Source organism: Oncorhynchus tshawytscha, unplaced genomic scaffold (assembly GCF_018296145.1).
Source record: "Oncorhynchus tshawytscha isolate Ot180627B unplaced genomic scaffold, Otsh_v2.0 Un_contig_12287_pilon_pilon, whole genome shotgun sequence".
In the NCBI taxonomy this organism is placed as follows: domain Eukaryota; kingdom Metazoa; phylum Chordata; class Actinopteri; order Salmoniformes; family Salmonidae; genus Oncorhynchus; species Oncorhynchus tshawytscha.
Window position 1 is genome coordinate 26,107 of NW_024609651.1, and position 60,948 is coordinate 87,054.

The following is a 60,948-nucleotide window of genomic DNA, read 5'->3' on the forward strand; positions in this document are numbered from 1 at the left end:
TATAGAGGTACTGACGCAGTCGTCAGTGATAACGAACAGCTCTGTGATTTAACCCCAGTGTAGAATGTGATGCAGTATAGTTGTCTACAGTACAGCACACACACACACACACACACTGAACACAAGGTGGTGATATAGAGGTACTGACGCAGTCGTCAGTGATAACGAACAGCTCTGTGATTTAACCCCAGTGTAGAATGTGATGCAGTATAGTTGTCTACAGTACAGCACACACACACACACACACACACACAGAACACAAGGTGGTGATATAGAGGTACTGACGCAGTCGTCAGTGATAACGAACAGCTCTGTGATTTAACCCCAGTGTAGAATGTGATGCAGTATAGTTGTCTACAGTACAGCACACACACACACACACACACACACACACACACACACACACTGAACACTGAACACAAGGTGGTGATATAGAGGTACTGACGCAGTCGTCAGTGATAACGAACAGCTCTGTGATTTAACCCCAGTGTAGAATGTGATGCAGTATAGTTGTCTACAGTACAGCACACACACACACACACACTGAACACAAGGTGGTGATATGAGGTACTGACGCAGTCGTCAGTGATAACGAACAGCTCTGTGATTTAACCCCAGTGTAGAATGTGAACAGTATAGTTGTCTACAGTACAGCACACACACACACACACACACTGAACACAAGGTGGTGATATAGAGGTACTGACACAGTCGTCAGTGATAACGAACAGCTCTGTGATTTAACCCCAGTGTAGAATGTGATGCAGTATAGTTGCTCAGTACAGCACACACACACACACACACACACACACACACACACACACACACACTGAACACAAGGTGGTGATTAACCGCAGTGTCAGTGATAACGAACAGCTCTGTGATTTAACCCCAGTGTAGAATGTGATGCAGTATAGTTGTCTACAGTACAGCACACACACACACACACACACTGAACACAAGGTGGTGATATAGAGGTACTGACGCAGTCGTCAGTGATAACGAACAGCTCTGTGATTTAACCCCAGTGTAGAATGTGATGCAGTATAGTTGTCTACAGTACAGCACACACACACACACACACTGAACACAAGGTGGTGATTAACCCCAGTGTCAGTGATAATGAACAGCTCTGTGATTTAACCCCAGTGTAGAATGTGATGAACAGTTGTCTAACAGTACAGCTCATTTACACACACACACACACTGAACACACACACACACACTGAACACACTGAACAAGGTGGTGATATAGAGGTACTGACACAGTCGTCAGTGATAATGAACAGCTCTGTGATTTAACCCCAGTGTAGAATGAACAGCTCTGTGATTTAACCCCAGTGTAGAATGTGAACAGCTCTAGTTGTTTAACAGTACAGCACACACACACACACACACACTGAACACAGGTGGTGATTTAGAGGTACCGCAGTGTCAGTGATAATGAACAGCTCTGTGATTTAACCCCAGTGTAGAATGAACAGCTCTGTGATTTAACCCCAGTGTAGAATGTGATGCAGCTCTGTGATTTAACAGTGAACAGCTGAACACTGGTGATTTAAGTGTAGAATGAACAGCAGTAACCCCAGTGTAGAATGAACAGCTCTGTGATTTAACCCCAGTGTAGAATGAACAGCTCTGTGATTTAACCCCAGTGTAGAAATGTGATTTAGTTGTCTACAGTACAGCACACACACCAGACACTGAACACAAGCTGGTGATTTAACAGTTAACCCCAGTGAGAATGAACAGCTCTGTGATTTAACCCCAGTGTAGAATGAACAGCTCTGTGATTTAACCCCAGTGTAGAATGAACAGCTCTGTGATTTAACCCCAGTGTAGAATGAACAGCTCTGTGATTTAACCCCAGTGTAGAATGAACAGCTCTGTGATTTAACCCCAGTGTAGAATGAACAGCTCTGTGATTTAACCCCAGTGTAGAATGAACAGCTCTGTGATTTAACCCCAGTGTAGAATGAACAGCTCTGTGATTTAACCCCAGTGTAGAATGAACAGCTCTGTGATTTAACCCCAGTGTAGAATGAACAGCTCTGTGATTTAACCCCAGTGTAGAATGAACAGCTCTGTGATTTAACCCCAGTGTAGAATGAACAGCTCTGTGATTTAACCCAGTGTAGAATGAACAGCTCTGTGATTTAACCCCAGTGTAGAATGAACAGCTCTGTGATTTAACCCCAGTGTAGAATGAACAGCTCTGTGATTTAACCCCAGTGTAGAATGAACAGCTCTGTGATTTAACCCCAGTGTAGAATGAACAGCTCTGTGATTTAACCCCAGTGTAGAATGAACAGCTCTGTGATTTAACCCCAGTGTAGAATGAACAGCTCTGTGATTTAACCCCAGTGTAGAATGAACAGCTCTGTGATTTAACCCCAGTGTAGAATGAACAGCTCTGTGATTTAACCCCAGTGTAGAATGAACAGCTCTGTGATTTAACCCCAGTGTAGAATGAACAGCTCTGTGATTTAACCCCAGTGTAGAATGAACAGCTCTGTGATTTAACCCCAGTGTAGAATGAACAGCTCTGTGATTTAACCCCAGTGTAGAATGAACAGCTCTGTGATTTAACCCCAGTGTAGAATGAACAGCTCTGTGATTTAACCCCAGTGTAGAATGAACAGCTCTGTGATTTAACCCCAGTGTAGAATGAACAGCTCTGTGATTTAACCCCAGTGTAGAATGAACAGCTCTGTGATTTAACCCCAGTGTAGAATGAACAGCTCTGTGATTTAACCCCAGTGTAGAATGAACAGCTCTGTGATTTAACCCCAGTGTAGAATGAACAGCTCTGTGATTTAACCCCAGTGTAGAATGAACAGCTCTGTGATTTAACCCCAGTGTAGAATGAACAGCTCTGTGATTTAACCCCAGTGTAGAATGAACAGCTCTGTGATTTAACCCCAGTGTAGAATGAACAGCTCTGTGATTTAACCCCAGTGTAGAATGAACAGCTCTGTGATTTAACCCCAGTGTAGAATGAACAGCTCTGTGATTTAACCCCAGTGTAGAATGAACAGCTCTGTGATTTAACCCCAGTGTAGAATGAACAGCTCTGTGATTTAACCCCAGTGTAGAATGAACAGCTCTGTGATTTAACCCCAGTGTAGAATGAACAGCTCTGTGATTTAACCCCAGTGTAGAATGAACAGCTCTGTGATTTAACCCCAGTGTAGAATGAACAGCTCTGTGATTTAACCCCAGTGTAGAATGAACAGCTCTGTGATTTAACCCCAGTGTAGAATGAACAGCTCTGTGATTTAACCCCAGTGTAGAATGAACAGCTCTGTGATTTAACCCCAGTGTAGAATGAACAGCTCTGTGATTTAACCCCAGTGTAGAATGAACAGCTCTGTGATTTAACCCCAGTGTAGAATGAACAGCTCTGTGATTTAACCCCAGTGTAGAATGAACAGCTCTGTGATTTAACCCCAGTGTAGAATGAACAGCTCTGTGATTTAACCCCAGTGTAGAATGAACAGCTCTGTGATTTAACCCCAGTGTAGAATGAACAGCTCTGTGATTTAACCCCAGTGTAGAATGAACAGCTCTGTGATTTAACCCCAGTGTAGAATGAACAGCTCTGTGATTTAACCCCAGTGTAGAATGTGATGCAGATTGAATTAAAACATGGTTTAGAATAATGGAACTGTAAATATATTGCATATGACTTCACTACAATGCACAATAATCAATCATCTTTTGGACTTTTCACTAAAGAAACATGGGAGGTATTTTTGTATTTGAATAAAACTTTACGACCATCACATCAGAAAAAAAGTATATTTATTTTAAATGTGGTGCAGTCTGTCCATCACAACAAAGACGTTCAAATGAGGACGACCTTGGACGTCAGATGTGACTTCAACAACGTACTCTTTGTTTATTTATTTAATAACATTTAGTTCAATTATTACATTCATAAAGGATATAACAAAGGAGTATAAAATATGATATAAAATAGTTATTTACAATGAAACTACCCTATTACACTTACTCAAGTCCTTTCCTGAAGTCCTGTGTGATAATGTACTGTATAACGATAATGTAACAATGTTTTTATCTGTCTCTGCTGTTTTGGGATTATCACAGCGTCATCAGAGCCACGCCTCCTGAACCACCTCCTCACTGACATCAGCCAAGGACCTCCGGAATTTCCTGCTCGATCTCACAAACGGCTGCTGCGATTGGACGATAGACTCCGTGGGCGGCGGTCTCCCCCTGTCACCCTCCTGGGCGCTGACCATGGGTGTCTGCACCCAGGTGGTCTGATGAAACAGGGCATAGTCTACCTTGTACTGCCTCCTCCCCACCTGCACCATGTCCTGGAAGCGCTGGCCCCAGCGGATGTCTGCTGGGGTGTAAGACGTGCGTGTCTGGTGCAGGATGCCTGTGGAGTCACCGGTGTAGGTGAAGGACACTACCAGGTCAAAGTCCTCCTCCGCCAGGCTGTCCGGTCCCAGGCTGTAGAGGGGGCTCCCAGGCTCCAGCTTGTGAACGATGCTGGCCGGGGTGGCCAGGATGAGGTGTCTACTCTGGATGTCTAGGTCCTGGTAGGTCACGGAGATCATCCCAGAGGGGTGCTTCGTGGGGCGGACCAGCTGCGCCCGGGCGGTGCCTTCCAGGATGTGGTTCCTGCGGAAGTCGGCGATACGCCACACAAGGCACAGGGCGCCGTTGCGCGCGTTGACCACGGCAGAGCTGCTGAAGCCCACTGTCTGCGCCCTCTTGCTCGCGCACGCCATTTTGGCCACGGTGATGCCGATGACGATTGTGTCGATGAAGCAACTCATCAGGGCCTGGATAGTCACCACCACGATGGCCACCATGCAGTTCTCCGTCATCACCCGGAAGCCATAGCCGATAGTCGCCTGGGTCGACATGGAGTACAGGAAGGCGGAAGTGAAACTGCGGACGTTCGCCACACACGGAGCCGTGTCATGGTCCTCCAGGTCTTTGTGGACGTAGGCGATCAGGAAGTAGAGGATGCTGAAGAAGAGCCAGGAGAGGATGTAGGAGAGGCAGAAGATGAGGAGCATGACCCTCCAGCGGAGCTCCACCAGCGTGGTGAAGATGTCGGCCAGGAAGAAGCTCCACTGGCCCGGGGACTGGTGGAACACCACGGGGCAGCTACCGTCCTTCAGCATGTAGCGCAGCTTCTTCTCCCCCTCCCCCCGGCCAAGATCTCCTCTGCCCATGGTGTGTGTCGTGATGTGTTGGGTATCAATGATACACTGCTGCTGGTCCATGCCTGGACTCATTTTAACAAGGGCTCTTGTGCCGTGCCTCCCCCTGAAAAATATATATATATTTGTGAGGTTAGTGTGATTAGTAAAACCTAAAATAATATATAGTGTACACAGTCCTATAGGTAGAAGTACACGTAAAGCGTTTTTATTAGGTCAAGTTTAGTCTCTTTTTACAAGGGTTTAGGTTAGGAAAGGATGTTATTGGTGAGAGACCATCTCCATTACAAGCCAGCTTAATGTCATCAGGTTCCTCTGTGTTTGATGAAGAGAAGCCTCCATGTTTGAGGAAACAGGCTAGGTCACACCTTGCCTGAGGCTATCAGCACCTGAATGACCGTGACAATGTCATGCCCATGCTGTGAAAACACATTATCTTGTTGGCTGATTATTTACGAGAACTGTGATTTGCTAGGGGGAACACAGTAAAAAGCTGTGCGATTACATTTAATGATAGTCCAAATTATATCCACATTCATTCATTTCAATAAATATTTTCCATAATTTTACAGAAATGAAGACAGGATGAGTCAAAATGAAAGGCAAAATCAGATGTCAAATTAACATGCCTTTGTGAAACTTCATGTGCAATATGATTGCTGTAACCAAGACAGCCAAAAGGAGAGAGACTTCTGGGTTCTCCCTTCCTTTGTGTTCGCTTCACTAGTCGTCCAGAACGTTCCATTCATTTGTCCTAACATGCTATACAACCATAACACATACATTGCCGATTCCCATTGGCAACAAAAGTTTAACGTCATGTTTAACATCAAAGTTGTACTTTCCTTCATTGCAGGTTTCTCTAGACGGCCTACTTTGAAAAACTGGAGCCTTCTTCATTGTGCCCTCAAACTTGATCTAGTGACTCTCAATGTAAACATTGAAGAGTTTTCTGGTAAAAAAAAAAAAAAACAAGCCTTATACAACCTTTCCTTGTTTAGTTTCACCATGTCATCTTACTGACCTAGTACGGATTCTGTTATACCTCACAGATCAACAGTAACCAAGGAAATAGACCTTAAATCCCTCACCTAGTCCAAGTATTGATCCTTTCACCCTTTGATCTATATCTGGGCATTATCAGAACACATCTATAAAGATTCAACTAGGATTTAGGCTGGGTGGGGAAAGAGATCATAATTATTCTTACCAGGAAAGGACCTCATTTTAATCAGACAGACTTGGCCTGTCTGATTAAAATGTTTTACCCTGCTCTGCCCCAGAACAATGGAAAACAGAGGACAATGTGCATGTCCATTTAAAACACAGCTACAATTTAAGATTACTTGAGGTGGATGACACACTGAACTGAGAATTTCACTAAAACCTGTGTTTCTGTGTCAAGCAACATTATAATATTTACTTTGTAGATTTTGTTTTTACTTACTACATTTTTTTAACTTACAACTTACAACTTTTTTTACTTACAACTTCAAAACAGCTAACTACGCCTTTCGTTAATTACTCAGCACTTATTCCTTTCTTCACACCTAAAGTGTGTTCATCATACCTTAAATGATTGCGCTGACCTGGTGACTATATTAATGATTAGTCAGCTAACCGGTGCCATTATATCGCAATCAAGGTGCCAATTCATAAAGAAACGGAATATTTAAACACTGTCAGTCTAGAGTCCGTTCCAACTTCTCTTTCCCTGCATTGAGAATTGTATTGGGTCATTAACTGTAACCCCGAGCTCTGTGTAGTTGGTGAGCTCTTTTGACTTTGAGGATAAATTATTATCCTGCATTTACCACGAATAGCATTCTCCTCTAAATGTTTCCATAAAAGTCCATCTTTACAGGGATACAACTAGATTCTGGCAAGTAGGTTGTTTTTCTACGTACCCAGGGTCAGATGAACTCGTAGATACCGTATTAATGTCTCTGCGTGCACTATGACGTCTCTAGCGTACGCTACCATCGCTGCAGACTTCTGGTCATTGCGCTAACACTAGCTAGCATTGGCTCGCCAAACTACCTCTAACTTTCTTAATGCTGCACGCACAGACATAAAAATGGTATCCACCAGTTCATCTGACACTGGACACGTAGAAATGCGGCTTACTCGAAGGCCTTACGTTCTCCAGTAACAGTATACCCGTTTATTGCAGCATTTTTGTTTTTCTTGACAGCAAAAACAATCTCACCAAACAAACTCCCACTAATGCATACAATGACATGTTAAAAGGGATATTTACCCAAATGACATACTGGTATCCTTACCCAGTAAAAAATGCTAATATCAAGACAATTGACTTGCATTGGATTTGTGTCACAAAAGCTAAGAAGTTAGCATTTGTAAATAGTGGTCAGGTGAACAAAAGCAACGGATTGATTGCTGTCATACCTTGTCCATAGACTGTTTACAGCAAGTGTCAAGCTCAATCCACGATTGTCTGTGGGTTTTCCCTTGTACTTGATTGATGAATTAAGGTCACTGATGAGTAAGGAACTCCCCTCACCTGGTTGTTTAGGTTTAAATTGAAAGGAAAAAACAAAAACTAGCACACTAGGCCTTCCATGGAATGAGTTTGACACCCCTGGTTTACAGGGTAAGGAAACCAATATGTATTTTTTTTTTTTAATTTGGCTGAACTATCTCTTTTTAATTGTTTAATTTTTTTATTTCACCTTTATTTAACCAGGTAGGCTAGTTGAGAACAAGTTCTCATTTACAACTGCGACCTGGCCAAGATAAAGCAAAGCAGTGCGACACAAACAACAACACAGAGTTACACATGCAATAAATAAACATACAGTCAATAACACAATAGAGAAAAAAAGTCTATATACAGTGTGTGCAAATGAGGTAAGATGAGGGAGGTAAGGCAATACATAGGCCATAGTGGTGAAATAATTACAATTTAGCAATTTAACACTGGAGTGATAGATGTGCAGAAAATGAATGTGCAAGTAGAGATACTGGGGTGCAAAGGAGCAAAATAAATAAATAACAGTATGGGGATGAGGTAGTTGGATGGGCTATTTACAGATGGGCTATGTACAGGTGCAGTGATCTGTGAGCTGCTCTGACAGCTTAAAGCTAGTGAGGGAGATATGGGTCTCCAGCTTCAGTGATTTTTGCAATTCGTTCCAGTAATTGGCAGCAGAGAAATGGAAGGAAAGGCAGCCAAAGGAGGAATTGGGTTTGGGGAAGACCAGTGAAATATACCTGCTGGAGAGCGTGCTACGGGTGGGTGCTGCTATGGTGACCAGTGAGCAGAGATAAGACATTTAGTTCTGATTATTGCACATGAACAGCACTCAAAAGTATGACTTCTAAATATTTAAGATAATTGTTGATATTCTAATTGTAGATGTATGACCATGCTTCCATGTCCTTTAATTGCATTATAGTTACAATGCTGTCCTTTATAGGTAGACTCATCGATATGATGGTGATGCAGAAAGTAAACAATTTATTGGGTACATTACCACAACAACTAACAGGGTGACGCGTGAGGCTCAACTTCTCTGCTGTTTTGGTCCCGTGGCTACCACCCAGTGAACAGCATGAAGAGAACCCCTGCACATTCTGCACATGCTGATACTGTGCTTGACTGTGTGAGAGCAAAGTCTACCTTTAAACATATGTAATAAAATATATTTTAAAAAGTGTTTCATCTAGTGGATTTATGACTTTATTGAGTCTGAACACTTATGCTTATCTCTGGTTTATAATCATTAATGGTAGTGATGTAAAGTACTTACAGTGCCTTTGGAAATTATTCAGACCTCTTGAATTTTTCCACATTTTGTCACTTTACATAAAATTGTTTCCCCCCCTCATCTACACACATAAACACCCCATAATAACAAAGCAAAAACAGGTTTTTAGATTTTTTTTGTGCACATTTTTTACAAATAAAAAACGAGAAATATCACATTTACATAAGTATTCAGAACCTTTACTCAGTACTTTCTGAAGCACCTTTGGCAGCAAATACAGCCTTGAGTCTTCTCAATTTGGGGAGTTTCTCCCATTCTTCTCTGCAGATTCTCTCAACCTCTCTCAGGTTGGATGGGAAGTGTCGCTGCACAGCTATTTTCAGGTCTCCACGGAGATGTTAGATCGGGTTCAAGTCAAGGCTCTGGCTGGGTCACTACAGGACATTCAGAGACTTGTCCCGACGCCACTCCTGCATTATCTTGGCTGTGTGCTTAGGGTCATTGTCCTGTTGGAAGGTGAACCTTCACCCCAGTCTGAGGTCCTGGGCGCTCTGGAGCAGGTTTTCATCAAGGAACTCTCTGTACTTTGCTCCGTTCATCTTTCCGTCGATCCTGAAAAACATCCCCACAGCATGATGCTGCCACCACCATGCTTCACTGTAGGGATGGTGCCAGGTTTCCTCCAGACGTGACGCTTGGCATTTAGGCCAAAGAGGTCAATCTTGGTTTCATCAGACCAGAGAATTTTGTTTCTCATGGTCTGAGAGTCCTTTAGGTTCCTTTTGGCAAACTCCAAGTGGCCTATCATGTGCCTTTTACTGAGTGCTTCTGTCTGGCCACTACCATAAAAGCCTGATTGGTGGAGTGCTGCAGAGATGGTTGTCATTCTGGAAGGTTCTCCCGTCTCCACAGAGGAACTCTGGAGCTCTGTCAGTGACCATCAGGATCTTGGTCACCTCCTGATCAAGGCCCTTCTCCCCTATTGTTCAGTTTGGCCAGGCGTCCAGCTCTAGGAAGAGTCTTGTTGGTTCCAAACTTCTTCCATTTAAGAATGATGGAGGCCACTGTGTTCTTGGGTACCCTTTCCCATATCTGTGCCTCGACACAATCCTGTTTCAGAGCTCTACGAACAATTCCTTCAACCTCATGTCTTGGTTTTTGCTATGACATGCACTGTCAACTGTGGGACCTTATATAGACAGGTGTGTGCCTTTCCAAATCATGTCCAGTCAGTTGAATTTACTACAGGTGGACTCCAATCAAGTTGTAGAAACATCTCAAGGATGATCAATGGAGACAGGATGCATCTGAGCTCAATATCGAGTCTCATAACAAAGGGTCTGAATACTTACTGTATGTAAATAAGGTATTTCAGTTTTTTATTTTTATTTCTAAAAACCTGTTTTTGCTTTGTTATTATGGGGTATTGTGTGTAGCTTGATGAGGAAAAAAACGATTTAATCTATGTTAGAATAAGGCTGTAACGTAACAAAATGTGGAAAAAGTCAAGGGGTCTGAATACTTTCCGAATGCACTGTAAGTAAAAATAGTTTAAGGTACTACTCTGTACTTTACTACTTATATTTTTGACAACTTTTAATTTGACGTCTTTACATTCCTAAAAATATAATGCATTTTTTACTCCATACATTTTCCCTGACACCCAAAAGTACTTGTTACATTTTAATGCTTCATGAAAATGGTCCATTTCACCCACTTATCAAAAGAACATCCCTGGTCATCCCTACTGCCTCTGATCTGGTGGACTCACTAAATACACATGCTTCATTTGTAAATTATGTCTGAGTGTTGGAGTGTGCCCCTGGCTCTCCATAAATACAAATAAATACAAACAGTGCCGTCTAGTTTGCTTAAAGGAAAACTCCACCCAAAAACAATGTTTTGGTATTTCGAAATGTTTTGCCTGTCAGCAGTAAAGTTTTCAAGATATGTATCTTTCAAAATACAGAAATCATCCCGTATGATGCATTTTGCATCAAATGATGCATTATACATTTACTTTTGATACTTAAATATATGTAAAACCAAATACTTTTACTCAAGTAATATTTTACTGGGTGACTATCACTTTTAAATGAGTTATTTTCTCTTAAGGTATCTTTCCTTTTACTCAAGTGTGTCAATGGGATACTTTTCCACCACTGATTAATGGCATCACAAAAAACTATTTTACAGCTCCTGTTTTGCAACTGTGTATTAATTTCCAAGAAATATCACCTTTGGAAAGATCTTCAGGTTCCAATAGCCTACAGTCGTTTCCAAAAGTTTTGAGAATGACACAAATATTAATTTTCACAAAGTCTGCTGCCTCAGTTTGTATGATAGCAATTTGCATATACTCCAGAATGTTATGAAGAGTAATCAGATGAATTGCAATTAATTGCAAAGTCACTCTATGCCATGCAAATATACTGAATCTCCAAAAACATTTCCACTGCATTTCAGCCCTGTCACAAAAGGACCAGCTGACATCATGTCAGTGATTCTCTCGTTAAATGAGTGTTGATGAGGACAAGGCTGGAGATCACTCAGTCATGCTGATTGAGTTCGAATAACAGACAAGAAGCTTCAAAAGGAGGGTGGTGCTTGGAATCATTGTTCTTCCCCTGTCAGCCGTGGTTACCTGCAAGGAAACACGTACCATCATCATTGCTTTGCACAAAAAGGGCTTCACAGGCAAGGATATTTCTGCCAGTAAGATTGCACCTAAATCAACCATTTATCGGATCATCAAGAACTTCAAGGAGAGCGGTTCAATTGTTGTGAAGAAGGCTTCAGGGGGCACAAGAAAGTCCAGCAAGTGCCAGGACCGTCTCCTAAAGTTGATTCAGCTGCAGGATCGGGGCACCACCAGTACAGAGCTCGCTCAGGAATGGCAGCGGGCAGGTGTGAGTGCATCTGCACGCACAGTGAGGCGAAGACTTTTGGAGGATGGCCTGGTGTCAAGAAGGGCAGCAAAGAAGCCACTTCTCCAGGAAAAACATCAGGGACAGACTGATATTCTGCAAAAGGTACAGGGATTGGACTGCTGAGGACTGGGGTAAAGTCATTATCTCTGATAAATCCCCTTTCCGATTGATTGGGGTATCCGGAAAAAAGCTTGTCAGTAGAAGACAAGGTGAGTGCTACCATCAGTCCTGTGTCATGCCAACATTAAAGCATCCTGAGACCATTCATGTGTGGGGTTGCTTCACAGCCAAGGGAGTGGACTCACTCACAATTTTGCCTAAGAACACAGCCATGAATAAAGAAAGGTACCAACACATCCTCCGAGAGCAACTTCTCCCAACCATCCAGGAACAGTTTGGTGACAAACAATGCCTTTTCCAGCATGATGGAGCACCTTGCCATAATGCAAAAGTGATAACTAAGTGGCTCGGGGAACAAAACATCGATGTTTTGGGTCCATGGCCAGGAAACTCCCCAGACCTTAATCCCATTGAGAACGTGTGGTCAATCCTCAAGAGGCGGGTGGACAAACAAAACCCCACAAATTCTGACAAACTCCAAGCATTGATTATGCAAGAATGGGCTGCCATCAGTCGGGATGTGGCCCAGAAGTTAATTGACAGCATGCCAGGGCAGATTGCAGAGGTCTTGAAAAAGAAAGGTCAACACTGCAAATATTGACTCTTTGCATCAACTTCATGTAATTGTCAATAAAAGCCTTTGACACTTATGAAATGCTTGTAATTATACTTCAGTATTCCACAGTACAAAAAGTACAAAAAATCTAAAGACACTGAAGCAGCAAACTTTGTGAAAATTAATAATTGTGTCATTCTCAAAACCTTTGGCCACGACTGAATTTCCTAACAAAACCTACTGTCCCACTTCATTTGGAAAGTCCAGATTTTCCATCTGTAGATGCTCGAAAGATGGTCATACTATCAACAAACTCTGTTGATTATCAATTGCTTGCTAAGGTTACGGTTAGAATAAGCGTTAGGGTAAGGGTTAAGTTTAGGGATAGGATAAGGGTTAAGTTTAGGGTTAGGATAAGGGTTAAGTTTAGGGTTAGGATAAGGGTTAAGTTTAGGGTTAGGATAAGGGTTAAGTTTAGGGTTAGGATAAGGGTTAAGTTTAGGATTAGGATAAGGGTTAGGGTAAGGGTTAAGTTTAGGGTTAGGGTAAGGGTTAAGTTTAGGGTTAGGATAAGGGTTCAGGTAAGGGTTAGAGCTAGGGTTATGGTTGTAGATAGATTAAATATTACTGATAGTCTACAGAGCATCTACAGATGGAGTATCCAACTAAAGTGGAACCACAATTATTTGCTCAGTTTGGTTCCCACTATCAAAAGTACTGATTCAGAAATGTTTACTTAAATTGAAACATTGGACTTTTGTTGTATAATAAGCGAGTATAAAGAAAATATGAATGTTTAATTGAACTAGTGTATGGATAATGTTTCTGAAATGTTTAGATTAACCTGTAAAAAACGCTCCACTGACACATTTTTACACACATTGGATGTGTGGGTGAAAGACAAGAAGATATCCTGTTTACACAAACACAGCTGTGCCTGTCACACACACAGCATTGCAAAATGTGTCCACATAAAAGCTCTCCACAATAAGCCCAGAAAGAAACCAAAAATCACTTGGATACAACACTGCCTATATAAAAAAGTCAAACCTTATCTAATTTCTGTTACTTAATGATAAGACACTTACTTCAGTTGTAGGTGTGTGTTTGAGACGTGAGGTTGTTGTCACTGAAACACAACACAGACAAACAGGTAAATCCGGGCTGCTAAGAGTTGTTACGGTCAGTCTCTCACTTATAACCTATTTACAGGTGAGTGTGACCCTCTGAGGGCAGGACTGGCCCAGAGGCAAAGTCCCATGTCATTGAGTCTGATGATATGGGACCAATCACACCACCCCTGAGAAAAACCCTATTGTGTCGATCCATAAGATTTTATGACCGGTATAATATATTTACAGACAAATTAAAGTTTCCTGGCTAGATGTCAATGCTATTTCGATTTTCAATATGGAAGAAGGCTTTGTTGAAACACGTTTTATTGCAGTTGGCATAGGGCCAGGAGGTTTTCCTCACCATAAGAGACCTGAGCAGGAAAAGGTCAATTTGGTGAATGAAAACTCCTGCGTGGGGACATCCCATGCTCCTGTTTTCACTTCTTGGGATGTTTTAGAGAATTTATCCTGTTATGATGTGGGGGTTAGTTTAGTGTTAGCACACCGTTAGGCAACACACTACCAGGATACACTTCTACACCCCATCCCCATGGCAGCACCAACCTGGTCAAAGGCTCTGCCAGGAAGCCTTGATAAGCACAACAGGTGGTAGTGATCAGGATTGCTTGGCAATATGTGAACAGATGTCTCTCGTGCAAAGATCCAGAACGGCAGGCAGTCTCAGGGTAGAGGCAAGCAGGGGTCACACAGAGGTCACACAGAGGTCACACAGAGGTCACACAGAGGTGTGGCAAGTTATAGAACGGCAGGCAGTCTCAGGGTAGAGGCAAGCAGGGGTCACACAGAGGTCACACAGAGGTCACACAGAGGTGTGGCAAGTTATAGAACGGCAGGCAGTCTCAGGGTCAGGCTCAGGGTCAGGGTCAGGGTCAGGGTCAGTGTCAGGGTCAGGGTCAGGGTCAGGGTCAGGGCAGAACGGTCAAAACCGGGAAGGACTAGAAAACAGGAGCAAGAATAGACAGAAGCGGGGGAACAAACGCTGGTAGGTTTCACGAAACAAAACGAACTGGCAACAAACAAACAGAGAACGCAGGTATAAATACACAGGGATAGGGAATAATGGGGAAGATGGGTGACACCTGGGGGGGTGGAGACAAGCACACAGACAGGTGAAACAACAGATCAGGGTGTGACACACATGTTTACTTCTCACATTTACGCAAACATCCAATCACGTTATAGACCATGTAGCTAGGCCTAAGACCCCTAGACATAATGAGTCAGGTTAAATCAAATCAAATCAAATCAAATTTTATTTGTCACATGCAGATGTTAATGCGAGTGTAGCGAAATGCTTGTGCTTCTAGTTCCGACAATGCAGTAATAACCAACAAGTAATCTAACTAACAATTCCAAAAAAACTACTGTCTTATACACAGTGTAAGGGGATAAAGAATATGTACATAAGGATATATGAATGAGTGATGCTACAGAGCAGCATAGGCAAGATACAGTAGATGGTATCGAGTACAGTATATACATATGAGATGAGTATGTAAACCAAGTGGCATAGTTAAAGTGGCTAGTGATACATGTATTACATAAGGATGCAGTCGATGATATAGAGTACAGTATCTACGTATGCATATGAGATGAATAATGTAGGGTAAGTAACATTATATAAGGTAGCATTGTTTAAAGTGGCTAGTGATATATTTACATCATTTCCCATCAATTCCCATTATTAAAGTGGCTGGAGTAGAGTCAGTGTCATTGACAGTGTGTTGGCAGTAGCCACTCAATGTTAGTGGTGGCTGTTTAACAGTCTGATGGCCTTGAGATAGAAGCTGTTTTTCAGTCTCTCGGTCCCAGCTTTGATGCACCTGTACTGACCTCGCCTTCTGGATGACAGCGGGGTGAACAGGCAGTGGCTCGGGTGGTTGATGTCCTTGATGATCTTTATGGCCTTCCTGTAGCATTACAGACCATGTAGCTGGGCCTAAGACCCCTAGACATAATGAGTCAGGTTACAGACCATGTAGCTGGGCCTAAGACCCCTAGACATAATGAGTTAGGTTACAGACCATGTAGCTAGGACCCCTAGACATAATGACTCAGGTTACAGACCATGTAGCTAGGACCCCTAGACATAATGAGTACAGCAAACCCAGTAGGCTAGTTATTGGTTTCGTAATACCTCCGCTTTATATTCTCATTATTCATTAGTCAGCTAGTTAACCTTTGCCCTATGCAACTGGGAGACTGTGCTCTTGGTCATTAGTTTAAAGTTTTATTAGTTTTATGTAGACATGGTATTCACCACCCCAAAAAATACTTACTTGCAGATTCCTTCTCAACAATGCAACAATAATAAAAAATAAAAGATAAGAATACGGACATAAAGTACATTTTTGCTTAAGTATAATACAGAAAGGCATAATTTATATTACAATATTTACAGATGTTTTGGGGAAGGGGGGATTGGGGGGCAAGTGTTTAAATGATTCAGTACTTAGTAATAATTATAAGAGTCTGATAGCAGCAGTTGTGATATGTGTGTGTGTAGTGTGTGTGTGAGTGAGTGCATATGTGCTAAGGTGCGGACAGTCAGTGCAGGTGCTCAGTGTTCAGCAGTCTGATGGCTTGTAGAAAGAAACTCGTGGCTGGGGTCCTTGATGGTGCTACGGGCCTTCCACAGACACCATGTGGAGTAGATGTCCTGGATGGTGCTACGGGCCTTCCACAGACACCGTGTGGAGTAGATGTCCTGGATGGTGCTGCGGGCCTTCTACAGACACCGTGTGGAGTAGATGTCCTGGATGCTGCTGCGGGCCTTCCACAGACACCGTGTGGAGTAGATGTCCTGGATGGTGCTGCGGGCCTTCTACAGACACCGTGTGGAGTAGATGTCCTGGATGGTGCTGCGGGCCTTCCACAGACACTGTGTGGAGTAGATGTCCTGGATGGTGCTGCCTTCCACAGACACCGTGTGGAGTAGATGTCCTGGATGGTGCTGCGGGCCTTCCACAGACACCCGTGTGGAGTAGATGTCCTGGATGGTGCTACGGGCCTTCCACAGACACCGTGTGGAGTAGATGTCCTGGATGGTGCTGGAGGCCTTCTACAGACACCGTGTGGAGTAGATGTCCTGGATGGTGCTACGGGCCTTCCACAGACACCGCGTGGAGTAGATGTCCTGGATGGTGCTGCAGGCCTTCCACAGACACCGTGTGGAGTAGATGTCCTGGATGGAGCTACGGGCCTTCCACAGACACCCGTGTGGAGTAGATGTCCTGAATGGTGCTACGGGCCTTCCACAGACACCATGTGGAGTAGATGTCCTGGATGGTGCTGAGGGCCTTCCACAGACACTGTGTGGAGTAGATGTCCTGGATGGTGCTGGAGGCCTTCTACAGACACTGTGTGGAGTAGATGTCCTGGATGGTGCTACGGGCCTTCCACAGACACCGCGTGGAGTAGATGTCCTGGGTGGTGCTGCAGGCCTTCCACAGACACCGTGTGGAGTAGATGTCCTGGATGGTGCTATGGGCCTTCCACAGACACCGCGTGGAGTAGATGTCCTGGATGGTGCTGCAGGCCTTCCACAGACACCGCGTGGAGTAGATGGCCTGGATGGTGCTGCGGCCCTTCCACAGACACCATGTGGAGTAGATGTCCTGGATGGGTGGGAGCACGGTTCCATTGATGGCACCATTAGCGCAACAATAAGGGATTCCTTTGTCTCCAGTGTCCCCAATTAGGGCCTAATAAATACTTGTTAAGATAAGGAAGAAAGAACACAACAGAGCCACAGAGCAGCAAAAACACTTCACCTGCTTTCAAAGGGTCCATAACAAAACACTAAGCAATTACTACAGAGACCATAATAACAGCAGCACTAATAGACCCTGGTCATCCAAAGAAGTGTTTCCTAAAATAGATAGCTAGCACCATTATTCTGCTTCCTTGTTAAGTCGACACCTTGCACAGCATATTGGTTTTCCTAGCTGAGTGAAGAAAGATAACAGTTATGGATATTCTTACTGATAGTTCTGCAGGTGAGTGAAGAAAGATAACAGTAATGGATATTCTTACTGATAGTTCTGCAGGTGAGTGAAGAAAGGTGTAATGGTGAAGTCTGTAGTAAAAAAAGATTGACAGTAAGGTCATTCTGACTGGTGTTAGTTAACAGGCCATCACTGACTGGTGTTAGTTAACAGGTCATCACTGACTGGTGTTAGTTAACAGGTCATCACTGACTGGTGCATTAACAGGTCATCACTGACTGGTGTTAGTTAACAGGTTATCACTGACTGGTGTTAGTTAACAGGTCATCACTGACTGGTGTTAGTTAACAGGCCATCACTGACTGGTGTTAGTTAACAGGCCATCACTGACTGGTCTTAACAGCAGGTCATCACTGACTGGTGTTAGTTAACAGGTCATCACTGACTGGTCTTAACAGCAGGTCATCACTGACTGGTGTTAGTTAACAGGCCATCACTGACTGGTCTTAACAGCAGGTCATCACTGACTGGTGTTAGTTAACAGGTCATCACTGACTGGTGTTAGTTAACAGGTTATCACTGACTGGTGTTAGTTAACAGGTCATCACTGACTGGTGTTAGTTAACAGGTCATCACTGACTGGTGTTAGTTAACAGGTCATCACTGACTGGTGTTAGTTAACAGGTCATCACTGACTGGTCTTAGTTAACAGGTCATCACTGACTGGTGTTAGTTAACAGGTCATCACTGACTGGTGTTAGTTAACAGGTCATCACTGACTGGTGTTAGTTAACAGGTCATCACTGACTGGTGTTAGTTAACAGGTCATCACTGACTGGTGTTAGTTAACAGGTCATCACTGACTGGTGTTAGTTAACAGGTCATCACTGACTGGTGTTAGTTAACAGGTCATCACTGACTGGTGTTAGTTAACAGGTCATCACTGACTGGTGTTAGTTAACAGGTCATCACTGACTGGTGTTAGTTAACAGGTCATCACTGACTGGTGTTAGTTAACAGGTCATCACTGACTGGTGTTAGTTAACAGGTCATCACTGACTGGTGTTAGTTAACAGGTCATCACTGACTGGTGTTAGTTAACAGGTCATCACTGACTGGTGTTAGTTAACAGGTCATCACTGACTGGTGTTAGTTAACAGGTCATCACTGACTGGTGTTAGTTAACAGGTCATCACTGACTGGTGTTAGTTAACAGGTCATCACTGACTGGTCTTAACAGCAGGTCATCACTGACTGGTGTTAGTTAACAGGTCATCACTGACTGGTGTTAGTTAACAGGTCATCACTGACTGGTGTTAGTTAACAGGTCATCACTGACTGGTCTTAGTTAACAGGTCATCACTGACTGGTGTTAGTTAACAGGTCATCACTGACTGGTGTTAGTTAACAGGTCATCACTGACTGGTGTTAGTTAACAGGCCATCACTGACTGGTGTTAGTTAACAGGTCATCACTGACTGGTGTTAGTTAACAGGTCATCACTGACTGGTGTTAGTTAACAGGTCATCACTGACTGGTGTTAGTTAACAGGCCATCACTGACTGGTGTTAGTTAACAGGTCATCACTGACTGGTGTTAGTTAACAGGTCATCACTGACTGGTGTTAGTTAACAGGTCATCACTGACTGGTGTTAGTTAACAGGTCATCACTGACTGGTGTTAGTTAACAGGTCATCACTGACTGGTGTTAGTTAACAGGTCATCACTGACTGGTGTTAGTTAACAGGTCATCACTGACTGGTGTTAGTTAACAGGTCATCACTGACTGGTGTTAGTTAACAGGTCATCACTGACTGGTGTTAGTTAACAGGTCATCACTGACTGGTGTTAGTTAACAGGTCATCACTGACTGGTGTTAGTTAACAGGTCATCACTGACTGGTGTTAGTTAACAGGTCATCACTGACTGGTGTTAGTTAACAGGTCATCACTGACTGGTGTTAGTTAACAGGTCATCACTGACTGGTGTTAGTTAACAGGTCATCACTGACTGGTGTTAGTTAACAGGTCATCACTGACTGGTGTTAGTTAACAGGTCATCACTGACTGGTGTTAGTTAACAGGTCATCACTGACTGGTCTTAACAGGTCATCACTGACTGCAGTTATGACAGAGCGAAAACTGAAGGTTGTATAAAGTAGGACAGACAGGAAATGTTTTATTACAGTACATACTGAACCTATAAACTGAACTCTCCTCTCAATAATGTTTTACAGGAAGTTCAAGAACAGCGGAAGCCATATGAAGGACAGTATGTCTTGTTCCATGAATATTTAACTGATGAGTTGACTGTAAGCGAGCCAAATAATTGCTTTAGGGTAAAGTTCTATCTAATCTATGTGTTATTAATAGATATAAGAGTCTGTTACCGGGACACAAAACGACTGGAGATGGCATCTATGTGTTCCTTTAGTGTTGTTATTAATGGATATTAGAGTCTTTTAACGGGACACAACATGACTGGAGATGGCATCTATGTGTTCCTTTAGTGTTGTTATTAGAGTCTGTTACCGGGACACAACATGACTGGAGATGGCATCTATGTGTTCCTTTAGTGTTGTTATTACTGGAGTCTGTTACCGGGACACAACATGACTGGAGATGGCATCTATGTGTTCCTTTAGTGTTGTTATTAGAGTCTGTTACCGGGACACAACATGACTGGAGATGGCATCTATGTGTTCCTTTAGTGTTGTTATTAATTATTAGAGTCTGTTACTGGGACACAACATGACTGGAGATGGCATCTATGTGTTCCTTTAGTGTTGTTATTAATGGATATTAGAGTCTGTTACTGGGACACAACATGACTGGAGATGGCATCTATGTGTTCCTTTAGTGTTGTTATTAGATAGTCTGTTACCGGGACACAACATGACTGGAGATGGCATCTATGTGTTCCTTTAGTGTTGTTAGTTAGAGTCTGTTACTGGGACACAACATGACTGGAGATGGCATCTATGTGTTCCTTTAGTGTTGTTATTAATGGATATTAGAGTCTGTTACCGGGACACAACATGACTGGAGATGGCATCTATGTGTTCCTTTAGTGTTGTTATTAATGGATATTAGAGTCTGTTACCGGGACACAACATGACTGGAGATGGCATCTATGTGTTCCTTTAGTGTTGTTATTAGAGTCTGTTACCGGGACACAACATGACTGGAGATATCTATGTGTTCCTTTTTAGTGTCATGTTATTAGAGTCTGTTACCGGGACACAACATGACTGGAGATGGCATCTATGTGTTCCTTTAGTGTTGTTATTAGAGTCTGTTACCGGGACACAACATGACTGGAGATGGCATCTATGTGTTCCTTTAGTGTTGTTATTAGAGTCTGTTACCGGGACACAACATGACTGGAGATGGCATCTATGTGTTCCTTTAGTGTTGTTATTAGAGTCTGTTACCGGGACACAACATGACTGGAGATGGCATCTATGTGTTCCTTTAGTGTTGTTATTAGAGTCTGTTACCGGGACACAACATGACTGGAGATGGCATCTATGTGTTCCTTTAGTGTTGTTATTAGAGTATTAGAGTTACCGGGACACAACATGACTGGAGATGGCATCTATGTGTTCCTTTAGTGTTGTTATTAGAGTCTGTTACGGGACACAACATGACTGGAGATGGCATCTATGTGTTCCTTTAGTGTTGTTATTAGAGTCTGTTACCGGGACACAACATGACTGGAGATGGCATCTATGTGTTCCTTTAGTGTTGTGGATATTAGAGTCTGTTACCGGGACACAACATGACTGGAGATGGCATCTATGTGTTCCTTTAGTGTTGTTATTAGAGTCTGTTACCGGGACACAACATGACTGGAGATGGCATCTATGTGTTCCTTTAGTGTTGTTATTAGAGTCTGTTACCGGGACACAACATGACTGGAGATGGCATCTATGTGTTCCTTTAGTGTTGTTATTAATGGATATTAGAGTCTGTTACCGGGACACAACATGACTGGAGATGGCATCTATGTGTTCCTTTAGTGTTGTTATTAGAGTCTGTTACCGGGACACAACATGACTGGAGATGGCATCTATGTGTTCCTTTAGTGTTGTTATTAATGGATATTAGAGTCTGTTACCGGGACACAACATGACTGGAGATGGCATCTATGTGTTCCTTTAGTGTTGTTATTAGAGTCTGTTACCGGGACACAACATGACTGGAGATGGCATCTATGTGTTCCTTTAGTGTTGTTAATGGATATTAGAGTCTGTTACCGGGACACAACATGACTGGAGATGGCCTCTATGTGTTCCTTTAGTGTTGTTATTAGAGTCTGTTACCGGGACACAACATGACTGGAGATGGCATCTATGTGTTCCTTTAGTGTTGTTATTAGAGTCTGTTACCGGGACACAACATGACTGGAGATGGCATCTATGTGTCTTTAGTGTTCCTTTAGTGTTGTTATTAATGGATATTAGAGTCTGTTACCGGGACACAACATGACTGGAGATGGCCTCTATGTGTTCCTTTAGTGTTGTTATTAATGGATATTAGAGTCTGTTACCGGGACACAACATGACTGGAGATGGCCTCTATGTGTTCCTTTAGTGTTGTTATTAGAGTCTGTTACCGGGACACAACATGACTGGAGATGGCATCTATGTGTTCCTTTAGTGTTGTTATTAGAGTCTGTTACCGGGACACAACATGACTGGAGATGGCATCTATGTGTTCCTTTAGTGTTGTTATTAATGGATATTAGAGTCTGTTACCGGGACACAACATGACTGGAGATGGCATCTAAAACTTATTAGAGGCACCATGACTGGAGATCATTTTGTTCTATTTGTGAACTTGAGATAATGGCATAATGTTAACAGTACAATAACTTGTGCTATTTAGAGTCTGTTACCGGGACACAACATGACTGGAGAACACTTAGTTTTCAAAAGTATTGTGTGTGCAACATCCACCTTGCAATATAACAATGGCATGACATTTCTATGTGTTCCTTTAGTCTTGACCATAGCTAGTTGCCTTGCCAGAAATGACTGGAGAATCTATGTGTTCCTTTAGAATTAATGGATATCATGTGGACGTCCTGACTGGAGAGAAATGCCTGTTGTATATATGAGTCCTGTTAATGGGAACAACATGACTGGAGATGGCATCTATGTGTTCCATCTGTTATTAATGGTAATGAATTAACACATCTGAGTGCTGAATTCATCATGTGTTCTTAGTGTTGAATTAATGGATATTAGAGTCTGTTAACGGGACACAACATGACTGGAGATGGCATCTATGTGTTCCTTTAGTGTTGTTATTAATGGATATTAGAGTCCTGACGGGACACAACATGACTGCATCTATGTGTTCCTGAATTAACACATCTGAGTCATCTTAACACATGTTCTTTAGTGTTGTTAAAGTCTCTTGAATTACTGAGATGGCATCTATGTGTTCTCTAGTTATTATGGATTTTGATTTACCGGGAAAATGATTTGATGGCATCTATCTTCCCATTTTAAATCAACTCATGACTGATGGACTTTTAATAATTAGTTTTACCATTATGGATGTTAACTGTACCGGGACACAACATGTGGAGATAGCACCAGGTCAGTGTTCTTCAGTGTTGTTTTAATGGAATTCATTTACCGGGACACAACATGACTGAATATTATGTGTTCCATTTAGTTTCGGCTGCATTAAATTGGACACAACATCACTGGAGATGCAATATTGTTCCCATGTTATTTCTTTAAATGGACACAACATCATGGAGATATCTATGTGTTCCATGTTATTTGGATATTAAATGGACACAACATAACTGGAGATTTCACCATGATTTATTAGGACTCATGTGGGACAACATGACTGGAGATTCTATGTGTTCCTGGATATTAGAGTCTGTTAAATGGACACAACATGACTGGAGATGGCATCTATGTGTTATTTAGTGTTGTTATTAGAATGTTACCGGGACACAACATGACTGAGATATTGCATCATGTGTTCCTTTGTGTTGTTATTATATTAGACCAACATCATGACTGGAGATGGCATCTAATTAAATGGACACATCTGTGATATTACATGACTGGAGATGCCTCTATGTGTTCCTTTAACACATCATGACTGAGTGTTCCTGTTATATTAATGGATATTAAAGTCTTACACACATCTGGAGAGTCCTGAATTAACACATCTGGATCCTGGAAAACATTGGGCACCTGTATCATTTTTCATTCTTTATGAGATAACATCTGTACAATAACTTGTCCTGACTTAGTTTTAACACATCTGCAATATAACAACAGTCTTGACCTGCTAATGCCAGAAAATAACATCTGTGACTCATGTGGACGTCCTCCTGAATTAACACATCTGAGTCCAAAATTAACACATCTCTAAAGGTGAAAGTTCTTGAATTATGGTGGCACTGAGTCATTTAACACATCTCAGTCCTGAATTAGATTATTTTTGTCCTGAATTAACACATCTGAGTTTAAAATGTATTTGGTAACATTAACACTTCCCATTTTAAATCAACATCTGTGTCCTGAATTAACACATCTGTGCTCTGAATTAACACATGATTTCCTTTAACACATCTGTGTCCTGAATTAACACATCTGAGTCCTGAATTTTACCTGAATTAACACATCTGTGTCCTTTTGAGTCCTGAATTAACACATCTGATGAATTAACACATCCTGAATTATCTGAGTCCTGAATTAAATGAGGAATTAAACATGTGCTGAATTAACAGTAAATGAAAGTTAGTACACCAGGTCATGGGTAGATCTTCCCAATTTTAAAATTCATTTACTAAGATTATGAATATTGCTCACCATGTTATTTCCTTTAAATGGACCTTTAAAACATCATGTGAATATTACTCACCATGTTATTTCCTTTAAATGGACCAACATCATGTGAATATTTCTCACCATGTTATTTCCTTTAAATGGACCAACATCATGTGAATATTGCTCACCATGTTATTTCCTTTAAATGGACCAACATCATGTGAAACTTAGTGTTAAGACCCACCACATTTATGACATACTAAAATGGTGAACTAATAATGATATGTAATATAGACCCCTCCCCTGATAACAGTCTGCCACTGGTGAGAATGAACAAGGTCCTTGTACACTGTATCTTTGGGAATCAGTGATTTTCAAGGCAGTAGCACCAATGACATAAAACTGAGGGATACACATTATACTAGTAAAAATAATGTTTTTTAATAGCCTTCTTTCATTTTTATTGATCTATACAATATATTAAATACTTTAGTTGACTGTCTAGCATAACAAATAAGAGATATCTCTAAATCCCCAGAACATCACTACAACTCTACACATCAATACTGGAACAAGGATATTTGCACACCCTGAGCTTCTAAAACAATGCACACACATACAGTTGTGATGTATAAAGGACTTGCATTAGGTACTTAATAAACAGTTCAATACAAACAAAACAGTTATGATATGTAACTATTTGTCATTTTAAAGTGTTTTTCATGGAAGGGACCCAAATGCCACTGTAATTCAAGAATGACCCAAGTGTAAATAAGACGCTGGGTTTGATCTTGAATAATCAAACCGATTAGGTTTCCTCACCATTTAGTGTACACATGGAAAGCTAATTGTCATTCCTGTAAAGCACTGCTCAGCACAAGGCCCTGATTAATCAATCCATTTACAATATTTGTTTTATATTTGTTTATAAAATTGGTCAGAGAGGATATACCAAGTGAGTTGAGTTTATCTCTGCCCAAACCCTGACACATCTACTACTGTAAGTGTAACAGTGGTATTTCAGTAGCAATAGCTTCAGAGGAACTGGGCTGGAGAGGGTATGGTTCAGGCCCAACCAATTTGTACAGTATTTGGCAGTGTGCTGGACACCTCTGACTGATTCAGGTCAGGTCAGGGTTACGACTCATTTGTGGCACAAAAATGAGAAGCTAGTTTTGAAGTGGGACCGGTTTGTCGGGTTGAAGCGAACATATTGGAGTAAGGGAACCGTGCTCACATCTACTGTATGCGTTGCTCATTTCACCCCGGAGGACTTCGATGGCTTAATATATCCAGTGGAATGCAGCACACAGAATGATACTGTCACATCTGCTCCTGCTACACCCCCTAGTGGACATTCTGTGTCTCCTTGACCTGCAGCCTTTCCCCCAGTTCTCTCCCTCTCCCTCTTCTTCTCTCTCTGTGTGTGATTGTGTGGTTGGAGACAGGTGTGCAGTTCCCCACCAGCTGCAACCTGTTCCATAATCAAGACCTCTACAAATACTCAGTCCTGCCATTTCCACTTTGCCAGATCTAGTCTCTGTTCAGTCGGACACGCATCTAGCTATTTGTTGTGATTTAAGATCCTGTATCCTGCTGTGCCTATTTCATTGCCTGACACTGTTTCTCTTCTCACTGCAGTTTTGCCGCTCTAACTCTGGTTCCTGTCTCCTGTTCCACATCTCGCTACCCTGTTCTGGATTCAACTTATCACTTCCTTGGATTCCCCTCCAGACCTGTTTACCCTGTCCCAACCCAGCTCACTCCAACCTCAGCCTCCATAACTGGTTTCCTACAACTCATCCAAGCTTCGCTGGATCTGCACTTCATCTCTAAGCATTAAGAAGGAAAGAAATTCAACAGATTAACCTTAAACAAGGCACACTTGTTAATTGAAATTCCAGGTGACTACCTCATGAAGCTGGTTGAGAGAATGCCAAGAGTGTGCAAAGCTGTCATCAATGCAAAGGGTGGCTACTTTGAAGAATTGCAAATATAAAATATATTTAGATTTATTTAAATAGTTTGTTTACTACATGATTCCATATGTTGTATTCCATAGTTTTGGTGTATTCAGTATTAGTCTACAAATCAAAGTTTATTTGTCACGTTTGCTGACTACAACAGGTGAAATGCTTACTTATGGGCTCTAACCAATAGTGTGAAAAAAGGTTGTGTGTGTGTGTGTGTGTGTAAGAAATAAAACAGTAAAAGACATTTGAAAATAACAGTAGCAAGGCAATATACAGGCACCGGTTGGTCAGGCTTATTGGGTAGTATGTACCTGTATGGTTGAAGTGACTATGCATATATGATGAGTAGCAGTAGTGTAAAAAGAGGGGTTGGTTGGTGGGTGGCTGGACACAATGCAGATAGCCCGGTTAGCCAATGTGTGGGAGCACTGGTTGGTCAGGCCAATTGAGGTAGTAGGTACATGAATGTATAGTTAAAGTGAATTGCATATATGATAAATAGAGAGTAGCAGCAGTGTAAAAGAGGGGTTGGGAGGGGGGGGGCACACAATGCAAATAGTCTGGGTAACCATTTGGTTACCTGTTCAGGAGTCTTATGGCTTGGGGGTAAAAACTGTTGAAGCCTTTTTGTCCTAGACTTGGCACTCCGGTACCACTTGCCATGCGGTAGTAGAGAGAACAGTCTATGACAATTTTTAGGGCCTTCCTCTGACAATGTAGACAATAGTAAAAATTAAGAAAAACCCTTGAATGAGTCCAAACGTTTAACTGGTATTGTACATCCACAAGTCCTAATTGTTTCAGACCACGGGGTCTTGGTCAAATATTTTGCGAAACACTCACCCTTAAGTCATTTGTTGATTCTGAATGGATCCTGCAGTAAATGTTCACACTAAACGGTTAAGTTACAGGTTACTAGTCCACAACCAGCTGTCAAAACAAGTTGCTTCATGAACCACTAGTGAGGAGATAGCCACCTTTCTCAATTACCCAGAGAGGAGACAGCACCACTGAAACCACAATGCTGTCTGGTGCCCATGCATGATGACATTTCAAATAAACCAACTCAATCCCTTTTGTATTATTGTCTGTATGAAGTCTGTATGCTCAACAATATGATAACAGCCTACGGTCCTATTGAGGTCCAGTGAAACATATAGCCAACTATAGGGTTTAGAGGCAGGTGGAGGTGCAGTATATCCACTTATGCCTAGTCACAGTAATTAGTAAATACCTGTCTGTTGTGGGTTGTTTACACAAGATGGTGAAATGAATCCTGGGAGGTTCATTTAAAAACTCATTATTTGGGGATTATGGTCAAGCACATCCTGTACAATATCGAGGATAATATTCTAATGTAGACAGTTTGTGGGGGTGTGTGTGGTTGTGGAAGACTGGGGCAACAACATGTTAAAGAACAGCCTTTATAAGGGTTATTCCTGGTGAGGCTTTGGCTAGAGAGGAAAGGAGAAGGCAAGTGGTGATCACTAAGCAGCCTTTATAAGGGTTATTCCTGGTGAGGCTTTGGCTTGAGAGGAAAGGAGAAGGCAAGTGGTGATCACTAAGCAGCCTTTATAAGGGTCATCCCTGGTGAGGATTTGGCTAGAGAGGAAAGGAGAAGGCAAGTGGTGATCACTAAGCAGCCTTTATAAGGGTTATTCCTGGTGAGGCTTTGGCTAGAGAGGAAAGGAGAAGGCAAGTGGTGATCACTAAGCATCTAAAGGTTGGTTTTCAGTCCTTCTAACAGTTTCATTAGAGGAAACTTGTCTTAATTTATACTAAGACTGTGTGTGCTGACTCTACAGTATGTACTTTGTGACAGGAGGACGTGCAGGGATGAGACCCATGGACCACAGTGTGCTGAAATGTATCTTCTCCCTATTCTTGCTAACAGGTAAGATATTGGGCTCCATTTGACTCTTCTTAAAACAGGTGTGAATTATGCTAGAACAATGTCATCTTTGTTCCTATTAGCAGATATGAAGTAAAGAGTGTAAAACATTTTTATTATATGCGATTGCAAACTGCATTTTTATTTCTTGTCACAAACAGATGATATTATTAAAGTCATGAAAAAGAAACATGTCCAATGAAAAATCAAATAAATATAACCCAGCTAGCACATTTGGTTCTTTGGAAGTTGCGGGAACGTATGTTTTTGGTTTTACATTGGTTGTGGGAACACAGCCATACGTTTCCTGACTGGTAAAACTGAACATTTTTTAAACATTCTGAGAGCAGAAGTGAAAATGTTATCTGTTCTGAGAACATTTATTTTTAGGTTGCAGGAAGGTTCTGATGACGTTTTACTCTGGTTCCTTGAACATTTTCCTGGGAGTTATTTTTTATTATAATATCGAATGTATTTGATTAAATATGCAGACAGACAGATTAAAAGTAAGTTTACATTTTAATGCCTCTGACAGCCAACTTTCTAGCTCCGTTCATAACTTTTGGACTTCATAGCATTCCCAGAAAGCATGGATTATTGAGTCATTATTAGTTTTACACTTAAGACATGACTGAATTTTTGTAATTTTTCTCTTGTATAATAAATTCTATACTTTAGTTTATACTGGATTAAGCATACATTTTCATTAACTGTAATTTCATTAATTAAGTTCCAACATTCCCTCTATCTTGTGCCAACATCAGTTATTTTAAAGCCTTGTTTCCAATAGTTTATATATATATTTTAAGAGATTGACAGTTGGATATGCTCTCTCCAAGGTTTTGTATATCTTATATCATACGAACATCATTTTTTGACTCATATAGATTTCCTCAGGGTTGCTCTGATGTCCAAAAGATTTCAAATCTAAATTTCGTGATATGTAACTTTTAAGTTGCAGGTATTTGAAAATATCTAAATTTTGTGATATGTAACTTTTAAGTTGCAGGTATTTGAAAATATCTACATTGGTCAGTCCAAAATTGCGTTTTAATTCTGTCATGGAAATAAATATGTTCCCTGTTACCAAGTCATTTTATCAAATCAAATCATTTTATGGTTTCCATTCTTTTAGATTTTCATATGGACCAATTTATCGGAGATTTCTGAAAAGCTATTCAATGATTGTTCCATAGGGTTGTATTTTTAGGGAGTAATATTGCTTCTTGTAAAATACCTTTAATTTGATTTTATATTGTTATATTGTTCTGAACTATGAAGTTGTTCATGTTCTTAGCTTTATCCATTGAAAATAGACTAAAACAAAAATAAATTATTCTTGGGATGAGGATGCACATCTTTTTTTTACTCATATAACAGACCCCATTTCAAAGGTAACAAGCACTCATTAATTAAGATCAGGTGTGGCCAATTAGTGGGCGCGACCAACCCACCTGAACACACTTTACAAGGTAGAGGATAGAGTTTTGTTGATGCTGAGAACAAAATCTATATGTTTTTACATAACAGTCTTCAAACATTCTCCATTACAACAATTTTCTTGTGTTTTTTTTTTATAGAAAGTTCTCTTGTATTTTTTAAAATTGTATTACTTTCTCAGAAATCCAAGCAACTATCCTGCACCATTCCCAGAAAAGTTGTGGGAAGGTTGTATGCAAAATAACCACAGGACAATCAAGCACTTGCCAAGCTCTAAAAACATATTGTTCTCAGAACGTAACTGATAATGGACTAGTGATAAGAGTATCAGGTTTAGATACAGTGCAATATACAGAGAGCATGATCACTTTTCACAGTGAGTCACTACTTTGAAGACATGCAACAACCTTATCCCATTTCATTTTGACTGTGTAAGTCATTTATTGTACTGTTGAACTATTGAAAAGCCTCGTTGGTTCCGAGAAAAGCGCTATATAAATCCAATATTATATTCTGAAATTAAATACCCATCTCTGGTTCCACAGTATCTGCATCAGGCACGCTATCCAACGCAGCAGTTACTACTATCCAACCACTATCAAATACAGCCAGTGCATCCCAACCAGCCAACACAGCCACTTCATCCAGTGCAACCACACCATCCTGTTTGACCCGTCGATGTCTGGCCAGCATGCTGATTGCGAAAGAAGCTCGGAGTCCGCCACAGTCTCCACGGTGCATCTCAATTATCCGTGTGCCGTCAATCGTGTACGAAACTCTGTCTGTCGTAAGTCCCTTTCCTTTTAATGGAGTTTTCTGCAATGTGATGAGTTTCAGAGATAACATATTGACATTTCTATCACTATGTGATGAATTATCCTCTTCCTAATAAGGATACAAAAACCTCCGCTTCGAGAGTCGTCTGGAAGTCCCGCTGGTAAGTACCCTCTTAGGAAAAAAAAAAAAAGGTGCTATAACCTAAAATGGTTCTCCGGCTGTCTTCATAGGAGAACCTTTTGAGGAACCCTATTTGATTCCAGGTACAAACCCTTTGGGTTCAATGTAGAATCCTTTCCACAGAGGGTTTGACCTGGAACCAAAAGAGTTTTCCTATGAGGACAGCTGAAGAACCCTTTTGGAACCCCTTATTCTAAGAGTGTAGGCACAAAACATCCAGAGACATTCAAGTAAATGGGACATTTTGAAATACCACTCATTATGATTATACACTACAGTCTTGGGAAGACCCTGATTTATCATGGGACACATCAGTCTATCATCATGATATGGTGGTCCTGCCTGTCAGCAAAATCTGGACTCCTGAACTCCATGTGACTAATGGGTGAGTCCACTAACAACAGAATACAATAACTTACGTTATGTTTAATTATAATTTTTCATTTAGATTTTATAACAGTCAATTTATGTGTAATCTTCTAAATAGCGAGTGAAACATGGACAGAATTAAAGACAGTACTAATATGTTTTAAGTGGCCAAATGTGTAGGTGTGACAGTTTTAGTAGATCAATCCTCAGTTGTCTGTCCTCAACCTCTCATGTCTAAAGAGTGCAAACAACGATGAAGCACAGCAACAAGGACTTGCTGGTGCACAGCAACGGGACTATAGAGCACATGGTCATCATGAACACTGTGGTGGGCTGTGAAGTCAATCTGTACAACTACCCCTTCGCTTCAGATTTCTGTGCCATCGCCCTGAATGTGTGGGCAATTAGTGGTAAGTGCATCATTTCAAACTTCATTTTGTCTGCTAAATGGCTCTTGCACACCATTATTTACCAAAGCTCTTACTAACCAAAAACAACAAACCAAAAAAATAGTTGTCTGTATAGCCTAATGCAATTTAGTATATAATGCATTTCAGTTTATTTGTCATCTTTGGAATTTCCTATGCATCCTGACTTTCTAGCATTTCTTTTGGTGCTTGTTAGTGGTCTGGACACAGTGTGGGGCCATACTTAAGAACGTTACGAACGTTAGAAAACGTTTTTTTAATGTTAAAGTTCAAGCATCAGACAATTAACATTGTTGATGTAGTTGCATGTGATCAAAGGCTGTATGTTAACTGTTCCCATGACATAACCTGGCAGATTTATCCATATGCTAACCTCATCAGATGGCAATGATTATTTCCTGTAACAAATTCCGCATCCGCCTATCAAAGACCTTAAACTTTTTTGTTGTCCCCTTCTAAAGATTCCATCTTTAACTAAAGTTATCTCCCAAATTAAATAATGTTAATTCATAAGTTAAGAACAAATCATAATTATATTAACAACATAACAAATGCAAGCTCTAATTCGTTGTATAGCCTAGTTCAAGGTGGTGGCGTGAAATAGACATGTGTGGGTAAATGGTAAGCTTTCGCCTAGCCTCAAAGCGGAAGTTCAGGATTTTACAACTTTATGTTCGATGGTTCCTCACCCTAAAAGTAGTATGGGCAAGGAGAAACTGTAATCCATGGTTCGGTTTTCTCTGAACAGCCACTACAAACTTCAGCTAACTTTAGCCACCGCTAACAAAAAATCTATGCGAGTGAAAAGGGAAATCATGCAATTGTCAATTTTACAAAATCATTTTTAAATTTGTGGTAGTTTTTCCATCCCCTCCTGAGAACCAAGCTAAAACTGAACAAAGAGCCTAAAATCCAGGAATGAACGAAAGCAAATATGTTGTGGACCGTTACACCCCTAATGGCTATTGATATAAAACATTGTTTTTGTTATAAACTATGGTATGATCTTTGAGTGAGAGAACTAGTATCAAATATCTGCTTTTCCAGGATGTGGCATGTTCCTGGACTTTGGGAATGTGAGCACAACTAGCGCAAACCGTGGGGACTGGCTAACCGAGGAGGTGGAACTCAATGCTAAAGGAGGCAGAGATGATCGCAACTATCTATGGGTTAGTGAGTGCTCCTGGTGATTTCAGTAGTTTGTGACATGTAGAGTAAAGTATCTCTATCTATGGGTTAGTGAGTGTTCCTGGTGATTTCAGTAGTTTATGTGGGATATGTAGAGTAAAGTATCTCTATCTATGGGTTAGTGAGTGCTCCTGGTGATTTCAGTAGTTTATGTGGGATATGTAGAGTAAAGTATCTTTATCTATGGGTTAGTGAGTGCTGCTGGTGATTTCAGTAGTTTATGTGGGATATGTAGAGTAAAGTATCTCTATCTATGGGTTAGTGAGTGCTGCTGGTGATTTCAGTAGTTTATGGGTTAGAGTGTATCTCTATCTAGTTGTGAGTGCTGCTGGTGATTTCAGTAGTTTATGTGGGATATTTTATCTCTATTATGGGTTGTGAGTGCTGCTGGTGATTTCAGTAGTTTATGTGGGATATGTAGAGTAAAGTATCTCTATCTTGGGTTTAGTGTTCCTGGTGATTTCAGTTGTATTTTATTTATGTGGGACATGTAAAAATTTTTATGGGCAAAGCATTTACACACTCAAAAGACACTTATTCAAAACAAATGATTTCTGCCTGGCTTTTATTTTATTTATTTAAACTTTATTTAACTAGGCAATTCAGTTTAGAACAAATTCTTATTTACAATGACGGCCTACCAAAAGGCAAAAGGCCTCCTGCGTGGACGGGGCTGGGATAAAATAAATAAAATATATATATATATATATATATATATTAGGTCAATAACACAACACTACATATTAGAGACCTAAGACAAAACATAGCAAGCCAGCAACACATGACAACACAGCATGTTAGCAACATAACATGACAAAAACAGTAGCAACACAGCATGGTAGCAACACAACATGGTAGCAACACATGACAACACAACATCATGACAACACACAACATCATGGTAGCAACACAACATGGTAGCAAACAGCATGGTAGCAACACAACATGACAACAACATGGTAGCAACACATGACAACACAGCATGGTAGCAACACAACATCATGGTAGCAACACAACATGGTAGCAACACAACATGACAACAACATGGTAGCAACGCATGACAACACAGCATGGTAGCAGCACAAAACATGGTACAAACATTATTGGGCACAGACAACAGCACAAAGGGCAAGAAGGTACAGACAACAATACATCATGCAAAGCAGCCACAACTGTCAGTAAGAGTGTCCATGATTGAGTCTTTGAATGAAGAGATTGAGATAAAACTGTCCAGTTTGAGTGATTGTTGCAGCTCGTTCGGTCACTACCTGCAGGGAACTGAAAAGACGAGCGACCCAGGGATGTGTGTGCTTTGGGGACCTTTAACAGAATGTGACTGGCAGAACAGGTGTTGTATGTGGAGGATGAGGGCTGCAGTAGATATCTCAGATAGGGGGGTGTGAGACCTAAGAGGGTTTTATAAATAAGCATCAACCAGTGGGTCTTGCGACGGGTATACAGAGACGCCCAGTTTACAGAGGAGTATAGAGTGCAGTGATGTGTCCTATAAGGAGCCGACTGATAAAGAACATCTAGCCACTCGAGAGAACCCTTACCTACCGATCTATAAATTATGTCTCCGTAATCTAGCATGGGTAGGATGGTCATCTGAATCAGGGTTAGTTTGGCAGCTGGGGTGAAAGAGGAGTGATTACGATAGAAGAAACCAAGTCTAGATTTAACTTTAGCCTGCAGCTTTGATATGTGCTGAGAGAAGGACAGTGTACCGTCTAGCCATACTCCCAAATGCTTGTATGAGGTGACTACTTCAAGCTCTAACCCCTCAGAGGTAGTAAACACACCTGTGGGGAGAGGGGCATTCTTCTTACAGAACAACATGACCTTTGTTTTGGAGGTGTTCAGAACAAGGTTAAGGGTAGAGAAAGCTTGCTGGACACTAAGAAAGCTTTGTTGTAGAGCATTTAACACAAACTCCTGGGAGGGGCCAGCTGACTATAAGACTATCATCTACATATAAATGGATGAGAGAGCTTCCTACTGCCTGAGCTATGTTGATGCAAATTGAGAAGAGTGTGGGGTCTAGGATTGAGACTTGGGGTACTCCCTTGGTGACAGGCAGTAGCTGAGACAGCAGATTTTCTGACTTTAAACACTGCACTCTGAGGTAGTTAGCAAACCAGGCCAAAGACCCCCCAGAGACACCAATACTCCTTAGCCGGCTTATCTGTCTGTCTTCACAGGTATTGCTGAAAATGCGGTCCGAAAACCCGTTTCTATCCCTGGTCCTGCCCAGTATACTAATCATCTTGGCTGATGTAGGCAGCTTCGCCCTGCCGCTGGGAGAGAGTAAGCGCATCCCCTTCAAGGTTAAACTGGTTCTCAGCTTCATCATGTTCCTCAACATCCTCAAGGACCTTCTGCCTGGAGGAGGCCAGTGCAGCCCCATCATCCGTGAGTATCCTGTGTGTAATGCACCAGAATGAAACAGCATTTTGTTATAAATGGTGTGTATGTATCGGAGTTAGAGCAACTGCGCCAAAAAAGCTAAACATTCCTTTTGTAAACGGCCAATCAGAAACATTTATTCTATTGTAAAAATTGACTACAAAGTGTAGAAAGGGACATTTTTTGTCATAAAATCAGCCTCTTCCAAAACTGAATTTGGTACCTAAGTGTGTCACAGCGTAAATTAAGGTTGGGTTTGGATTCCAATCATGTCATCAATTCATGTCCCCTTTTGCCCAGGTTGTTTGTGGAAGAGTGGGCAAGTTTGTTTTGCATGTTTTGCATGAAATCAGTCAATTGAAATAAATTCATTAGGCCCTAATCTATGGAATTTACATGACTGGCAATACAGATATGCATCTGTTGGTCACAGATACTTGGATCAGAAAACCAGTCAGTATCTGGTGTGACCACTATTTGCCTCATGCAGTGCGACACTCCTTCACATAGAGTTGACCAGGCTGTTGCTTGTGGCCTGTGGAATTTTGTCCCACTCCTCTTCAATGGTTGTGCAAAGTTGCTGGATATTGGCAGGAACTGGAACATGCTGTTGGAACACACGTTGATCCACAGCATCCCAAACATGCTCAATGGGTGCCATGTCTGGTGAGTTTGCAGGCCATGGAAGAACTGGGAAATGTTCAGCTTCCAGGAATTGTGTACAGATTCTTGCGACATGGGGCAGTACATTATCATTCTGAAGCATGGTGATGGCGGTGGATGAATGGCACGACAATGGGCCTCAGGATCTCGTCACGGTAACTCTGATTTCAAATTACCCTTGATAAAATGCAATTGTGTTTGTTGTCCGTAGCTTATGACTGCCCATACCATAACCCCACCTCCACCATGGGACACTCTGTTCACAACGTTGCAAACCGCTCACCCACACAACGCCACACACGCTGTCTGCCATCTGCCCGGTACAGCTGAAACCAGGATTAATCCATGAAGAGCACACTTCTCCAGTGTGCCAGTGGCCATCGAAGGTATAGGATTTTCCCTATGAAGTCTGTTACGACGCCCGTCAGGTTAAGACCCTGGTAAAGACAACGAGCAGGCAGATGCGCTTCCCTGAGACTGGTTCTGACAGCTTGTGCAGAAAGTCTTCGGTTGTGCAAACCCACAGGTTCATCAGCTGTCCGGGTGGCTCGTCTCAGACCATTATAGGATCAGCCGTCTTGCTTCAGGGGAGATGTGGCGATATGCTGATGTCTACAGTATCTGATGACGTTATGTCAAGTTCATAAACACACTGCCAGGCATGCACAGTACAACCTGTGATGTTCTATACTGAACCAAAATATAAAACACAACATGTAAAGTGTTGGTCCCATGTTTCATGAGCTGAAATAAAAGATCCCAGAAACATTCCATATGCACAAAAAGCTTTTTCTCTCAAATGTTATGCACACATTTGTTTACATCCCTGTTAGTGAGCATTTCTCCTTTGCCAAGATAATCCATCCACCTGACAGGTGTGGCATATAAAGAAGCTGATTAAACAACATAATTCCACAGGTGCACCTTGTGCTGGGGGACAATAAAAGGCCACTCTAAAATGTGCAGTTTTGTCACAAAACACAATGTGTTGTAGGACCGCTGAGCTGACTGAAGACCGCGGGCATTCAACTCGCAGTAGTTGATATCATTTCCACGGTAACATGTATTTACATCACATGATGAAACTTTGAAACTATGTTGCAAGGTACATTCGCAGCAAGGTTATGTAGAACGAGTATCGCATTAAACATTCCAGACACTGGTTCTTGCCATCTTGGCATACTTTTGATTTGACAGAGCACTATGTGCTAGCCTAAGGTTAGACAGGCTAGCCTAAGGTTAGACAGGCTAGCCTAAGGTTACAGGTTAGACAGGCTAGCCTAAGGTTAGACAGGCTAGCCTAAGGTTAGACAGGCTAGCCTAAGGTTAGAGGTTAGACAGGCTAGCCTAAGGTTAGACAGGCTAGCCTAAGGTTAGACAGGCTAGCCTAGACAGGCTAGCCTAAGGTTAGACAGGCTAGCCAGCTCCCCCCAGTTTGTCAAAACATATGGTCGATAAGAGTTTCTATTCGCCTCTTCTTTTCTACTTTAGCCTTCACACAGAACTGAATTAGATGATCATCTTGAGATGGCGAGTCACTCAGGTGGGGTGAAACCACAACCCAAAGACAACTTTTGTTTGGCTTCAATCACGACCGCTAGCATTTCATAATGAGACAAATCTAAAACAAGGCCAAATCAGGAAGTTCAGCCGCCCTTTAAGAATGTGCAGAAAGCTCACTCCACAGCTAGCTTGAAATGTTGCCAAGGGAGCTATCAAATTGGATATTTTTCTATAGCTCAATTGTTTGGTACGGTGTCAAGGTGGACGGCTGATGTGTGTTTGCGAGCAGAGTTTCACTATTTCCAGCCCGGTATGTTACAGGGACAGTAAAGAAAGATATACTGGTAGCAGCACACTGATGTCAGTTTCATGTATACAGGACCTCTCTGCCACCATATAACACTCACACATCTCTCTTGTTGTTCTCCATAGGAAAGCACTTCTGTTTCTGTTTGGTCATCCTGGTGTTGAGCACGTTGCAGTCTATGGTGCTCACACGCCTGGCTAAGTGTGGCACTCTCTGGCCCTGCAGCCTCTCCAAGTCCAAAGACTCACTGCTTAAAGACACAGACAATGAAGACGGTAAACTTTTTCATTATTCTGTCATCTCAGTTATCCACAGAGCAAGATATATTTTTATCTGGTTGCCAAAGAAGACGTTACCAAACCTCCTTATTAGGACTGCCAGAGTTAATCAGTTAACGTTATCATTTTTGTGCACAATATTTTATTTATTTACTATTAATCGCATTGTGTGAAAGTGTTGAATACACTGAAAACATCAAATACATCATCTATACCGCAAAAATGTACAATACCATGTAAAAATAAGTGGACATTGAGATGAAATACTGTCCTTTCTTTGACCTAATTTGACTGTTACATTAGACAGAATCAAGACGTCAATATTCTTAATGTATCTTTGTATTTATAAATCCTAAAACTACAGCTCACTTTGGAATGTATTTCCCCCAGTTAATTGTTGACATCCCTAGTCTTTATGCAACCATTTATAACCTGACCATGATGTCATAATGACTTTATTGCAACCAGTCTACATTAAGGGGTACCCCATTTAAATATATGCTTATAGGGGGACCATTTTTAAACCATTTACTGACAGTGTTACTGTTTGAGAGTTTTTTTTTTTGTTGCCATGATTTCCAATTTGTGGTCAAATTTGACACGTGTTGGCACTTTTAGGGGCAAAATAAATTGGCCACTTTTAGGGTTAAAAAATAAAATCAGCACCATAAACAAGTCGAGGTATTTTGTTAATGCACAACCATTCTTACTCTCTAGCTGCAGTTGACGTCTTACCCAGCATATTTCTCGCATGTCCATAAAAATAATAATGTTATGTTAATCATGTAACCCTTTTTTCTGTCCTTTACTTTGTCTAGACTCCAAGTTTGATTTTAAAGCCTCAGAGGAAGAGAAGAATACAGCCCTCCAGAAGGTGGTGAAGTTTCTCAACAAAATGGCTGCACAAGACCAGAAAAATGCTATACACCATCGCTTTGCCAACAAAGTGGACTTGATCTGTTTCTGTATCTATCTCACCATCCTCATTGTTTACTCATTCATCATTTTATTTTTCTCCTTTGGTTCTCGATGTGAGATCGACCATTTACAATTCTGGCATTAAATTCTGTATTTGCGTTTAACAATGATATTTAAATAAATATAAAGTGTGTACTCTTCAGTAGAGATTTAACAATATTTATTTCAATATGTTTGAGCTAAGAATTAAATTGATTAGGACTATGCATCCTACCTATGAAATACCTCTGCATATCTATCCATTTTCCATTCTTCCTGTGCCATCCAAATTCCTGCATAGCCTACTGGTCAACGTACTGTAGTCAAAAATAATGCGAACGATGACGTTCAGTGATGAAGATACGTCTAGCAACTTGCTGGTGCCGAGGCCCAGCATGATGACTCAATCACAATTTATGGTATTGTTTGAATGACTGACCCCTGTAATAGCCCCCAGATGGTCTAACACCTTATCAGTGGCAATCTCGATGAAAACACGTTCCTATGGAAGTCATGGGGGTCACTGATGCCAGGATAAGATGTGAAGACTGATGAAACTTGAATCGACTAAGTTAATGTTACTGTGTGAATGAAATTGTCATGTTTGGATTGTTTCAAGAGTTCATAAAGGGCTATGTATTTTGGTAGGTTTTATAATACTATGCTATGAATTTTGATATGTTTTTAATATATGCTATGAATTTTGATATGTTTTATAGTACTATGCTATGAATTTTATGTTTTATAATACTATGCTATGTATTTTTCTACGCTGTTAAGACTTAGGATATTTTGTATTCTCTTTATCGTGAAGATTACTGGTATGTACCATTTGCTAATTGTATTCTTATTGCGTAACTGTAATAAATCGGATTACTTTCAAATAGATAAACCGTAGTCCTCACATTTGAGTAATATTCCTTGAATTATCATTTGGTGGAATGTCTAATGGTAAATGGTATTCACAATATACATAGCATATATGCTCTCTCTCTAACTGTGCATCTCTGAGCTAAGGTTAACTCAATAATGTAATGCTAGTACATCGATTGCAAGATATTAGCTCCTTGTTCCTTAGCCTCTTGATTGCCTAATGGTAAACCTACACACATCTTACAGTATTCGAGTGGTGACGCAAGGCTTGCAACCTTGGCAATACCCACTGGATCCGATAATGGGCCCATAGTGTTCACATGATAATGGAGTCAGATGGTATATCATAGTAGGGTCATAGACCCCTACACTAATTCTGTCATCCTCAGTGAAGTGAATGTTCACTATTCTACATTACCAGGTTGTTAGCTAGCTAGGTAACATGACTAAACAACCCACTGGGCAAAAACTGGTTGAATCAATGTTGTTTCCATGTCATTTCAACCCCCCAAAAATGAATGTAATGACATTGAATCAACATGGAAAACTGATTGGATTAGCAGAAAGTCATCAACACTAGGGCATTTCATATTTCTTCCACCCAGCTTTTAAACCAAATCCAATGATGTGGTGACATTTGTTGTTGAATTCATGTTAGTTGACAACTCATCCAAATTTAAATCAAAACTAAACGTTGAACTAACATTTGTGCCCAGTGGGAATGTTGTTTGTTATCAAACCCAAAAAATAGCGACCCACAACATGGTTATATACAATGCGCATAACAAGAATAACAAGTAGCCTCTTAGAGAAAAGGGTTCCAAAAGGGTTCTGCGGCTGTCCCTATAGGTGAACCCTTTTTGGTTCCAGGTAGAACCCCCTGTGGAAAGGGTTCTACATGGAACCTAAAAGGATTGTACCTGGAGCCAAAATGGGTTCTTCAAATGGTTATCCTATGGGGACAGCCTTGTTATCAAAGAATGGGGCACAACTTTTGAACGGTGTGGGCTACAGACACAGTTTTCAGCAATGGAAAGGCACAAGCATGATTGTGACGAAACTGTGCTCCGTTTGTCCTCTATGGCAGTCAGGGGTTACGTAAACCCTTAATGAATACATGGAAAGGGGACTGTAGCTGTAGTATAGATGCAGTGTGAAGGCCTTATATTATCTCCTAACTAAGCAGGTTCTCAACCTTCCTGTTTCAAATTTAAGAGTATTATCTGGTGAGAACGCATTAATTAAATATACCGGTGCTGTTGAGTGGAACAAACTATGACAGCAAGTCAGAGCCATGCCGACCATAACTTCATTTAAAAAGAATGTCAAAAGCTGGCGAACTGCAGCACTCCAAACGATTCCTTCTCGTTTGAGTTTGAGCAGAGACTGTGTGTATGTTTTGTGTCCATCATAACATTCAATAATACATTAATTGCATTTCATCTTGCACCATGCAATCAATTACCAGTCCTAAACATGTATTTTTCATCCTCTACAGTATGCTGTTATTGCTGCCTGCAGCATGATCTCTTTATAGTTGTTGGTTGGAGCAGGTCTCCAGAGCCGCTGAGCCGGAGGAGTTTGTATTAAAGGCTCTGCATGGTCAATCTGACAGCTGCAGTGGTTGTACAGCACTTACTGCGATACGGGCTCTGCAAAAGTCAGAGCAGACATACAATGGCGTATGAAATTATTCACCCCCTTGGCATTTTTCTGAATTTGTTACCTTACAACCTGGAATTAAAATAGATTTTTGGGGGGATTTGTGTCATTTGATTTACACAACATGCCTACCACTTTGAAGATACAAAATATTTTTATTGTGAAATAAACAAGAAAAAAAAAAGAAAACTTGAGCGTGCATAACTATTCACCCTCCCCAAAGTCAATACTTTGTAGAGCCACCTTTTGCAGCAATTACAGCTGCAAGTCTCTTGGGGTGTCTATAAGCTTGGCACATCTAGCCACTGGGATTTTTGCCCATTCATCAAGGCTAAACTGCTCCAGCTCCTTCAAGTTGGATGGGTTCTGCTGGTGTACAGCAGTCTAAGTCATACCACAGATTCTCAATTGGATTGAGGTCTGGGTTTTGACTAGGCCATTCCAAGACATTTAAATGTTTCCCCTTAAACCACTAGAGTGACGCTTTAGCAGTTTGCTTAGGGTCATTATCCTGCTGGAAGGTGAACCTCCGTCCCAGTCTCAAATCTCTGGAAGACAAACAGGTTTCCCTCAATAATTTCCCTGTATTTAGTGCCATCCATCATTCCTTCAATTCTGACTAGTTTCCCAGTCCCTGCCGATGAAAAACAGTCCAACAGCATGATGCTGCCACCATCATGCTTCACTGTGGGGATGCTGTTCTCGGGTGATGAGAGGTGTTGGGTTTGAGCCAGACATAGCGTTTTCCTTGATGGCCAAAATGCTCAATTTTAGTCTCATCTGACCAGAGTACCTTCTTCCATATGTTTGGCGAACACCAAACATGTTTGCTTATTTTTCTTTAAGCAAAGCCACTCTTCCATAAAGTCCAGCTCTTTTACGCTTAAAGTGGTCCTGTGGACAGATACTCCAATCTCCCTGTGGAGCTTTGTAGCTCCTTCAGAGTTATCTTTAGTCACTTTGTTGCCTCTCTGATTAATGCCCTCCTTGCCTGGTCTGTGAGTTTTGGTGGGCGGCCCTCTCTTGGCAGGTTTGTTGTAGTGCCATATTCTTTCAATTTTTTAAGAATTGAATGGTGCTCCGTGGGATGTTCAAAGTTTGGATATTTTTTTATAACCCAACCCTGATCTGTACTTCTCCACAACTTTGTCCCTGACCTGTTTGGAGAGCTCCTTGGGCTTCATGGTGCCACTTGCTTAGTGGTGTTGCAGACTCTGGGGCCTTTCAGAACAGGTGTATATATACTGAGATCATGTGACAGATCATGTGACACACAGGTGGACTTTATTAGATATATAGATTATATATATTTGTTTGCACACAGGTGGACTTTATTTAACTAATTATGTGACTTCTGAAGATAATTGGTTGCACCAGATCTGATTTAGGGGCTTCAAAGCAATGGGGGTGAATACATATGCACAAACCACTTTTCCATTTTTTTATTTTTTAGAATTATTTGAAACATGTTATTTTTAAATTTCACTTCACCAATTTGGACTGTTTTGTGTCCATTACTTCAATAAAAATCTATTTAAATTACAGGTTGTAATGCAACAAATAGGACAAAATTCAAGGAGGATGAATAGTTTTGCAAGGCACTGTACTTTTTACGCTTTGCAGAACAGCGCTGTTATGAAGGGAGTTGTCAAGGAATTTAGTTTGTGTTTATACAGGACCTCCCACCCCCACCTACCGTCAACCAATCATGTCAATGCGGAGTTATACTGAGCTCTCCGCATTGTTACATAAATTGGCTTTTAAGGTGCACAGCGATGCAGGTCACAGAACTCAGAAAAACTGATTTGGCCTCTGCATGCGCCCGGAGTTGGCTGGAGCCATGCAGTTCATTCTGTGAGTCTGGAATGTGGTCACACCCTCCATAACGAATTGTTCTATTCCATTCTTAACTGACATTAAATCACTATATATTGGCGCAGTTCAAGCATAATGATTGGCAAAAAGGGAAATTATAATCAGTTTTAATCCTGCTGACTACATTCAGTTCATTGCTAAGCCAGCAGTCAAATGAACAACGAAATGAATCTGTTGAGTCTATCAGTCCTAAAAGCCACTAGTCATGACTCTCTGAGTCAGTAAAAAGAGTCATTAAAAATAACAAATTGTTCTAGATACAAAAAAACTGCAAACATCACTACTGTGATACAGCTAAACCCTACTTATTTGTACAGTACATGTCCTAAAGTTTACAGTGTGATGGAGCCCTCTGACTGATTCAGTTCATATTCAAATCAGAGTAAATGTCTGTGAGTAAATCTGTCCTAAATCTAGGTTCAGTTGACCACACATATATTGAGCAGCCATTCACAGTTGTCAACATCTTTTCTGCAACAGTAAATTCCTAAATAGACTACAGTTGACCTCCATGGTTTATGTTCTAATTCTTTTACATTCTTAACATGGACATTAAATTACATGTGATAAAAAAATAACATCTATATCTAAATCTAGACTACATTCTGTTGATGCAGCAACCAGTTACTACAATATTGAGCATTTTTGTTATTGTTGAATTTTACAGTGTTAAATGATCATGTCCTAAATCTTGACAGTTGATAATCAGTGTTTTACTGTTGCATTAGCATTAATATACATGTCCTAAATCTAGACTACAGTTGACCACACATCTGTTGTGCATTAACATATACATGTCCTAAATCTAGACTACAGTTGACCACACATCTGTTGTGCATTAACATATACATGTCCTAAATCTAGACTACAGTTGACCACACATCTGTTGAGCATTAACATATACATGTCCTAAATCTAGACTACAACCACACATCTGTTGTGCAACACTTCCCCTTACTGGAGAAGAAACAAATGTCTGTAGAAAACGGTTTTGTCCCAAAAAATATTGTTGACAAAAAAATATACATAACAATACTCAGCTGCCAAAACAATCAATATTATAGTGGTTTATTTTGATTATATGATATTAGTAGCTGTAAATGAAATTTTCTTCCAAGCTGTGCACAACAGAGTTAAGTGGCCATTTACTGACTCTGAAATGGTACCCTGCTGTAAATGTTCACAATAAATAGCCAAGGAGAGAAGCATGGGGACTAGTCTTGATAAATCAATCAGACAGATTTTGGTTTACACTGAATCTCCGTTTGGATATTGGTTAGGCTACAATTAGGCTGGAGGAAATGTTAGCTAAATTGAGGCGAGTGCTGCTCATGATCATCTTGTGTAGTTGGCTCATTTATTAGAACATTTTGTTATTTAGTTTAACAAGTGGATTATTTTGCTCTTCACTCGCGGTCGCTTAATATCCCAGGCCTACTCCTGACCAAAATCCTGTGACTTCACTGACTTGTCTGATAATCAATCAATGTGATTTTGTTCACTGAATCTCCGTCTGTATAGGCTATCTGGTTAAATTATTTCTGTTTGGGCAAATAAGTGGAGGTGGTTTAGCTCAATTATTCGTTTGGTCATCTGTCACTGATCAGAAACATTTAGCATGCAATGATGTAGTCTAAATCCAGAGTAGTCCTATTGTTTGGCTCGATCGTGTATAAGCAACTCCAAAAACACGCGGAGGTTGTGAAATATGAACACGAGACTCACACGCTTTTGAAAATAGGATTACTATTCTTTTCTATCAGTATCATAATGAAGATAAGACCAGACACCAGCTCCCTAACAAAGTGGACTGAGTCTTGTTTAAAATGGGCTCGGTTTAAAAATATCACTTTTTTTTTTTTTTTTTTACATGATGGCAGTTCCACGTACTTTCCCTTGACAAGTTGTGTAGGAAAAATACAATTTGTATTTTATTCTGTTATATTCTTACTATAAAATATATGTATGTTGACTGTGATTGGGTAGGTGTGTCTTGTCTGTTTAATGAACAAAATAACAAACTATTGATTTTATTTGGATGGCGCAGTCATGGCTGTACAGCCCTGTAACATAGGTCTAATTAAACTCGAAATATGCTATTATTTTATTATTTTTTTAAATATTTTTATTCGTCATGTTTCTTAGGACCTGCCTAAACAAATGAATAATATACATACAGTTGAAGTCTGAAGTTTACATACACCTTAGCCAAATACATTTAAACTCACACATTACCGGGGCAAACTACCTGCCCTCCAGGACACCTACAGCACCCGATGTCTCAGGAAGGACAAAAAGATCAACCACCCAAGCCACTGCCTGGTCACCACGATACCATCCAGAAGGCGAGTCTGTACAGGTGCATCAAATCTGGGAACGAGACACTGAAAAACAGCTTCTATCTCAAGGCCATCAGACTGTTAAACAGCCATCACTAGCATACTGACCACTTTAATAAATGGAACACTAGTCACTTTAATAATGGCATTTTAAAAATGGTTACATATCTTGCATTACTCATCTCATATGTATACTGTATTCTATATTATCTATTGCATCTTAGCATCTGCTGCTCTGACATTGCTCATCCATATATTTATATGTTCTTATTCCATTCCTTACTTAGATTTGTTGTGAAATAGTTGGATATTACTTGTTAGATATTGTTGTACTGTCAGAACTAGAAGCACAAGCATTTTGCTACACTCAAAATACCATCTGCTAACCTTGTGTATGTGATCAATACAATTTGATCTAGCTGATCTAGGGTGTAATCATTAGTCCAACAGTTGCAAACGAGAGTTTCTGTTGGACAGATTCAGATATGTTTATCCCCATTTCACTCCGTTTGCTTCCATTTAAGAAATGTTTTTCAACAGAATCGGTGGAATGGATGCAGTCCTGATCACACGTAAACACAGTTACATTTCATAGCAGCCAGATCATATAATTCCTTCTCGCATCTACCTGCTGTCCTACTCATCTTTTTACTTTGCTTGGTAACTAGGTAACATAGCATCCCTCTTTGTTTGAGTCAGGTGTTTGGATAGGCTAAACTAGCTAGCTGCATTCGCTAGCTAAGTGAATTTGAAAAAATACTAAATATAACTAGCTTTCTCTCTCTCTCACTTGCTTCTCCATTCTTTAAGAAATCTATTTGTTCAAAACTGTTCTGTTTTCTTTCTCTCTCTTTGAGTCAACTACTCACCACATTTTATGCACTGCAGTGCAGTGCTAGCTGTAGCTTATGCTTTCAGTACTAGATTCATTCTCTGATCTGTAGCTTATGCTTTCAGCACTAGATTCATTCTCTGATCCTTTGATTGGGTGGACATGTCAGTTCATGTTGCAAGAACTCTCATAGGTTGGAGGAAGTCCTCTGGAAGTTGTTATAATTATTGTGTAAGTCTATGGAAGGGGTGAGAACCACGAGCCTCCTAGGTTTTGTACTGAAGTCAATGTAGCCAGAGGAAGACAGAAACAAGCTGTTCTCTGGCTACACCATGTTTTTTAATTTTTAATTTCACCTTTATTTAACCAGGTAGACTAGTTGACAACAAGTTCTAATTTGCAACTGCGACCTGGCCCAGATAAAGCAAAGCAGTTCGACACATTCAACAACATAGAGTTACACATGGAATAAATAAACACACAATCAATAATACAGTAGAAAAATCTATATACAGCATGGTGCTGCCCTATAGAGTGCTGTTGAGCCTACTGTAGACCTCCATTGCAAAATAATGTATTTTAATGAATTATTTGGTGACATTAATATATTTTGTATAGTTTTATCTAAAAATGATAACTTTTTATGTTTCATATTTACGTTATGTTTTTATATTTACATTTTTATGAAATTCACTGAGGAGGATGGTCCTCCCCTTACTCCTCTGAGGAGCCTCCACTGATGTATAGCCAACTGCTATGGTAGCACTGCATGCCATCTATCATACATTAGGAGTTAGCATGGCAGCTTACACAGATCTGGGCCCAGGCTAGCACATTTCTACAACATGCACCACCAGCTTGGTATGTACAGCAGCCACTTCCAGCAGCATCACGAACCAGTTCAGCTGTTTCTCTGCCAGTCAATGTTCACCTGTCTGTCCTGTGTGTGTGTGTGTCTCATACTCTTCGTCCTCGTCTTCACCAAGTAGCTTCTCATCAAAAGCATCTTCCTCCAAGAAGTCCATGACCTCTCGGTCCTCCTTATCCTGCAGGTCTTCCTCAGAGATGACCCTTTAGCACGTAAGATGATGAATCTAAGGGAATTGTGAAGACACAAGATATCAAATCAAATCAAATTTATTTATAGCCCTTCGTACATCAGCTGATATCTCAAAGTGCTGTACAGAAACCCAGCCTAAAACCCCAAACAGCAAGCAATGCAGGTGTAGAAGCACGATATCAACCTGTTTGTAAGGTGACAAAGTTACATTTTAAAATTCTAATGTTTTCTCTCTAACATTTGAAAAAACAGTTAACATAATTGTATATCTGAAACTCCATATTTTGGAATCATATCACAGATAAACATTGTTAGAGTCGCGTCAATTCGAATCTGGTATCAGGATAAATATGACAATGAGTCACCGATTGTATACTATGTATTTTTTATTAGCTAAGCAATAAGTGGTAAATGCAATTTTCGTATATACGGGCTCTCTGTCCCACCTCGCAGGGCAAACAGAGAACTGACTGGTTCTTGACAAAGATATTATAAATATACCCTGACAGAAATAGTTCCTGCTTCTGAGCCGGCCTGTCAGAGTAGAGACTGGGCGTGGTTTAAACTCACCCAGCCTATAGTTGATTGTTGGCGCAGAGGCTGGTCCCAGCCCCCTAAGCGCTTTAGTTGATAGATGTAACTGTTGCTGTGAAGAATATCTATGCGCTCATGCTCGATACTGTTATCTCGCACCTGGCTCCTGTTATCTAACAAAAGACCGTTTGTTCTCGCAACACTACGTTCTGAATGTGTCCCCCCCAACTCATTGCACAGTTCCTGTCTTCATTGTTATTCTGTATTTTCCATCATGAGAAAGCCATGTGTGTACCTAGCCTGTTTTGCAATGCAGTCTGGTGAAAAGTGTGCTGTGCATATGCAAATGTCCGGAACTTCAGACCGAACTTCTCTGACAATTATTATGAAAACCAAATCGAAGCCAAATCAGACGTAGTGATTGCTTGAATGGAAGACAGTGCAAAGACACTGCACAAGATCTTGCTTATGAGCGGGACCAGCACCAGAACTAGGAAGATATGTAAATAAACAATTAACCATCTTGTTTATTGGTCCATTATCATCAGATCGCCTTGTGACCTTATGCTTTGGGCCCAAAAACTTCCCACCTGAGCCAGATGAAATTCCAAGCATTTTTTTCAAACAGCTCTTACACAAAATGGGCATTATCATATTTTCGTGAATTTCAGAGTGTTATTTCGACCTCATAGCGTGGAAATAGCATGAAGAAAAATGGTAAATAACATGTTTTTTTAAACTACACTGGGCCTTTAAACCTAATAATCTATAGGGTTTAATGACAGGTGGCAGTATATCCGCTTCTGATCAGTCAAAGGTAGTAATTACATGTCTGTTGTGGTTGTTGTTTACAGGATGGTGAAATGAATCCTGGGAGGTTAATTTAAAAACTCATTATTTGGGGATTATGGCCAAGCACACACTGTATAATATCAAGAATCATAATAACATGTAGACAGTTTGTGGGGGTGTGTATGTTCTCATGGAAGACTTCTGTGCCAAAATGTTCCAGAGCAGCCTTTATAAGGGTCAGCCCAGGTGTGGCTTTGGCTTGAGAGGAAAGGAGAAGGCAAGTGGTGATCACTAAGCATCTAAAAGGTAGGTTTTCAGTCCTTCTAACAGTTTCATTCGAGGAAACTCGTCATTTCTAGTACGACTGTGCAACAATGTCTAACTGACCATGTACTTTGTGACAGGAGGACGTGCAGGGATGAGACCCATGGACCACAGCGTGCTGAAATGTTGTCTCTTCTCTCTACTCTTGCTAACAGGTAAGACATTGGGCTCCATTTTACTCTTCTTAAAACAACACAAATTGCACCAGAACAAATGTCATCTTTATTGTTCCTATTAGCATTCGTAAAGTATTCAGACCCCTTGACTTTTCCACATTTTGTTACGTTACAGCCTTATTCTAAAATGTATTAAATAGTTTATTCCCCTCATCAATCTACACACAATACCCCATAATGACAAAGCCAAAACCGGTTTTAAGAAAATGTTTGACCCCCTCCCCCAAAAACAAGAAATATCACATTTACATAAGTATTCAGACCCTTTACTCAGTACTTCGTTGAATCACCTTTGTCAGCGATTACAGCCTGAAGTCTTCTTGGGTATGAAGCTACAAGCTTGGCACACCTGTATTTGGGGAGTTTCTCCCTTTCTTCTCTGCAGATCCTCTCAAGCTCTGTCAGGTTGGATGGGGAGCATCGCTGCACAGCTATTTTCAGGTCTCTTCAGATATGTTCGATCGGGTTCAAGTCCGGGCTCTGGCTGGGCCACTCGAGGACATTCAGAGACTTGTCCCGAAGCCACTCCTGCGTTGTCTTGGCTGTGTGCTTAGGGTCGTTGTCTTGTTGGAAGGTGAACCTTCACCCCAGCAGTCTAAAGGTCCTGAAAGCTCTGGGGAATTTTTAATCAAGGATCTCTGTGTACATTGATTCGTTAATCTTTCCCTCAATCCTGACTAGTCTCCCAGTCCATGCCGCTGGAAAACATCCCCACAGCATGATGCTGCCACCACCATACTTCACCGTAGGAATGGTGCTAGGTTTCCTCCAGACGCGACGATTGGCACAGGCCAAAGAGCTCAATCTTGGTTTCATCAGACAGGGAATCTTGTTTCTCATGGTCTGAGAGTCCTTTAGGTGCCTTTTGGCAAACCCCAAGTAGGTGTTTTACTGAGGAGTGGCTTCCATCTGCCACCTGCAGAGATGGTTGTCCTTCTGGAAGGTTCTCTCATCTCCACAGAGGAACTCTGGAGCTCTGTCAGAGTGACCATCGGGATTTTGGTCACCTCCCCGACCAAGGCCCTTCTCCCCCAATTGCTCAGTTTGGCCAGGCGTCCAGCACTAGGAAGAGTCTTGATGATTCCAAACTTCTTCCATTTAAGAATGATGGAGGCCACTGTGTTATTGGGGACCTTCCATGCTGCAGAAATTTTGTTACCCTTCCCCAGATCTGTGCTTGACACAATCCTGTCTCTGAGCTCTTCGGACAATTCTTTCGACCTCATGGCTTGGTTTTGCTCTGACATGTTTTGCTCTGACAACTGTGGGACCTTATATGGGGTGGCAGGGTAGCCTAGTGGTTAGAGTGTTGGACTAGTAAACGAAAGGCTGCAAGTTCAAATCCCCAAGCTGACAAGGTACAAATCTGTCGTTCTGCCCCTGACCAGGCAGTTAACCCACTGTTCCTAGGCTGAATTTGTTCTTAACTGACTTGCCTAGTAAAATAAATATAGATGTGCCTTTCCAAATCATGTCCAATCAATTGAATTTACCCCAGGTTGATTCCAATCAAGTTGTAGAAACATCTCAAGGATGATCAATGGAAAGAGGATGCACCTGAGCACAATTTCGAGTCTCACAGCGAAGCGCCTGAATACTTATGTAAATAAGGTTAGGTTTTTTATGATTTATAAATTTGCAAACATTTCTAAAGACCTGTTTTCACTTTGTCATTATGGTGCATTGTGTGTAGATTGATGAGGATTTTATTTTATTTGATCCATTTGAGAACATAACAAAATGTGGAATGAGGGAAAGGGTCTGAATACTTTCCAAATGCACTGTATGTACAAAAGTATGTAAACACCTCTCCAAATTAGTGTATTCCGGCTATTTCAGCCACAACTGTTGCTGACAGGTGTATAAAATCAAGCACACAGCCATGCAATCTCCATAGACAGACATTGGCAGTAGAATGCCCTTACTGATGAGCTCAGTGCCTTTCAATGTGGCTCCGGTCAACTGTAAGTGCTGTTATTGTAAAGTGGAAACAGCTAGGAGCAACGGCTCAGCTGCGAAGTGTTAGGCCACACAAGCACACAGAACGAGACCACCTAGCGCTGAAGCGTGTAGTGTCTAAAATTGTCTGTCCTTGGTTGCAACACCAATCTGCCTCTGGAAACAACATCAGCACAATAACTGTTTGTCGCGAGCTTCATGAAATGTCCACATACTTTTGGGCATGCAGTGTATTGGGGCGATAATGGACTAGCGATAGAGTATCAGGTCACTTTTGACAGATATTGAGTCACTACTATGAAGACATGCAACAACCTTATCCCATTTCAATTAGATTAAGGTGGTCATTTCTTGCACTGTGTTGTTGAACTATTGGAAAGCATCATTGGTTCCTACTATATAAATCCAATGTATTATTCTGAAATTAAATACCTGTCTCTGGTTCCACAGTGTCTGCAGCAGACCCTGCATCCAATGCAGCCATTTTAGCTAGTGAAATGATTCCAGGCAATGCATCCAATACAGGCCAAGCACCCAATACATCCACTAATACATCCAACACAGCCAGTACAAACCAACCATTCAACACAGCCAGTACAAACCAACCATTCAACACAGCCAGTACAAACCAACCATCCAACACAGCCACTTCATCCAGGGCAACGACACCCTCCTGTACAACACGTCGATGTCTGGCCAGCATGCTGATTGCGAAAGAAGCTCTGAGTCAGCCACAGTCTCCATCATGCATCTCAAATATCAGTGTGCCGTTAATAGTGTATGAAACTCTGTCTGTCGTAAGTCACTTTCTGTTCCTTTTAATTGAGTTTTGTACAATGTGATGAGTTTCAGAGAGAACCTATTGACAGTTATGTCATTATGTGATGAGGAATTATTCTCTTTCTAATAGGACACAAAAAACCTCCGCTTCGAGAGTCGTCTGCAGGTCATACTGGTAAGTACACATCAAACATCAAGGGAGACATTCAAGGAAATGTGACATTTTGTAATACTTCTCATGACTATGATTCTTCCCCCAAGCCATAAAACTGCTGAACAATGAATCAAATGGCCAGCCGGACTATTTACATTGACACCCCTCCTTTTGTTTTTACACTGTTGCTACTCACTGTTTATTATCTATGCATGTCAAACTTTACCCCTACCTACATCTATAAATTACCTAGACTAACCTGTACCCTGACACATTGACTCGGTACCGGTACACCATGTATATAGCCTCGTTATTGTTATTTTATTGTGTTATTATTTCTTTTTACTTTAGTTTATTTAGTAAATATATTCTTAACTCTTGAACTGCATTGTTGGTAAAGGGCTCGTAAGTAAGCATTTCACGGTAAGGTCTAAACCTGTTGTATTCAGAGCATGTGACAAATAACATTTGATTTGATTTAAAACTAGTCTTGGGAAGACCCTGATTTATCATGGGACACATCAGTCTATCATCATGATATGGTGGTCCTGCCTGTCAGCAAAATCTGGACTCCTGAACTCCATGTGACTAATGGGTGAGTCCAATTACAACAGAATACAATAACTTATGTTTCATTCATTTTAGTTGGCTTGGTGATGGAAAAGCACACTTCTAGATTTATCTCAGTCTAATTAGTATCATGGTTATTATATTTCTTCTGCCTACTCTAGAGTTTAAACGATTTAAGTTACTAACACGAAAACCAACTTCCAAATGTTCAGACTGAGTGCTTGCATTCAGAATTGTTACAACATTTAGACTTTTTGAACTATAACCATTTTAAATGATCATAAAAGCTCCATAGGGTTATTTTAAATGATCATAAAAGAAAGATATTTTAAATGATCATAAAAAGCTCCATAGGGTTGAATGGAAAGCATTTTAAATGATCATAAAAGCGCCATAGGGTTGAATGGAAAGTATTTTAAATGATCATAAAAGCTCCATAGGGTTGAATGGAAAGCATTTTAAATGATCATAAAAGCTCCATAGGGTTGAATGGAAAGCATTTTAAATGATCATAAAAGCTCCATAGGGTTGAATGGAAAGCATTTTAAATGATCATAAAAGCTCCATAGGGTTGAATGGAAAGCATTTTAAATGATCATAAAAGCTCCATAGGGTTGAATGGAAAGCATTTTAAATGATCATAAAAGCTCCATAGGGTTGAATGGAAAGCATTTTAAAATGCCACATGCTCCACCAGGGTTGAACCAGCATTTAAATATTCAAACTGAGACAACTTAGATTGTTTTCAAGCTATACCAGCATTTACATGTTCAAACTGAGAACTTAGATTGTTTTTATACAGATCTGTTAAACTATTGATACGTTCTGAACTATAGCCATTTAAATTAACATGGGTTTGAATGAGAACCATAGGAATACACAGTCAGCTATTCAAAATGTTTATCAACTATAAGCATTGCATAAATTAGCATGAAATAAAACTCACCAACAATAAAGCTTGAACTGTTCAAGCTAGAGACGCCAAACCGACTTTTACATGTTCACTAGATCAATATTCAGTTGTCTGTTTAGAGTGGCCAAATGTTTAGGTGTGACAGTTTTAGTACATCAATCCTCAGTCTGTCCTCAACCTCTCGTGTCTAAAGAGTGCAAACAACGATGAAGCACGGCAACAAGGATTTACTGGTGCACAGCAACGGGACTATAGAGCACATGGTCATCATGAACACTGTGGTGGGCTGTGAAGTCAATCTGTACAACTACCCCTTCGCTTCAGATTTCTGTGCCATCGGAATCAATGTATGGGTATTTAGTGGTAAGTGCATCACTTCAATCCTCATTCTGTCTGCTAAACCGCTCTTGCACACTTACTTACCAAAGATCTTAATAAAAACAAGATGTTACTAAAAACAACTAAAACATTTTTTAAATCTGTGTAGCCTACTGCAATTCAGTATATAATGCAATTCAGTTTATTTGTCATCTTTGAAATTTTCTATGCATCCTAACTGTCTAGTTTTTATTTTTGGGCTGGACACAGTAAATATTATTTTTGGTGGTTTTTTAAATTCATTTTTATTAGAATTTATTTTGGGCAACAGACATATACAACTAAATGTACAATGTGGACCCAGAGGATATCACTTGAAAGTATTCATTAAAACGTTTCCAAAGTGGTCCTCAATGATAAAAACAATAACACACATAATGATTAAAAGTCAAGACAAAATTATAAACCACCATAAATACATTGATTTATATTGACATCCCAGAAAAGTGGCACTATCCACTGCCCTTCTCCCTAACCTTAAAAATCAATCATATTCATTTCACATTAAAACAATCTATTAATTGAACATTATACCGATCCTTCAAATAAATCCACCTGACCAGCAGTAGGGGGCACAAGGGGCAGTGGGGTGGTTTCTCTTACTTAGACAACCTTTTCCAAATGAAACATTTTGCCTGCTTTTTAAAGCTATTTTTTACTTTTTATTTGCTTGATTTCCAAGAGAAGGCTATTCCATAGACAAATGCCTGTATGGAAAAACGTGCTCCTCGCAGTACTGTTTACTCCTGGGATTTCACAAGACATAACACCAGGTCTGGTATTGTGACTGTGTTGGTTATAGACCATTTCAATGTGGTTTTTCATATAACCTGGAGCACGATTATTTAAGATGTCAAACATATGATTAAGTTTAAGTGGGTCCACTCTGGACTCCAAAGGCAACAAGCCCACCTCCCAGAACTCCTGTACCCCTATGTGGGTCTCTCCCCCGGGACATTCAGCATATACCTGATAACATCATTTTTCATGACCTGCATTCTCCTTTTCAGCTTTTCGCCCACTATACCAAGAGAGCAGGCATAATCAAAATGACACAGAATCAAGGTTGAGAAAGCAGTTTCTTAACTTTGATGTTAAAATATCCCGTGGTACAATATATGCATGTCAATTTGTTTGCCATTTTAGAAATAATTTAGCAGCAATCAGTTTTCCAGAAAGGGATTGATCTAGGAACACACCACGATAAGTTACACTTGTTTGAGATTCAACCTCCTTGCCTGCACAGTTTACCGTCATCTTGTCAGCCCTAGGCAATCTACGTTTTGTTCCAAACAAAATCGATTCAGTTTTTCACAAATGTAATGACAATTTGTTGCCAGACAACCAATCTCGAACAAAATGCAATTCCTTACTCAGGGTCTTTATGTAAACTGTATCCTTCCCTGATTTTTACCAGTATGGCTGAATCATCAGCATTTAACCAAGAGTTTGTACTACTGTATCTGGCATATCATGGCCAAGATATAAGAAAATAAGAGAGGCCCAAAACAACCCTGCAGTACTCCACAGGATATTTCTTTGACTCTGACAAACATCACCATTACAAACATCACCATTACATACTTGTGTTCTGAGTTGATCAGATAGGTGGATAAGTCAGAGTATCAGTGGAATGAGCCGTTCTAAAGCCAGATTGGAGTTCATAAAGAAGTTTGTGCTCCAGAAGGTATCCTCAGTTGATTAAAACTAATCTCTCAAAAACTTTGAAGGTGGTGAGGATTGACACAGGCCATTTGTTTTACTGCTCTTCTTGAGGAGCGGAACCACCGGGTTGTTTTGAGATCCTTGGGAAATGTACCACTGCTAATAGAAAGGTTTACAATATGCGGGTTATCATTTTAGCAGTGACACAAGCACTATCCTTTATGAATCTTGCAGGAAGGTTATCCAGCCCAGTTGCTTTGTTTGTGCTCATTAAGCATAGAAGATTTGAAACGTTGTCCTCTGTTACCATGCACAGCTCAAACAAATCATTTGTGATACCTTTGGTATGGTAAAAGGTGTTAATGAAAGACTGGCCATAGTGTCCAGAGCAGGTGGGTAACTTAACCAGAGATGAGGCTATAGTGGTAAAAATGTGGTAAAATCATTTGCAACCTGGACACAGTGAATATTATTTTGGTGCTCATTAGTCCAGGGCTGGACACAGTGAATATTATTTTGGTGCTCATTAGTGGGCTGGACACAGTGAATATTATTTTGGTGCTCATTAGTGGGCTGGACACAGTGAATATTATTTTGGTGCTCATTAGTGGGCTGGACACAGTGAATATTATTTTGGTGCTCATTAGTGGGCTGGACACAGTGAATATTATTTTGGTGCTCATTAGGGGCTGGACACAGTGAATATTATTTTGGTGCTTATTAGTGGGCTGACACAGTGAATATTATTTTGGTGCTTATTAGTGGGCTGGACACAGTGAATATTATTTTGGTGCTCATTAGTGGGCTGGACACAGTGAATATTATTTTGGTCATTAGTGGGCTGGACACAGTGAATATTATTTTGGTGCTCATTGAGTGGGCTGGATCACAGTGAATATTATTTTGGTGCTTATTAGTGGGCTGACTGTGAATATTATTTTGGTGCTCATTAGTGGGCTGGACACAGTGAATATTATTTTGGTGCTCATTAGTGGGCTGGACACAGTGAATATTATTTTGGTGCTCATTAGGCTGGACACAGTGAATATTATTTTGGTGCTTATTAGTGGGCTGGACAAAGTGAATATTATTTTGGTGCTCATTAGTGGGCTGGACACAGTGAATATTATTTTGGTGCTCATTAGTGGGCTGGACACAGTGAATATTATTTTGGTGCTCATTAGTGTGCTGGACACAGTGAATATTATTTTGGTGCTCATTAGTGGGCTGGACACAGTGAATATAATGGTCCACAAAAATGTTGGATTGGATCAGCCCTTGGATTTTTGGCTGTTCTTTCTCGGTTTCGGGAAGGAAAAAAATACCATTACACCATTGTTTGTAAATTATAATAATAATGATCGACAATATTTACTGCAAGTTATCTTCCAAATGAATGCCTGCCAGAATGAATCAAACAGCTTCTTAAGGACATGATTGACAGCTAGTATGAACTTGAGAAACATTGCTTTGATATTGATGACCTTAGAACCTGATACCAGAGCCACTGTAAGAATGGATCCTATCAGTGATGTTGTTTCAGAAATATGAGTTAGGCTACTACCACTGTAGTAGGGTTTAAAACGTTGACTTACTTCACTCAAAATCATTTCTCATTTAAAAGTTTTTTTTTAATGTGATGGTTTTTCCATCCATTTAGTTTTTCCCATCCTCTCCTGAGAACCCAGATAAAACCGAACCAAGAGCCAAAAATTATGGAATGAACAGGAACCAAATACGTTACACCTACAATGCCTATTGATAGAAACAAATATTTTTTTGTTATAAGCTATGAATGACTGAACTAGTATCAAATATCTGCTTTTCCAGGATGTGGCATGTTCCTGAACTTTGGGAAAGTGAGCACAACTAGTGCAAACCGTGGGGACTGGCTAACCGAGGCAGTGGAACTCAATGCTAAAGGAGGCAGAGATGATCGCAACTATCTATGGGTTAGTGAGAGTTCCGGGTGATTTCAGTAGTTTATGTGACATGTAAAGTATCTTTATCTATGGGTTAGTGAGAGTTCCTGGTGATTTCAGTAGTTTATGTGACATGTAAAGTATCTTTATCTATGGGTTAGTGAGAGCGGGTGATTTCAGTAGTTTATGTGACATGTAAAGTATCTTTATCTATGGGTTAGTGAGAGTTCCTGGTGATTTCAGTAGTTTATGTGACATGTAAAGTATCTTTATCTATGGGTTAGTGAGAGTTCCTGGTGATTTCAGTAGTTTATGTGACATGTAAAGTATCTTTATCTATGGGTTAGTGAGAGTTCCTGGTGATTTCAGTAGTTTATGTGACATGTAAAGTATCTTTATCTATGGGTTAGTGAGAGTTCCTGGTGATTTCAGTAGTTTATGTGACATGTAAAGTATCTTTATCTATGGGTTAGTGAGAGTTCCTGGTGATTTCAGTAGTTTATGTGATATGTAGAGTAAAGTATCTCTATCTATGGGTTAGTGAGTGTTCCTGGTGATTTCAGTAGTTTATGTGACATGTAAAGATATTCAGTAGTTTATGTGACATGTAAAGATACTTCCTTCCTGTTTTTAAGGGCAAAGCTTGACCAACAATTACACTCAAAAAGACAATACGCTTGAATCAACATTAGCTAGATGTACACAACCGATGGTGAAGGATGTGGACTCATTGACATTAGAATTCTGAAAACGCCTGACAGTTTGATTTTGAAGTGTAATGCTCTTCCCTTTCAATGTCAAACTAACGTTTAGATGCAAAAACGCTTTCTCTCTTGCCTACCCATCTGTCTTCACAGGTGTCGCTGAAAATGCGGTCTGAAAACCCGTTTCTGTCCCTGGTCCTGCCCAGTATACTGATCATTGTGGCAGATGTGGTGAGCTTCTCCCTGCCACTGGGAGGGGGCGAGCGTATCTCATTCAAGGTTACACTGGTTCTCAGCTTCATCATGTTCCTCATCATCCTCAACGACCTACTGCCTGGAGGAGGCCAGTGCAGCCCCATCATCCGTGAGTGTCCTGTTTAAACAGGGTTAAACTGTTACATCACAACAAAACACAACATCCTAGATCATCAATAAAACATTACATCATACAAGACCTTACTCTATTATTACAAATGTACAATATAAAATCCACCATAACATGACAATGTGTGTTTGTGTGTATAGGGTGCATCCATATAACACTCAAACATCTCTCTCTCTCGTTGTTCTCCATAGGAAAGCACTTCTGTTTCTGTTTGGTCATCCTGGTGTTGAGCACGTTGCAGTCTATGGTGCTCACACGCCTGGCTAAGTGTGGCACTCTCTGGCCCTGCAGCCTCTCCAAGTCCAAAGACTCACTACTTAAAGACACAGACAATGAAGAGGGTAAATGTTTTCATTCTTCTGTCATCTCAGTTATCCACAGAGCAAGATATATTTTCATGGTTTCCAAAGACATTAACAAAACGTCCTTATACAACCATTTATAACCTGACCATGAAGTCATAATAACGTTATTGCAACCAGTTTTACTGGGTACCCCATTAAAAAAAAAGCTACTCCATTTGATCTTTAATCTGTCACTGAAAACCATTCATGACATAGTTTAAGGTTTAAATGAAGGATGTGCCGAGTACAAAACGAATATCGGACAAAACAAATATCATAACGGATATGGAAACTTCCAGATGCAATAATGATACAAGTCTTTTTTGTAGTTACCTGTGATCAGAACATGTTCAGCTGCCAGCACGCATCTGTGTCACAAATAGTGTAAAGCGCTGTAAATAACCTAACTAAATCGTCTGTAAAGAAACGGGCGGGGTATAGGTTAAGGCTGCTGTCACGATTGGATTAGAACAAGCGCATCTCTCCCTCTCTCACTTCCTGACTGTCATTCCCCGGCACCAGTCACACATATGCCGTGTTCACGTGCTTATCGATACTTCCTAACTTGTTGTAGTTGTACACGGGAGGTTGGTGGCACCTTAATTGGTGAGGACAGGCTCATGGTAATGGCTGGAGTGGAATGAGTGGAATGGTATCAAATACATCCAACACATGGTTTCAATTCCATTAGCTCTGCTCCGGCCATTATTATGAGCCGTCCTCCAGTCAGCTGCCTCCTGTGTTATACACCTACCTAGAGAAGAACCTTTTAACCCCTTTCAGGAACAAGTGTTCTGTCAACAATGTCACTAAATAATGTAGGAACTCTAAACCATGCACAGCAACCCTGGCTATTGGCGCCATACAGACAACATCAGCTGCTATAGAATCACACAGGGTCACAGATACATTATCAGTGTTTCCGGCCCAGAATGGAGCCAAACTTTAACCATAACATTCAACACTGGCAGACATTTGATACTGGCAGTTTAACAAGTCATCAACAGATATGAGTTTAATATTATTCATCTTAAATTCCTCACTAAATCCTGTGCATTGTTAGCTGTCGGGATCGTTTCTTAGCTTTGATCAATGTGTGAATGAGTGAAGGAACATACAGATGCGCTGTGAGATGTGCTCCGAGTGACGGCTCAGTAATTTGTGAATGAGGTATGTTCTTTACCTGCATTTTAAAGCACACTTCTGGGTTTTCAGATCTCGAGTAAATCCGATTACAACAATCAACTGTGATAAAACGAATACGGTTACAAATAATTTTTACAAAAATGTCTTCATTTTTTATCCCTTATTTAATAGTGTTATATTTAAGTAATAAGGCCTGAGGGGATGTGATATACTGTATGGCCAATATATCACGGCTAAGGGCTGTTCTTAAGCACGTCACAACGCAGAGTGCCTTGATACAGCCCTTACCCGTGGTATATTGGACATATACCATAAACCCCAGAGAGGCCTTTTTGCTATTATAAAACTGGTTACCAACAAAATTAGTGCAGTAAAAATGTATGTTTTGTCATACACGTGGTATACGGTCTGATATACCACGGCTGTCAGCCAATCAGCATTCAGGGCTCCAACCACTTATTTTAGAATAACTTATATTTCATTTTTTCCTCTCTCTTACTTTGTCTAGTATCCAAATCTGATACTACTGTCATCAAACTGAAAGCCTCTGAGGAAAAGAAGAAGAATACAGCCCTCCAAAAGGTGGTGAAATTTCTCGACAAAATGGCTGCACAGGATCAGAAAAAAGCAAGACGCCATCGCTTTGCCAACAAAGTGGACTTGATCTGTTTCTGTATCTATCTCACCATCCTCATTGTTTATGCAGTCGTCATTTTATATTTCTCCTTTGGTTCTTCATGTGAGATCAACCATTTAGAATTCTGGGAATACT

General features: G+C 40.6%; 3 protein-coding genes and 1 long non-coding RNA gene across 10 annotated transcripts; 3 read left to right on the top strand and 1 right to left on the bottom strand.

The window, feature by feature from the left end:
• Window positions 1-3,787: 3,787 nt before the first annotated feature.
• On the bottom strand, window positions 3,788-13,781 carry LOC121845388 (inward rectifier potassium channel 16-like). Of its 6 annotated transcripts, none has more exons than XM_042316642.1 (3): window positions 13,630-13,781; window positions 6,050-6,156; window positions 3,788-5,310 (listed from the first exon to the last, which is right to left on the bottom strand). In XM_042316642.1, exon 3 carries the CDS (start codon window positions 5,277-5,279, stop codon window positions 4,116-4,118), a length of 1,164 nt encoding a protein of 387 aa, XP_042172576.1. In that variant the 5' UTR covers window positions 5,280-5,310; window positions 6,050-6,156; window positions 13,630-13,781; the 3' UTR covers window positions 3,788-4,115. The 6 variants fall into 6 exon arrangements, with proteins under 6 accessions (XP_042172576.1, XP_042172573.1, XP_042172575.1 ...); XM_042316639.1 differs by lacking the exon at window positions 13,630-13,781 and adding an exon at window positions 7,614-7,765; XM_042316641.1 differs by lacking the exon at window positions 6,050-6,156.
• Window positions 13,782-27,855: 14,074 nt separating this feature from the next.
• LOC121845381 lies at window positions 27,856-30,521 on the top strand. Of its 2 annotated transcripts, XR_006082538.1 has the most exons (3): window positions 27,856-28,125; window positions 28,225-28,296; window positions 30,279-30,521. It is a non-coding gene; the product is annotated as an uncharacterized LOC121845381 (long non-coding RNA). The 2 variants fall into 2 exon arrangements; XR_006082539.1 differs by lacking the exons at window positions 27,856-28,125; window positions 28,225-28,296 and adding an exon at window positions 29,908-30,164.
• Window positions 30,522-30,637: 116 nt separating this feature from the next.
• LOC121845380 (5-hydroxytryptamine receptor 3A-like) lies at window positions 30,638-38,952 on the top strand. Its single transcript, XM_042316633.1, has 7 exons — window positions 30,638-30,670; window positions 30,969-31,075; window positions 31,300-31,469; window positions 32,535-32,656; window positions 34,877-35,087; window positions 37,680-37,829; window positions 38,651-38,952. The coding sequence occupies exons 2-7, from the start codon at window positions 31,020-31,022 to the stop codon at window positions 38,893-38,895; spliced, it is 954 nt and encodes a 317-aa protein (XP_042172567.1). The 5' UTR covers window positions 30,638-30,670; window positions 30,969-31,019; the 3' UTR covers window positions 38,896-38,952.
• An 18,546-nt stretch (window positions 38,953-57,498) lies between these two features.
• Window positions 57,499-59,131, top strand: LOC121845382 (5-hydroxytryptamine receptor 3A-like). Its single transcript, XM_042316634.1, has 3 exons — window positions 57,499-57,627; window positions 58,455-58,665; window positions 58,878-59,131. Exons 1-3 carry the CDS (start codon window positions 57,514-57,516, stop codon window positions 59,129-59,131), a joined length of 579 nt encoding a protein of 192 aa, XP_042172568.1. The 5' UTR covers window positions 57,499-57,513.
• Window positions 59,132-60,948: the final 1,817 nt, after the last annotated feature.

Coding starts and splice junctions, on each gene's coding strand:
- LOC121845388 (XM_042316641.1), bottom strand. CDS start 5,279: ATGAGTCCAGGCATGGACCAGCAGCAGTGTATCATTGATACCCAACAC.
- LOC121845380 (XM_042316633.1), top strand. CDS start 31,020: ATGGTGGTCCTGCCTGTCAGCAAAATCTGGACTCCTGAACTCCATGTG. Junction 31,076..31,299: donor GAACTCCATGTGACTAATGG/GTGAGTCCACTA, acceptor TCATGTCTAAAG/AGTGCAAACAACGATGAAGC. Junction 35,088..37,679: donor CCAGTGCAGCCCCATCATCC/GTGAGTATCCTG, acceptor TGTTCTCCATAG/GAAAGCACTTCTGTTTCTGT.
- LOC121845382 (XM_042316634.1), top strand. CDS start 57,514: ATGTTCCTGAACTTTGGGAAAGTGAGCACAACTAGTGCAAACCGTGGG. Junction 57,628..58,454: donor ATGATCGCAACTATCTATGG/GTTAGTGAGAGT, acceptor CTGTCTTCACAG/GTGTCGCTGAAAATGCGGTC. Junction 58,666..58,877: donor CCAGTGCAGCCCCATCATCC/GTGAGTGTCCTG, acceptor TGTTCTCCATAG/GAAAGCACTTCTGTTTCTGT.